The sequence below is a fragment of the Helianthus annuus genome, chromosome 15 (assembly GCF_002127325.2).
Source record: "Helianthus annuus cultivar XRQ/B chromosome 15, HanXRQr2.0-SUNRISE, whole genome shotgun sequence".
Taxonomy (NCBI): Eukaryota; Viridiplantae; Streptophyta; class Magnoliopsida; order Asterales; family Asteraceae; genus Helianthus; species Helianthus annuus.
In genome coordinates, this window is record NC_035447.2 from 36,515,185 (window position 1) to 36,587,273 (window position 72,089).

General features: G+C 36.6%; 3 protein-coding genes and 1 long non-coding RNA gene across 8 annotated transcripts; all 4 read left to right on the forward strand.

Moving 5' to 3' along the window:
- Nucleotides 1-4,610: 4,610 nt before the first annotated feature.
- LOC110911322 lies at nucleotides 4,611-7,378 on the forward strand. 4 transcript variants are annotated; one of them, XR_002576925.2, is made up of 5 exons: nucleotides 4,611-4,810; nucleotides 5,296-5,370; nucleotides 5,454-5,632; nucleotides 6,448-6,507; nucleotides 6,992-7,378. It is a non-coding gene; the product is annotated as an uncharacterized LOC110911322 (long non-coding RNA). The 4 variants fall into 4 exon arrangements; XR_004880708.1 differs by having other exon boundaries at nucleotides 5,454-6,091; nucleotides 6,187-7,378; XR_004880709.1 differs by having other exon boundaries at nucleotides 6,448-7,378.
- A 9,113-nt stretch (nucleotides 7,379-16,491) lies between these two features.
- Nucleotides 16,492-23,004, forward strand: LOC110913565. Its single transcript, XM_022158385.1, has 4 exons — nucleotides 16,492-16,605; nucleotides 20,930-21,658; nucleotides 21,749-21,997; nucleotides 22,192-23,004. Exons 1-4 carry the CDS (start codon nucleotides 16,492-16,494, stop codon nucleotides 23,002-23,004), a joined length of 1,905 nt encoding a protein of 634 aa, XP_022014077.1.
- A 13,258-nt stretch (nucleotides 23,005-36,262) lies between these two features.
- On the forward strand, nucleotides 36,263-37,111 carry LOC110913566. The gene has a single exon (XM_022158386.1). It carries the CDS (start codon nucleotides 36,263-36,265, stop codon nucleotides 37,109-37,111), a length of 849 nt encoding a protein of 282 aa, XP_022014078.1.
- Nucleotides 37,112-39,495: 2,384 nt separating this feature from the next.
- Nucleotides 39,496-42,160, forward strand: LOC110911324. 2 transcript variants are annotated; one of them, XM_022155929.2, is made up of 2 exons: nucleotides 39,496-39,932; nucleotides 41,173-42,160. In XM_022155929.2, exons 1-2 carry the CDS (start codon nucleotides 39,586-39,588, stop codon nucleotides 41,996-41,998), a joined length of 1,173 nt encoding a protein of 390 aa, XP_022011621.1. In that variant the 5' UTR covers nucleotides 39,496-39,585; the 3' UTR covers nucleotides 41,999-42,160. The 2 variants fall into 2 exon arrangements, with proteins under 2 accessions (XP_022011621.1, XP_022011619.1); XM_022155927.2 differs by having other exon boundaries at nucleotides 39,498-39,932; nucleotides 41,119-42,160.
- The last annotated feature ends 29,929 nt before the right edge of the window (nucleotides 42,161-72,089 follow it).

A 72,089-nucleotide genomic window follows, 5' to 3' on the forward strand; every position in this document is an offset into this window, starting at 1 on the left:
TAGTCCCTCTAACTCGCAAAGTTGCGCGTAACTTCACTTATAGGCATAAAAGCCCTTAATGGCCAATATTAGGCATTCCCAAGAGTATAATCAATTATCATGAAGCTCTCGGTTTGTTAAAAGGTCACTCAGAGGTAAGAATTAACATGTTGACGCTTTTAACCCTTCGACGTGAAATCTTTCAATTAATTACGCAAACGGCTACACTTGATCAACAAATGGCTCATTTGTGAATATAATTACCACGTAATGTTATTCAGAGGCTTGTAATAAGCATGTTAACATTTCCAGTCCTTCTATAATCAAAGTTTTTGATTTTTCGCAAAATTAATCTTTCAATTTCAATGTTTTGTCTTTATTGAGGTTTATTACACGTGTCAATACATCATTGGACGTGATTTTATGAGGTGTTACATCCTCACCCCCTTAAAATAAATCTCGACCTCGAGATTTGCTAAAGTAATGGAAGTACTTTCTGTCGTTTCATGGACTTAACTTCCAAAGCATATCTGGGGCCTTTCCAATGCACCCAAGGTGACATTTATAATAGGGACATGTATCCTTTTGGAGCTTCTTAACCCGTCGATCCTTAATCGATACGGGTTTCTCATTAAATCATAAATCTACATATCATTATGTGATAATGCTTCTCGACTTATCAGCGAAACATATTCTTAAATCACTAGTGTGGGTCACATTGATTTTCATTAAGCTCCTCAGGTAAGTTTTAACTTATAAGCTACTTGAGCTTGATATTTTCGATTTCCTCGAATGATTCTATATATCCAGAGCTTAACTTACACTGCTAAATTAAAATTCAGCACACCCTTCTTAGGGCGATATCTTCAATTGAACCCTTTTCCTTATTAAGGACTTAAGAGGGTTGCGACTTTCATCAATCCTTGGTTTTCCATCGATTACTGGAAACTTACAGACGATTACGAATTCGTATGATCTTATTCGTCATTTTCAAGGTAATTTCAGGTCCTGCTAATTCGGAGTTACTGAATTTCTGTCTAATAATAGATGTTTAGCATCCCATCTATACAAGGTCTCCAAAGGAGCAGCCTTGATGCTTACATACTAGTTATTAGTTATAAAATAGCTTATTTAAGGTGAGATGGTTATTCCAGCTACAGCTTAAAACCAATCTTAAGGAATAGCTAATCCTTACAGTTAGTCGAACAAATCGACGATCCTGGGCGGCTTATGGCGGTTCTTAATTGCTTCCTAAATAGGGTTGCGGTATTCAATGCATAAGCAAAACGAACCGTCTTTCTTAATTAACAATACCAATTCCTCAGAATATTGAGTTAGGCTTTACGAACCTTTATCTTAAAACTCATTTAATCAAGGTTCCAATTCTTCCAGTAATGATGGTGCTACTCGTCGTGGAGATTTCATAATAATGCAGTCCTATGCGGGATATAAATCTTAACTCTACTTGCCTTTCAGGAGATAAATAGGGTAGCCCTAGGAGAAGATAATCAAGACATAAGGAGATTACAGAGATTTTCCAAATCTCAAGCTCTGGTTTATCTATCTTTGTTTGTGTCAGATAAATGACACATTTCCTTTACAAATCCATGGATACCTTATTCAGAGACACTTACTTGGACAATTCCATTCTGGATATCTTCTTTGAATATCATTAGATTCCTTTCTGACTCTTTGTCAGAAAACGGACAAAATGTGTCAGGATCTTGCCTGCACACGGGGCCGTGTCCAGCCGACACGGGGCCGTGTCCAGCGTGCTGTCGTTTTCTATAAATGCAACCAAGAATCCTGCACATTTGGACCATCCAGGGACAGAGATTTGAGAGGATCTTCTCACATACCATCCTAGGTATTTTCTAAAAGAAGGTTCTAACAACCATCTTGTCCTTTCCTCTTTTATCCATTACCTTCTTCTTCATCTTTCTTGCCTAAACACCTCCATTGAAGCTTGAAATCACCATGATTCCAAGCTTTATGGTGATGTTTGGTAGGTTTTTGTTCACGGAATCTTGTTAAAAATAAGTTGTACAACATGTCGTCTCTATAAGTTAAAACGTTTTTTTAAAGTTTCCAATTCAACAAACTAGAGAATAAAAAAAGCAAAAAAAAAAAAAATATTTTCACCTTATAGAGAGGATATGTCGTCCCTATAAGGTAACCTATCTAAAAAGGCACGAAAACCTTATAGAAACGACATGTCGTCTCTATATGGTGATCTATAGAGAGGACATGTGTTGTCCCTATAGGTGTCGTCCCTATAGGGGTTTTTTCTTGTAGTGAAAGAAACCCGATGTATCCATAAAAAAAGAACTTTGAGTGAACACATGGAAAAACTATGTTTTAATAAATGACACTGAAGGACTAAGTGTGAACGAGTTTTCGAACAAGAAAACGAGCATGATAATGAACGAAGGAGAATATGTCATGTTTGTGAAAGTAGCGTTTTGTAGTGAATAAGTTTTCATTGGTAACATGGTAGATGGAGCCATATGGTTTACATGTTTAGGGATAATAACAATATAAAAACTGAAAAAAGCATAGTGTTGAAGGGTTGAATGCAGAAATTGTTGAAAGAAGAAAAATATTTGGTGAGTCTAAATGGTACATTTAGTAGCACGGTTTTTTTCTTTTCTTTTCCTTTCTTTTTTTTTTTTTTTTAATGAAGAGAGATTTGGTTGAAAGTTTTGTCCTTAAAAGAATGGACATATGATTTTAGTAACACCCATAAAATTAGGACCGTGTTTGGGTAAGAGTCAAAAAGAAAAGAGAAAATGATTGGCTTTATAGCTGTCGTTGTAGGAGTGAAGTTAGCTTTACCAAGAAGATCGAACGGGAATGAAAGAAATGGAAAATTAATTTAAAAAAATGCGTCGGGTAGAGAGGTTGAAAATCACATATACTCTACTTTAATATTTAAATTGTCACGAAGTTTACCCTGTATATTAAATATTATCGTTTTTCCATCATGCAAGCATCATTAAAATTGTTGTTTCATAATAAATATAATTTAGTTAACTAATTACTTAATTGTTGTTTCTCATAAGTTAGTTTGTGATAATGAGACTAGGGCTATCTTTTTTAACCAAAACCCGAAATTCAAACCGAAACCGAAGTCACCCAAACCCGAAGTAGACAAAACCCGAAGAACTAGTAACCGAATAACTGTAAATCCGAACCCGAATATAGTTAGTTCTATGGCTTGGTTAACGGGTTAAATAAAGGGTAAACTGTTTAACCCGAAAAACACGAAATAACTTTAAAACAATTAGCATATTTTCTATATATAGTCATATCTTTTAAAAGGAACTAATAATCCTTTCCTATTCCATGATGCAACCAACCATATCTTCGAAATGATGATAGTTTTTTAGTTCCAATCATTTAAGAAAAGCTTGTTTAATAACTATACAGTTACATTCGAAATGATGATTGAAAAAGTAAATATAATATATAATGTATGGAATTAAACATGTTACAATTAATAATTTGTTTGTAATTAAAAGACAGGATGCATTTTACAATTTATAATCTGAATTAAATTACTATAGAAGAGTTGTTTTATAAAATTGTTTTTGTAGTGTTCGCAAATAACTAATATTGATATTTTAAATTTTAGAAGGTTGTTTTATTTGTTAACCTAGTTCATTTTCTAATCCAAAACCCGATCTAACCCAACCCGTTCTAACCCAAACCATTTAACCCGAACACCGAAGAAACCGAACCTAGAAAGGTTTGGTTATCAGGTTAAATATTTAGTTTTGAAAACCTGAAAAACCCGAAACCCAATTGAAAAACCCGAAGAACACCCCTAAATGACACTACGCTTAATATGTAAAATAAAATAAAAATAAAAATAAAAGCCAATAAATAATATTCTCTCATTCTAAAGAAATTATCCCCCGTCCTTAACCATCCGTTGTTTTTGAACAAGTGCTCGTGATTGCCTCGAGCTGAAGCTAAACGAGCAGTTGAAATTGAAATTTTAACTCGAACTTAACTCGTAAAATACTTAAATCAGCTCATTTAAATTGAAGTTAACATTTAATATTTTTAAATGAAGCTAGAATTGATTCCCCATGTTGCGGGACTATTTTTTTAATGTGATTTGAGCGTATAGATTTTTTTTTGCATGTTGCGGGGCTATTTTTTTAATGTGATTTGAGCGTATAGATTCTTTTTTTTTTGCGATTGTTTTTGAAGAGAAAATAATGAACGATTACATTTTCAATCCTTTAGATGCTTCCAAAGTTGTTTGAGAAATCAATTGTAGTCGGATCTCATGGTGTGTTAATGCGGTTGAACCCACATCTTACCGCAATTTTATATTTGTTAATCGTAGTTGGATCTCATGGACTATTTCAAATCAAAATTTTCAATTAATTATTGAGTTCTAGTAAATATATACACAACACAAATACTAAACTCATATGACTTCATAGAAATTAATTATATTTATTGTTCATTTTAATTATAAAATAAGAATGATACATTAAAAATATAATTATTACTATATGATAATAGAGAAAGGCAATGAACAGTTAAGGAGGGCATTTTGGTAATTTCAATGCCTGATCAATTTAAAAAGATAACATTGGGAATACGGCAGACGACAGAACAGTTACAAAGAGAGAGAAAGGGAGTGCGGCATCGGAGAGAGAGAGAGAGCGGTGTCGGAGAGAGTGAGAGAGCGACCAACGTTTGTGATGGTACAGGAGTAGATGGCGACGGGGATGTTAGCTCGGAGGCTGCCATGGCTCTGACAGTGACGACGGTTAAATGGCTAGGGTTCCGATCAAGTTCCGGCATCTTTTCGGTAAGCCCTTTTCTCTTGCATGCTTGCTATTTGGTTAGATCCGACGACTCATGTTGATCTGATGAGTAGGGTTTTCCGGGAACCCTAACGATGGTGGCGGCGCCGGTCAAGGTGTCGATATAGCGCTGATCGTGCAGCTGATTAATCACATGTTTAATCATTCATGTTTCATTTTACCATCATGTTGTTTGAAGTTGTTATGGTTTGGAGTTATTCTGTCAATTTTTGGTTGATATGAAGATTTTCATGTAAAATGGCGCCATTAGAATCTATAGAAATGATGGTGGTCCTGCTTCAAGTTTTGGAGTCTTAAAATGGATATGATGGTTCTATGATATACAATGCATTACATACAAAAAGAAGCCCCGGATCCCTAAACCCATCTCTTGAAATCTATACACACTAAATTGATAGATTAATTTTTAGTGAACTTATGCTTCTTTTTTTAATATAATCTTTCATCTCACAATACATCATAAATTTAGGAGGACACTAACCGTATAACTAGATAAGTGAAGAGAACAAAAGCAGAGGGCTATGATCAAGAGAGAGTGAAGATGGTAGCATTTCTTTTCAGTCAAGAGTTAATTACCATAGAGTCAAGTTTTTATTTTTTGACATTTACTTTTTTCATGACATTCAGTTTGCTTCTGCAATTATTTGGGTTGATCTCCATATCTCAAACTACTATAGGACAGAGATGCTGATGATGTGAAAGTTGCTGATTTGGAGGCCCACCTAAGGAGAGACAAAATTTTCTAGCAAGTGGTTAGCTGATGAAAAAGGGACTGATGAGACGAATGGATCAAAAGAAACTTCCAGGTTAGGAATGCAAAATTTCAATTTATTATTAGTAGAGTACATCTATATTAAGAGCATGTTTAAATCTCCCTTTATTTAAGACTTTGATCTTTAATCAAAAATGGGTTTTCTTTATGGAAATTATTGATCTTTTTGTTGTTGAATAAGCGAAAATGATGGATGTTGACAAGAGTAACACCAGCGCCACCAACAACACTTTCAATGCCGCAATTTGTGTGTGTGGTTTTTAGGTTTGTTAACTATTGCAACCACTGTGGTGGTTACGGTTTACTCTAAAAGACGGTTGACTGACTTGCAAAAGGATGAAGAACGGCTACTGATGTAATAAGATATTGAAGACAAACAGTAACTAACAAAACAAAGTGTAATTTCATTAATTATAAAATTATAATATAATGATGATTACCGGTATTAGTGTGTTGACGTGCTGTGCGATGTTGATAAACGCTAATTATACATGTAAGCTCATTTGGTATTTTAGACCTTAGTTCTTTATCCGGTGATTTTCTTTATTTTGGTTCCGCTGATTTTTTATATCATGTGGCTTTTTCCAGTTGGTGCAGCTGTTGTTTATAGTGAATAGGGATCAGCTCGGTACCGACCGGTACCGGAACCGAAACTACTGGTACCGAAAATCCGCAAAAGTAGGTACCGGTACCAAATATACCTGGTACGGTACGGTTCGGTACCGGTATGGTACCGGTGTTTGAGGGTAAAAACCGGTACCGAAAATGTACCCGGTTCGCTAAATTCGGTACCGATACTGGTTCGGTGCCGGGTACCATTTGCTCATCCCTACAAATTCAATGTGGCAGGTAGCGTTGATTGAAGAAAAGTGACAATCCAAGGACTCGCGAGACGGAAATCTTGTACAGGTAAAGTGGTAAAACCCCACCCTAACACACACAAAATAATTCATTTATATTGCTTTGTTATGATTCACAAATTTCTTGAACTGTACATAGGGGGCTTTAACTTTTATAGTAAAAAAGTAAGGCATATTAGTTAAATGCTGGGTGATTTAGGACCTGATAACATATGTTTCAAAAGAAAAGGTTAATCAAGTCTTTGTAAAAGGTTTAACTTGTGAAATATTAATCGACATAAAAGATAATGGTTTTCTTTAAATTTACAGTTACATTAAACCTAATACCATGTACAAGAGTTGGAGAGTTGTTGGTGCTAAAGTTTTATCAAACTGGGATGGTTTTTGTGTTGTAAGGGTACTGTGTTTGACTAAAAAAGTCGAGGTGTAACAGTTAAACCTCGACTATAAAAGTATTTCGGTATACTTATTGCTTATCTTGATGTTAAAGTTTGAGATAATACTCGCTTATAATCGTTTTTGTGCTTTGTTAGTTTGCAAATTTCCCTTTCACTATCAATATACAGACATGAGTATTTTTTCAAACAACTACGCTCATCAAGATTGGCTACCGGTTGTTACACATCTTATAGAGGTAGACTTTAGGCCACCACTCAACAACTGGAATAGACCACTACCACCCAACAACATTAAACAGCCAACAAACAACTAGAATGGCTTACCACCGCCGCAAAACACTGGAGCAATACCACCAAGCATGGTAGGAGGGCCTAACTACCAGCAGCAGGGGGCAGTGTGGACAAACAATGGAGGCAACAATCTTAGATGAATCTTATTTGATACTTATTTTGTCCTAAACGTTATTCCGTCCAATTCAATACAGATTGTGTATGTACATCGTATAAAATCCAATTCACACATACTAGAGTCAAGTCCAATTCACACATACTAGAGAATCGAATACACCTTATACAAAACACCACAAAAAAACCTATTGTGAATCGCGCAACGCGCGAAGATAAATAACACTAGTTTAAATAAATATAGAAGTCATGAAAATTATAATAATATTAACTTATAAAATATGTATTAACTAATGATATGACATCACATTCTACGTGGTTGGATATGATAATATTTGTGAGTCAGCTACATGTCAATTTAATATTTAATGTAGCTAAACTACTTCTTCAATTATATATATATATATATATATATATACATATGTATATATATATATATATAGGGTCAGGATTTAGAGAGAAAGTTGAAAAGTGTGAGAACGGTGAGAACAATTTTGGTGGTCATGTGGCATTGATGCTAAATTACACTAAGGGGTAATATTGTCAAAAAAACTCACTCACATGAATTGGGTATTCAAATAAAACGTCACAAAAACACCCAATTCAGAAAAACGCCATGAAAATACCCAGTTAAAAACGCCATAAAACACCTAGTTCAGAAAAACGTCATGAAAAAACTCAGTTTAAAACGCTAGAAAACACCCAGTTCAGAAAAACGCCATGAAAATAACTAGTTAAAACACCATAAAAACACCTAGTTCAGAAAAACGCCATAAAAACACCTAGTTCAGAAAAATGCCATAAAAATACATAGTCTAAAACGCCATAAAACACCCAGTTCAGAAAAACTCCATAAAACCCAGTTAATTTTTTTTCGAAAAGTATATCAATAGTATACTCGTTGGAAAGATAAAAAAACGCTGAGTTTTATGGTGTAATTTTTTTCGAAAAATAATCACGTATAAAAAAGTTATTGTGATTTAAATATGATGGGGAAAATTGCATGTGATTAGCATGTGCATCTTTGTTTTGATCTTTCTATTTTACCCCTCCTGGTAGTTCCAATGCCCCTATTATTTACAAAAATTTCACCGCATCAATCTCAGCCACAAACCACTAAAATCTTGTGGCTGGGAATCGTTCTCACCGTTCTCACACTTTGAGGCATTCGCTCCTGATCTTGTTCCTATATATATGTATAATAATTAATATTGAAATAATATCATGATGCTCTCAAATAGACTCATTGACTATGTGGTCTTATTATTAAACTAAGTTAGCATCCCTTGTAACATATATATATAATGTGAAAAAAAATTGTTCTTACTTCATAATTATACAACTTAAAATGATAAATAATCAACACATACCGATAATTACCCTACTCATGCTATAATTATGTACATACATAATTAAGTAACTTATAAAAGTTATTACGCAACTTATATGATAATTACGCAACTCATACTATAATTATGTACATACATAATTAAGTAACTTATAAATGTTATTATGCAACTTATATGATAATTACGCACATACATAATTACGCATGTCGTACGCACAACACAACAACTACTTTTTTTAAAGTTGATTTTTAATGTATAGCAAGACTATACTCTAATGAATTTTTTTTAAATAATGTAAAACATGTTACTGTAACAAAAATTTAAAGGATACTATTAATATTGATGTGTTAGTTTCCTATTAGAATTAGAAAGTATATAAAAAATAAATTTCTAGTTTTTTTATCATAAATAATCAAATAGAGTGACAAAGAATATGTAGTTGACAAGTGGCAAAATCCTAGGTGGATATTCTAGGAATGATCGAAGTGTCCTCTTAATTTTATTTGTTAGTATAGATGTAAAAAGGTTATAACTTATAAGTATTAAAAAGTTGGCTTAACTTAAACAAGCCAGATAGGTAAGCTTACTTTGTCTTGAGTTCGACTCGGCTTGTTTATAAATGTACCGATTTCAAGCGAGCTATTTTTAAAAGTGCTTTGCGCGAGAGCCCTGTTTCGAATCATTAACATGGAATAATAACTTTTTGATTAATCATAAGGGTGTAAGGAGTGGTTAAACACTTTGGAGTGACAAACCAAAAAATCGACCAATCAGAGCGCGCCATGTCAATCAGTCAAAAGTGTTTAAACTTTGGTGAAAAGTGTTGGCAATGATTTAAACACTTGGTGAAGTGGTAAACTATTTTTTTTTTAAAAAAAAGAAAAAAGTTGTGATTGGTTGAAATAGGAATGGACCCCACCCACAATACCCTCTCTCTCTCTCTCAATCACCTTCCCCGAGTCGGCAAGCCATCCCCGCACCACAACCTTCACCGCGTCGGCAAAACCTCGGCGGCGGTGTTTGCCGCTCGGCAAAAAGGTTTGCCGACGTTTGCCGCATCCCGCTCCACACACCCTAATAATTCTTTGACTAATATTTGGATACATCTTCCATGACTAGTATTCTTTGACTAATATTCTAAGAGTCACGTGACAGAAGAATATGCACATGGGATAGTTGGACTTTATCAACATATATGAAAAGTAAAAGTCAAATTACTTGTGTACTTGTACACGTAAACTTAATCAATCTTATATAATTATAATTATAAATAATATATATACACAATCATACAAGCAAAACTACTACTTTCAAAACCATAAACTCAAACCAAGCCTTTGAATCTCGTGTAAATTTAATTTCATCTGTTGATGCAACAAATACAAGACCAAGGCCTGTAGCGATATCTCTGGATAAAAGTGTTCAGGGGTTAGATTAGCCTAACGCAGGTCGTGGGGTCCCCCTACGTTTGCAAGACGTGGAGAGAGGTTCACTAGTATTGTTTTTATCCTCCTTAGATCTTGAGCTGATTAGAAATCAACCCAGAAAGCGATCGTTGGAGAAGATGAATTATTTAGTGTGAAGAAGAGAAGCAAGCATGAAGCTAATTCTCAAGAGGGAGAAGGAGAATCAGAGAGTTAGGGTGATATCTGCTGATCCTGGGGTGTTTTGTATGGTGAAATGGCCTGCATTTTATAGGGGAAGGTGTTTCTCAAAGGAGAAACCCGTGACTAGTGAATATGTGCTTGCAGTGAGGGGTTTGCCCATTTTGGGGGTTGAAGGGTTTGGACCTGCGGATAAAAGGGTGTGCTCTCCCACATGGTCTGGTTGCAGCTGGGCAGGAGGTTTCACACGTTAAGTGTTGATGTGACCGTACACTGTGCTTGTCCTTTTTACTGTTCATGACCGTTGGAACATTTCCGAACCTTTTAACCTTTTAAGCTGTTGTGTTTCTAATCAGTTTATTAAGGTTTGAGCTACCCCCGTCATCAGCCCCCCAAGTCAGAGGTGTTTGGGATGTAAGCTCAAATGCTTCTGACTTTTACACATTATTTTTTATTGCTTAAAGGCTTCAAGGCTTTAAGACGTTTGAGTTTTGAGATTTGAATTTCAGAATGATAGTAGATGTGATAGGCTTCAAGGTTTTAAGGCTTGAAGGCTTAAAGGATTCAACTTGTCTCACTCAAGAGGAAGTTGAGGCTTTTTGTAAAGAATGGGGGATCGATCTAAAGTTTAATCCGGTGGCTCTGGGTTTTGGCAAATCGATCGATTAGTGTCCCGTTGGTTCCATTGCTCTTTATTGCTGAGTATTCCAACTTGCGTCATCCGTTTTCAGTCTTTGTTCTGAATGTTTTAGAGTATTATCGTGTGTCGTTTGGTTAGTTACACCCTTAAGGTCTTGCTAGGGTTTTACACTTTGATGTTTTATGACCCATCGTTGTTGTTGTTCCGCCGTTTCTTCCAGTTAGCCAAGAACGGCGATTGTTTTTCCTTTGAAACATCTTAGGTTGATGTGTGTTTAATTTCGTCTATGGTTACTACCTTTGGTTCTTGGAAGTACCGATTTTTTTGGATTTCTGAGTCCATTGTTCCTTTCAGGCTTGTTTGGAGGCATCCTTATGCTGTTTTGAATGAGCTTGAACCTTTCAAACACGAGATAGATGGTTGTTGAAGTTTATTAGGGGGTGTCCTTCCAGGCTTTGTCCCTTTCCCGAACATCTTTTAGTGCTGATGTTAGCAAGTTGTGGGACAAGCCGGATCGTGACCCTGTGCTCGTGAGAGATGATCAAGGTATGATATTTTGTATTTTCTGCTTATGTTATATTTTATTTGTTGCAGTTATGTTTGCCTTAGACTTTATCAAGAGCGATGACACATCTAATGTTGTGTTTGGAGATTCTGAGGCTACGTCAGAGAAGATGTTGTTGTTAGGGGCACTGAACATAGGTTCGAGGGTTCAGGTTATGTGAACGTTCCAAATGTCAAAGGCTTTACTAGGTTCGGTGCTTCCAAAGCTTCTATTCGTTGTTTAACCCGACGTATGTTAAAGGTAGCTGACCATCCATCGGCCTCTGAGCCAGTGCAACTGCGTGATGTTATAGAGGCTTCAAACGTTTGGACGTTGGGGTTGAGGAAAAAAAGACGAGGATTTGTCCTTGGTGATTAGTAAGGAGAGTAAAGCAGCGGGTAAGAAGCTTGTAAGCTTGAAGGGTTTCGGGAAAGGTGGTGAAGGTTCCACCAATTTTAATCCCAAAGAGGTTTATGTGCCGGATTGGAAGGTCACAGTTGGTGATAGCTTCAAGAATTCATCAGTTTGTGAGGATGTTCTTACCCATTTTGCTCCTCCTATTGTATGAGGTTCTTGCTCGTCTATGGACGACGACCTGATGATCTCGAAGATGATGATGGGTGCTTACAACCTTGTTGCCTTGCTTCTAGAGGATGTATCCCGATTTCCCAAAAGGATGCAAGAATATGAAGTCTTTTTGAAGAAGAGGGATGAGATGAAAGCTTCAATGGTTGCTTTGAAAGAAGCTGAGGGCTACGCTGAGAACGAGAAAGCATTGATGTTTGAAGATTTAAGTAATTTTCTTCCCGCACAAGACTGATATGTTTGAGTTGGAAAAACGCTTGGAGGCTGACAAGGTTTAAGTCAGGATCGATAAGGCTGCCTTGGAGATTCAGAAAAAAAAGGCCTTATTAGAGGAGAAAGAAAGGTTAAAGGCTTCACTTTGCCCAGGCAACTAGTGATAATAAATGGCTCATTGAGCATGGATTCCAGCAAGTGGTTACCTATCTTCTCCATTCGTCGGAGTTCGACAAAGTCTTGGGTGATGTGTACACCAAGCTTCTTGCTCATGTGAGACACCAAGGTTTGTTTGCCGGTTACGAAGCTTTGTGAACCTGGGGAGCCTTAGGAAAAGTCTTCTCTTTTTCGACCCAAAGCCTTCAAAGTCTTCAAGGGAACAATTTTTAAGATTGAGCATATGGTTTAACCTTATGTGGGTGAAGTCTCCAAGTGTTTTGGTAAATCTTTGCCTGTCTTGCAAGAGCTAAAACCCAAGGGCCTTAATGAGGCTGTTTGTAACGAAGTGTTGAAGTCCCCCTCGAAGAAACGTCCTTGCTTTGGAGATAGCGAGGAAACGTGTTCTGAAGGTGGTGAGGGCTCAAAGGGTTCAAGCCTTGAAGCCCCTGAGGCAGCGGGTGCAGCAGGGAGGAAAAAGAGGAAGGCTTAAAAAGACCCAAGATGATGGAGGTTCGAAGAAGGATGATGCAGCAAAGTCTACCATCCCTGACGTTGCTAAGTGAAGAAGAAACCTTAATTCATAGCTTTCTTAGCATGTCGAATAATGTTATGGGTTGTTTGTTTGAACATCTTTTTATTTTAAAGGAATCGTCTAGATCCCTTGCTGGTTAAAGCCTTGAAGGCTTGTGGATAATGTTTTATGTTTGATGGCCAGTATGGCCGTTGCTATCTTTAACTTATCTTGCTATGTTGTTCTATTTATTCCCTTGCGTTTTCATTGATTTTGTATGTTGTCTTTGTTTTGGGTGGTGCATCTTATGTTATTTATACCTTAAAGGGTTCAGTGCTGCAGTCACTTAGCCTTAGGATAATTTTAACAAGAAGATACAACCTCTATCCTATGTATGACATTCACTTAGAGTCTTTTTGGTTCGTAAGCCAATGTTGGGGCTTAAGGAACATTTGGTGTAGGCTGTTCAAACCCGTCTATGAGACATGATTTTTAAGATTTCTCTGAGTCTCATGGAGTTGTATTGATTTAGGAACTCACCCCTTATATAGGTCCATTCAACTCTTGAACCTATTGAGCGATGTGGCCTGGGAGCTCATCCCCTTACATGGCCCTTGCCATGGAGTTTCTTGCTAGGTTCTCAACCTGATTATAGGATAAAAAGACAAATTTTGATTCATTGTTCATTCATTTCGAAGTACTTTGATTACTAGGGGAATAGAACAACTTTGGAACTATTTGTAACACGTTTTGGTTAAACATGGAACCTTTTAAGGTTGTTGCCATCCCAATGGCGGGGAAGCTTTTTGCCTGGCGGACCTGTCAGCTTGTATGATCCCCCTTTGTGGGCTTTAAGGATAATGTATGGCCCTTCCTACTTAGGACCATGCTTTCCTTGGCTTTCTTTCTTGCTGGCCTCATTGTTTCGAAGCACAAGGTCCTCAGGCTTGAAGCGTTCATGCTTCACCCGTGTATTGTATATGATTCTATGTTTTGCTTGTACCTTGCTTTTTGTATGGCTGCTTAATCACGAGCCTCTTCGAGGAGTTTCAAATTCAACATCGTCTCTTTCTTATTTGGCTTGAGGTCGATGTTAATTGTTCTTTGTGTTGTTGCTCCGATTTCAACTAGGATTACAGCCTCTGATCCAAACACTAGGTTGTAGGGTATTTTCTTTGTGGCTCGTTTTCTCGGTTGTTTGAATTTCCAATAGCACATTGGGAAGCTATTCGAGCCAGTTGTTGTCGTATCTTCCTAATCGAGATTTAATCCCTTCAACAATGTTGTGGTTTATCCTATCAACCTGGCCATTGGATTGTGGGTAAGCTACCGAGCTGAATACTTGAGTTATTCTGAACTCCTTGCACCAGGAGCTACAAGGTTTCTCGGCAAACTATTTCCAGTTATCCATGACTAGTACCCCTGGGAGCCCAAAACGATAGATTATGCTTTCGAAATCAATGACATGTTTCCCTGAGATTTTTGCCAATGCTTTTACTTCTGGTCACTTGGTGAAGTAATTCACGGTTACCAATAAGAGCTTGACTCCTCATTTGGCTAGTGGGGATGGACCAACAATGTCTATACCCCACTTGTGAAATGGCCAAGCCAAGGAGATGGGAACGGGGTCATGTTTGGGGCTTTTGGGTACCGGAGCATGTAACTGACAAGTTTCACATTTTCGCAGTTGTTCAGAGGTATCTCGATGCATGGAAGGCCAAAAGTGTTCGAGGTTCATCAACTTTGACACTACCGATTTTGGGCCACAATGAGCTCCACATATCCCTTCGTGAACCTCTTTGATCAGATATTGGCTTTGTTTTGGGCCAACGCATCGAAGTAGTGGTGCAAGGTATCCTTTTTTCTAAAGGATATATCCTTGTGACATATACTGCCTTGACTTGATACGAACCCTTTCAGCCCTAGTCTGGTCATTAGGTAATTCATCGTTTTTTGGGAACTTTTCAATGGGAGTCATCCAATTTGGCCCTTCTTCGGTGATCACATCTTGAAACTCGTGTTTTTTGGATGGATGGTATCTTTAATACCTCAACTAGTATCTTCTTGGTGAGACGTGCAAACGTAAGAGATGCAGGCTTGCTTACTGCATCAGCTCTCTTGTTTTGAGATCTTGAATTTATTTGATGGCACATGTTTGAAACGTGTTAATCGATTCCTTTGATTTATTTTGGTACTTATTCATGTTGGGTTCTTTTTCTATGTAGATGTTATTGTCTAAGCTTGAGAGAGTCTATGAGGACTTGAAGCCTTTTGACACCCATATTTTTTGCAAGCTTGAGCCTAGCAATCAATGCTTCATACTCAGCTTCGTTGTTTGTAGTCTGAAATTCAAGACGAAAGACATACGTGAATTCCAATTCGTTGGGATCAATTAGAACTAGCCCTGCTCCTGACCCTTCAATGCTGGAAGCTTCATCGGTAAAGAGCTTCCAGGTATCAGGGTTGGAGGGTTTAGTTGCAGTTGTATTAACTTCTGTTATGGCTTCTTTAGGGACTTACAAGATGAAGTAAACCAAGATTAGAGCTTTGACAACTTTTCTCAGGACATAGGTGATTTTGTGTTCACCTAGTTTCACAACTCATTTGGCTAATCGTCCGGAATTTTCTTGTTTTTCAAGCACATTCTTAATTGGTTAGTCAATGATCACTTGTATCGGGTGTGACTGAAAGTACCTTCGAAGCCTTCTAGCCGTTTGGACTAGGGCTAGAGCAAGTTTTTTTTTTCAAAGAAGAATATTTGATTTCTGCTAATTTTGAAGTTTTGAAAAAGTAAACGGGTATCTGAACATTGTTTCGTTCAATGATCAGAGCCGTATTTATGGCATTTTCAGCAATCAAAAGGTAGATAGAGGTTGTTCCTCCTATTTCCGGAGCCAAAATGGCTGGGAGTGAAGCCAAGTGTTGCTTCCTTTGGTTGAAGGCTTCCTTTTGGGGTAAAACGCTTCAAAGCTGTAAGCTTTCCATCGAAAGTCTTTCTTGTTAGCACATTCCTTGAGGGTTCGCTTTTATGCTTTGTTTCCTCATGATGTGCCCTAGAGACGAGCACTTGACTGGATTAAGCTTCATGTTGATCTTTCTCGAGTTTTGGAAGGTTTCTTGTATGTCATCGAGCATTTGATATTCCGTTTTGCTCTTGATCATCAAATCGTCAACATAAGCTTTAATGTTCTTGCCGATTTGTCTGGCAAACGCTTTATCAACCAGACGTGGATAAGTGGTACCTGCATTTCTTAAACCAAAAAGCATTTTTTGATAGCAAGATATACCTTTATCAGTGTGGAATGTGGTTTTTCTTCATTTTTTTATTAGGATCTGATGGTAACCCTTTTAGGTGTTAAGAAAACATGAGAACGGGAAGCCTGTGAGTGAGTTAACCTTGAGGTCTATCTAGGGCAGCGGGTAGCAATCCTTTGGGCATGCTTTGTCCAAGTCTTTAAAATCGATATACATTCTCCAAGACTTGTCGGGTTTTTAAACTATTACCGGATTGGCCACCCATGATTGATACTTGACCTCTCGAAGGGTTCCGGCTAGAACAAGCTTTTCCATCTTTTGGCATTATGCAAGGCTTCTTTTAGGGGCTTGACTCCGTTTCTTTTGCATAATGGGTTTAACATCAGGTGGGATCCATAACTCATGTTTCAACAATGCTACGAGGGATGCCGATAATATCTTCGGGGCATCAAGCAAATACATAGTGCAAGAGCAGCTTTTCAAGGTATGAGAGGGTTTCATTGTAAAGGTTAGTGTTTACCCTTATCCCCTGTTGAGGATATTTTGGGTTTATGTCCAACCCTTGTATATCGTTTTCGTCCTTTCTTGAGCTTTCCCCTTCAACCACAAAAGCTTCTTGGCTAGGTTGAAGGGTTGTGATCCCTTTTTCAATGAGAAACTTCACAGCGCCTTGGCCAACTGAAACTGTCATTCCGAACACACTTTGCCATGGCCTTCCTATGACGATATTATAGTTGGAATGGATATTGATCACCGCAAAAGTGGGTTGTTCGGTTCTTCCCTTTGTTCTTTCGCTGAACAAACGTTAGGGGTTATTTGGCCTAAAGGCTTGGTAGGTATGTCTGCGATACCTTCGATGGAGGATTCAGTCTGTTGAAGCTTTGAACGCTCATCATCGCTGAGAGGGTTAAAACGTTTCAAGCTTTTCATCAGCTGAGAGGGTTAAAGCATTTCTCAAGCATGATTTTGGAGGATTCAGACTGTTGAAGCTTTGAACGCTCATTGTCGCTGAGAGGGTTAAAGCGTTTCAAGCTTTTCATCAGCTGAGAGGGTTAAAGCTTTGTTTTCAAGGTCGACCATGTTCACTTCCTACTTTTATTCTTCAACCATTTTGTCCTTGACCCCTTTAACCAAGTGAGCAAGTTCGGAGTTGACGGCTTTTTCGATCCTCTTTTTGGGTTGGAAGCAATTATTGGTATGGTGACCTTTCTATTCGTGAAACTCACAATACTGGCTTGATTATTCCAATCTTTTGTTTTTTGGCAAAGGTTGAGGAGGGCAGAAGCTGTGTTTTACCCCTTCGGTTGCCAAGATCTCTTATGTAGCCTTGGTTAAGGCTGTAAAGTTTATGGTTTTTTCTTGGCTTGGAGGGTTCCGGCCTTCTGGAATCCGAACCTTTGAACAGTTTGTCATAAGAGCCATACTAGAAGCTCCAGTTAAGAGTCTTTTATTTTGTTCTTTGATGTCTACAGCTTATTCTCCTCGAATGTGGGCTTCAACCCTTTCAAGTGTTTCTTCAAGGGTTTTGGACAGACATTTATTGAAGTATCTTGTGAAATATTTTGAATTTAGCATTCATGAACCTTGCAACCCTAATCTTTTCATTGGCGTAAGTTAAATCTTTCTTCTTCTAACTTTCGATGAAGTCTCTGAGACGTTCATCATCACGTTGTTTGGTCTGGAAGATTATCGTGGCGTCATTGACATGCCTCTGTTGTTATAGGGAACTTTTGCTAAGATCGTCAAAGGTCTGAACGCTTCGTCCAGGAAGGTCATTGAACCATATGCGTGAAAACCCTTCAAGGGTTTGCATGAACATGAGACAACATTCGGAGTTGGGTCATTTTTCAATTCTTGCAATCCCGGCGAAGATTTGGAGGTAGTCTTTAGTACCGTGATGGCATCTTTATCTGGGTTTGAAACTTGTAATCAACGATTTGTTGGGAGAAGCAAGACAAGTTTGTTAGGCTTGTAGGGTTTTGAGAGGTCTTCTACTACCCTTGAAGCTGGGTAACCGCTTGAGGTACCCTGGTGAGCAGTTGGCACTTGGTTGATGAAATTAAGGTCAAAGCCTTGAAGGCTTTCTGTGTCATCATCCACTTTTCACGTGCTGCAAAGGAAATTTTTTCCATCATCCATGTCATTAGCTAGGGCATAAGGTTAAAGCCTTAAAGGCTTTCTGATGGTACTCATAAAAGATGTCATCATCTGTGTCATAAGGTTAAAGCCTTAAAGGCTTACTGTATAAGGCATTCCCATGGATGTGTTCATGACCATACCACGAGCCGAAGGCAGGGTGGCCATGACTTGTTTTCACGAAGTAGCAATAGGAGGGGGAACACTTGAAGTTGGTGACTTACCATAATTGATCAAGAGTGGTTTTATGCCCCATAGGTGCACCGGTTGTAACGGGTTGGTAGGTAAATAAGGGAAAAGCGGTTGGACTCGGCCTCCCAAAAGCTTAAAGGCTTGAGTGGTTGCTCTGTCACACTAGGACCAACTTCAAGGCAAGATGTGGCTGAACGTGAGCTGCTAAAAGGAAGAGATGAAGGGCCAGGTGATAATGAGGGTTTAGACTCCTCATAATTTAGTCTTATTCTCACCCTTTTTCCCTTTCTAAGCTCACATGCTAGTTGAGAAAAAATCTCTCATGTAAGAAATTTCTAGCTACTCCCTCAAGTGTTAGATCTATGTGTTCCGGTGTATGCATTACATCGATTTGAGTAGGTGCAACCCCTGACCGAGATGGGTTTGTGTTTGAAAAGAAGTGAACTCTAGGAACATATCCCGTTGGAGTACTTTCGGGAGTAGAAAGAGGTGTAGATAAGACTAGTGAGATCCGACCCGAATTTGGTGTTAAATCGGTGTTGTTAGGCACCTGATTTACCTGACCGAGAGACTCGCTTTCAGACATGATGTAAAGAGAAAATGGAGCTACACAACTGGTCTTTAAGATAAAGTTAGCGGCGTAGCCCCACGGTGGGCGCCAACTTGTTGATGCAACAAATACAAGACCAAGGCCTGTAGCGATATCTCTGGGTAAAAGGGTTCAGGGGTTAGATTAGCCTAACGCAGGTCGTGGGGTCCCCCCACGTTTGCAAGACGTGGAGAGAGGTTCACTAGTATTGTTTTTATCCTCCTTAGATCTTGAGCTGATCAGAAATCAACCCAGAAAGCGATCGTTGGAGAAGATGAATTATTTAGTGTGAAGAAGAGAAGCAAGCATGAAGCTAATTCTCAAGAGGGAGAAGGAGAATCAGAGAGTTAGGGTGATATCTGCTGATCCTGGGGTGTTTTGTATGGTGAAATGGCCTGCATTTATAGGGGAAGGTGTTTCTCAAAGGAGAAACCCGTGACTAGTGAATCTGTGCTTGCAGTGAGGGGTTTGCCCATTTTGGGGGTTGAAGGGTTTGGACCTGCGGATAAAAGGGTGTGCTCTCCCACATGGTCTAGTTGCAGCTGGGCAGGAGGTTTCACACGTTAAGTGTTGATGTGACCGGACACTGTGCTTGTCCTTTTTACTGTTCATGACCGTTGGAACATTTCCGAACCTTTTAACCTTTTAACCTTTTAAGCTGTTGTGTGTCTAATCAGTTTATTAAGGTTTGAGCTACCCCCGTCATCATCATCAAACCAAGCCTTTGAATCTCGTGTAAGTTTAGTTTCAAATATGTATGTGACGCGATCACTTTCTCACTATAAGACGTCTCCAGAAGCTCTTTATCATCCTCCCGAGGGTCCTAACTCCGGTTACTTAGTAATCCAAGATGAAGAGTCTGAAAGACACACATTCTTTGGATTGTTCAAGGATCGATATCTTGTGGGATTACCATTTCCTCAAAACAAAACACTTACGACGCGCTATTCTTCAGGAGTTGGTCAAAATCAGCACACTTCTTTTGATGAAGTTGTCTTTATTCCTGTCCTTAACCAGCCGTTATCTTCTAATCGTTACTATGCGATTAAACTACATGGATCGCATAAAGGGTATGTATACCATACATGATAGTTTTATTTAAGGGAAAATCGCCAAAATGGCCACGTTTTGGTCAAAGTTTCCAAACTAGCCCGGTCAAACGTCTCCTGGAGACGTCTGAAATATGGTGAGACGTCTTGACGGCTGGCAAACCACAACGTGCCACGTGTCCGACAAAGGAATCAGGGTTCTTGACGTCTTGGCTAAGACGTTATCGACGGCTTGAGACGTTTCATTATGGCTAGCCGTTAATCAAGACGGCTTGAGACGTTTCCCCTCGGCTTGAGCCGTTTCTGACCGGCTTGAGCCATTTTTCTGCCTTTAGCCGGCTTGAGCCATTTTTCTCCATTTCTTATTTTAAGACGTTTGTTGGAGGATTTTAAGACATGTTGTACGATTTCAAGACGTTTTATATGAATTCAAGACGTTTTATATGAATTTCAAGCCGTTTTTTATGAATTTATATAGATCCCTTATTTTTAAACACGAACTTTAAGGGAAATATTGTTTTTTGGTGATTATCTCACAACATGAGGGTCAAGTTTGTTGTTTATACTGGGGGGAAGTGGGATGTCATTAACGGAAACATTGAGTATGTTACTGGTGTCGATTCAAGGAGACGTGGTTTAGAAATTGAAACAGATCATTCATATAATAGTTTTTTAAACTATGTTTCTAAGATGTGTGATACTCCAAACATTACACGGTTGTCATACCGGATGTCTACGTTTACTGATCCGATCGATATAATTAATGATCGAGATGTTAGATTTTTTTTTTTGATTTGGCGATGTAGAATCCTTTTGAATTATATAAATTATATGTTATTCAGGAGTCTGATGTTGGTTCCTCTGGTTTGTCTTGTTTAAAAAATTTCAAAGCTCCAGATCTAAATATTCCAGTAAAAGAAAGTTTTGATGTTTTAAACGATGAGTGTCCTAATTTAGAAAAATATTTTGAAAAATCTTTAACGTCTCACAACGAATCAGGTTCTTCATCTATAGTGTTCGAGGCCGGTCATATATTTAATAACAAAGAAGAGATGAAGCTCGAGTTGGGAAAGAAATGTTTGTTAGAGCATTTCGAGTTTAAAGTTGATAGATCATCTAAGACACGGTATGAAGTTTCATGCAGGGGTGATGGTTGTGAATGGCGATTTAAGGCTCATGTTAATCCTTGTGGCAATTTATGGTTTGTTAAACATATGAACGATAGACACACCTGTTCGAAGACGCAAACACACCCACATTTCCGTCAGGCTAACCCAAAGGTTTTGGGTCACTTTTTGAAGGAACAACTAAAAGACAGTGGTAGGATATATCGAGCGAAAGAGATTGTCAAAGATTTTAGACAAAGGTTTGAGGTTGAGATAACAAACCTTCAAGCTTGGCGTGGTAAAAGCTATGCACTTGAACTTCTACAAGGAACAACACGAGACTCTTTTGCCGAACTACCAATATATTGTTACAATTTGAAACTTGCAAATCCTGGAAGCGTTACTCACATCTTGGTTGATGAGCAGAGTCGTTTTGAAATGGTTTTTGTTGCTTTAGGGGTTGCGGTAAATTACACATTTTATTTTCTACTTGCTCTTATTTTTTTTTTAAAGTAACATGGGTTTTTGTCTTATTTCATTTTCATTAATTTTCAGATTCGTAGCTTTATGTTTAATCTAAGACCTGTCGTTATCATTGACGCGGCACACCTAAAGGGTAAATTTAAAAGGACGTTGTTTTTAGCAGTGGGCATGGATGGAAATAATCAGATTTTACCACTTGCTTATGGCATTGGAAAATCAGAGGATGGTGAATCTCGGACATGGTTTCTCTCAAAGCTTAGAGATTGTGTTGGTGAAATGGCAGATATGGCGATCATTTCGGATAGGGCGAATTCGATACATGTAGGTGTTAGAAATGTGTTTCCACGTGTGTACCACGGCTTGTGTTGTCGTCATTTAATGATGAATTTACGTTTGCCGTCGTCTAAAAAAAAGAGTACGAGGCACTATGGTGGAAGACGTGTAAATCTTATCGGATGTCTGACTTTAACGAGTCATTTAATGCTTTGTGTCTTGCTGTTCCTCGAATACGCCAGGTTTTAACAAATATTGGGTTTGGTAGATGGGCAAGAGCTCATTGTCCCGGCAATCTATACCACTATATGACATCTAATAGTGCGGAGTCTATTAACTCTTTGTCTAGATTCTCGCGTAAGATGCCGATAACGCAACTTATCGAATTTTTCCGCGAGTCTGTACAAAAATGGTTTTATGACCGTCGATTACAGGGCATGCAGGAGAGCCATTCACTTACTCAGTGGGCACAGAAGAAAATTTTAAAGAAAATTGAAGGGTCTAGAACCTGGACTGTTGCAGGCATCCGGGTAAACAGTTTTGTTGTTGATGACGATGGGAAAAGGGGTGTAGTTGATTTTTCGAATCGTTCGTGCAGCTGTCGTGTCTGGCAAGTTTCTGGTTTACCTTGTGGGCATGTGATTGCTGTTTCAAGATTTTTGGGTGAACCTGACTGTAGTCATTATGCTTTCTCGTGTTACTCAAACGAAGTATACAAAAAAACGTATGAAGAATCGATTAATCCTCTGCCTCATAGGTCTGAATGGGTAATACCAGAAGGCCTTGGCAGTGTATTACCCCCGAATATTACAAAACGTCAATCTGGTCGTCCAAAAGAAAACAACCGAATCTTGTCTCGTGGGGAAGAACCTGTTCCGGTATATTGTTCGCGTTGCCGAACATACGGACATGTTCGTGACGTTTGTTTAGATCCAATGAAATCACAGATTCGTTCACGAAAATCATCAGGCAAAGGAAAAGGAAAAGAGAAAGAGACAGAAACCAAGAGTCCAACGGAAGACATTTTTCCATCTTATAATTTAGCAGAATTTTAATAATGTATTAGTTTTTTTATGTTTTATTTTATGAAAATCATGTAACAAATTCTGTAACCGCAATAGTGATTACTACTTTTAATTTATATAAGAATTAAATTTTACAATCCGTACGTCAAGCCATCAAAAATTACTTGGTGTGTAGCGCCCGGCGTAGAGTTCATCAGCCATGTAGCGTCTATATCTGACACAAGCATCCTACATGTTTACTTCGTTCCATGTTAATGAACGGTTGTTAACTAGATTTTCCAATAGCATACATATGATAACCCCTGAGTTTCGAGACCAATATGAGCTTCGTGGTCAGGCCAGACAACATCCCCCCAATACTCTAAGGCTTGTACACTATCTTTCCTTGATTGTTGCCAGTATGATATACGTCCCAGAAACCATACAAATGGAGATTCAAATTCTAAAAGAATTTGATGTATTTTCCTGTGTATGCAAAATCCTTCTCCGCAATTACTTACATTACAGTTAACGGGAAAATAAGCATATATTTTAAGCGAACGCATATTTATTTTTAGAAGTAACCAGTGGTTTTCGTTGTGCGCTACGGGCATGTAAATCTGCAAAAATTTAAAACGAAAATAAGTCTAGGAAAAGGTATTATTTTAATGGAATTTTTTTTAAAAAAAGTGTACATTCCGAATAATCATATTTCACAATGTACCGTATCAACCTCCCAAAGGGGAGGAAAAAATTCTTTTGTACCGTCTCCATATCCGTAGGCCTCTCTATTTTGTTCTACTATCATGTTAAAAAAAGTAGGCGGGAGAACTGTCCACCGATAATCATTTGACGACATCGCCCTTAACCGTTTGTGAAGGTCCCGTTGATACATAAGCTTGTTGCACCAGGCATTGATATGCTAAGAAAAATATGGTAAATGTTTGACAAAAAAAAGTTAAATAAAACTATCATTAACATAATAGGTATTTCGAAGGTACCGTTTCCTGAATAAATCCGTTTCCACAAAATCCAAGTAATCGGCCCCACCATTCTTTTCCGAGAGGTGTTTTACCCATGTAGGTTGAGTAGCAAGTTGGATTATCGCCGTCATAGTAAAACTCTAGAATATTTGGCGACCAATGTTCAAACCCATCGTTTTGGTTTATCCAAATGGTGCGTTGCACGGAATGAGGAATGTTTGAGTAAGACATTCGGTGTGGCATTATTGAGATAGTGAGGGCACACATATATATACACACATGTTCACAGTAAAAATAAAAATAAATAATATAAAATATAATATTCAAAACATATATACAAATAATTATGTTTTATAAAATTTAAATTAATATAAATCATTGAATAAATTCGAGATCGTCCTCTTCTAGCTCGCTGAGTAATTCTTTAGGAATAAGCGAGTTGTAGAAAAGTATCAACATATGGCGCCTCATCCTTGTAGCCGTTATGCTTGTTTTTTCACCATCATTTAGGGGTTTTTTGTTAATCAACCGGTCTAGAAATATACAAACCCAAACCCCACAGTCCCCTAATGGTCCTGACTGTTGTGGCACATCATTTGCATATACTGTTTGAAACGGAAATTTTAACGGTAAAGGTTTGTTGTCATAGTAACCATGCAAACGAAGCCAATGGTCAAAAACAAAATTGATGTGGCAAACCACTTCCGTTCTTCCTTTATCCAAATCTCGCATACCCATCAAGCTACAAAAAAAAAAAACAAACATTGATTAAAAGTCATAACTTTTGAGATTAAAAGTATTAAATAAACACTGTTTAAAAATTTTTACCTGTCATAAATAGTGAGGGTCCCGTTAACGAGGTTGAAAACTCCTAACAACCAGTGAATTGATGGTATAAATAACGGTACATACACCTCGTCAACGCTAGATATCCGAGGAAAAGGCTCTACATTCCCGTTGAAGTAACATGCGAATGTCTGATCCAAAGTTTGACAATGCATCTGAAAATACGGGGGTAAAATGGACCAACGGGCGGATGGATCTCTTGAATTATACATGTGTAGCATCCATGAAAAAATATGCTGTCACAAGTTTGGAACCAGTGAATTGATGGTATAAATAACGGTACATACACCTCGTCAACGCTAGATATCCGAGGAAAAGGCTCTACATTCCCGTTGAAGTAACATGCGAATGTCTGATCCAAAGTTTGACAATGCATCTGAAAATACGGGGGTAAAATGGACCAACGGGCGGATGGATCTCTTGAATTATACATGTGTAGCATCCATGAAAAAATATGCTGTCACAAGTTTGGACAATTTTAGCGAAAGTTTATACCAAACTATAGTATATTTAGTATTAACAAGTGCACCTCATCGCTTAACCAGCCATTCCCCTCAGTGCCTAGCAAGCCCCCCCAGAAATCAGGACCAACATAGCCGCCTGCTGTGAGTGTTAGTTGTCTAACTCCGCTACTTGGTGCCCAATTTTTTATCTTTTCAATTAATTGATCTTCATCATTTGAAATATTTTTTTGCTTCCGCTTGAGATTTTTGTAAACTACAAACGGTGAAAGCACAGCCTTGGCGGGCTTCACAAGCCTTTCGGACCGCCTCAGTTTAATCATCTCCACATCCTCATCCTACAATTACATTATTTAAGAAGTAAATTAACAAAACATACATGGATTATAAAAATAAATATATACGCTTGCCAAACTTACGGCTTCTTCGGTAACATTTTCTGGAATTGCAGACACATGATACACTTCATTATCTTCATTATTGAAATTCAAAAAGGAATCAGCTGCCGCCTAAAAATTATTAAAAAAAGTTAGAAACATTTTAAAATTAAATTTAATTTTTTAGACTTTTATAAGCAAATAAATAAATAAATGGGTTACATTATCATATTCTTTTGGCGATTCGTCCATCGGTGTTCGTATGTGGCTTGGAGTTGATACCGGAGCCATACGAAAAGTTTGCAACAACTCCGACTTCAACATGTCAGTTAAGGCGCGGTTGTTTGAGTACATCTTCTGCAACCACTCCGAGTTGATCATGTCAGTCAATGCCCGGTTGTTTGATAACATCATTGACTGAAATTTAGAGACAAGCTGCTCTTTAGAATAAAATCCCGATGAAAACTGACCGGGACCAGCATCACGTTGAAACTCAGCCGTCTTTAACGGAATATCATTTGTATGAACCGGTATTTCCGGTGAAAATCCGTGCGTTAGAGGCACCTGAACTTCATCATCGCCGAACAAGCTGGCAATGTAGTCCTTATGTGGCTGGCCGTAGTTTTGACTCAGGCCGATTGGATTATGAATTTGAGGGGGTAATTCAGTCACCATAGCAGGATTAAAAACTTGACGTTCAAGGTCCAAATAATCCGAGCTTGAACTATACCACTCTGTCTCGGCCTCGAACATAGTTGGTAGTATAGCCATTAGCGGTTTATATTCAGATATCTAACATGTTGAAAACGAAATATTTTACAAAAAATGTTAAAAAGTAACAAAGGTTCAAAACTGTTAAATGTTGGAAATTAAGTTTTTTATTTTTTAAATTTATAATTTAAACAGTTTTTATTTTATAAGTTGAATTTTTTTACTTTTTAAATATATAATTTAAACAGTTTTTTTTATAATTTTAAAATTTTATAATTTATCGTTTTTCAAAAATTTTTATAATATGTTCAAACTGTTAAATGTTGGAAATTAAATTTTTTAATTTTTTAAATTTATAATTTAAACAGTTTTTATTTTATAAGTTTTATTTTTTTACTTTTTAAATTTATAATTTATCGTTTTTCAAAATTTTTTATAATTATAAAAAATTATAAAATAACAATTCACCTTTACCGCATTGGCTAAGATGCCATCAACATTATGCTTCATTAGCTTATGTCCTTCTTTCCATCCTAAAAATCTCGGGATGGTCTGACCATTGAAATACCCCCTCCTTTGTTTAAATTCCGGAAATACCTCTAGAATCCACATCTGTAAATGCATTATTTATCAACTATTAGTATACAAATTAAGTTAAGACAAACATTACACTTAAAATATAAAATATAATATACGATTTGTCAGGTACCTTAAAGGGCCAAACAAATCCATCTAACGAAAAACCCTTCGTGCCTTCCTTTTGACGAACGTACATATCATACACGTTCGTATACGTGCTCTCCCAAAAATAATTAACCCATGGATATTGGTTAAACTCATTCAGATTATCCACCAGGTGTAACAATTTAATATCGATTGCATTTGAATCCTGCAACCCTAAAAACCCTTGACCCAAAAGTATCAGTAGACATATTCTTGCGCAATCTTCGTCGCTATATTGCATGGGACTTTCAAACATATCTCTAATTCGTTTGAAATTAATATGTTCTCGGCCCGAGAAATGACGGTTTTTAAATGATTCAGGGTGGTCAATCGGGGTCCAATTTGTGGACCCAAACCTTAATCCCGTTATTAGACAAAATTGTTTCGGGCTAAACATTAGCGTTTGTTGGCCTAGGCGATATGTAATCCCCAATCTGGGTGTAGGTGTACGCACTTGTAATTGTGCAACACCGAGTAAGAGTAGACTGTCACACATGACACACCTAATATCCAAATAAGGACCAAAACATGTCTGCCTAATCTTGGATAGAATAGGATCCGTCATTCTTTTGTTTATATACTTCACTATATTCCATGATTGACGAACTTTGATCTTTTGGACCTTGTAAAGTAACAAAAAAAACAGAAAAAAAAGAATAGTAAGTATACTAAAATACTAAAACACTAAGAATAAAGAAAGAAAAGTCATAAGATATCACCGCTACAGATGGGATAACGTTTTGTCCAACGTCTTGCATGTCATGTTCAGGAGGTTGCATGTGATCTTGACGTTGGAAACCGTAGTAATTTGGATCCATTTTCAGTCAACGAGAAACGTGATACTTCGGAACGTGAATGTCGTCTGGTTTCAACGCGGGTCGGGTGTTTGCTCGTCGGGTTTTTCTTCGGATCTTCAATGGTCTTCGGATCTTCAACGGTCTTCGTATCTTTGTTCAAGATGGCCCCAAAGGAGAGAACGTGGTCCCGATGCCGTTTGCCTGTGGGAAATGGAACACATGAACCCACACTCTCCTAGTCAAAACGTGTTCCTCGACACGTGTCACGCGATGGGTAACGGGGAAACACGTGTCGTTCATCAAAGGGGCCTAACGAAATGAAACATCTGACGTGTGTACGGGAAACGTCTCAGGACCTCGTGAAACGTCTCAAACGTCTCAAAATAACACGTGTTGAAACTTGATACGTCTAAGGACAAGAGGAAACGTCTCAAGGGTCTCAAAAAGTCGTGAAACGTCTCAAAATGGCAGTCAAACGTCTCAAAATGGCAGTCAAACGTCTTAAAAAGTCTCAAACGTCTTAAAAAGCCACGTGTCAAACCCTTAGCCGTCTTAATTACCGTGAAACGTCTGAAACGTCTTAAACAACTGCTGAAACGTCTTGCATGACTGCCACGTGTAAAAATGATTTTTTATCTAATTTTTGTTAATTTTTTTTTAATAAATAGCAATGGGATCTCAATAACAATTCTTCCCTATTTCAGTATATTTCTGTAGCACGCGAAAATGTCTGAAAACAATAAAAATGATGTATACTGCTCTCAACCAGCAAACAAATCATCATCTTGGATTCTCAAAAAATGGAGAACTAACAAGGGTGAAAGTTCTTCTGAAGATCCACAACGAAATGATTCAAACCAAATGCACTTTGTACACAATCGACAAAGTTTTCACCTCCACAGGGCTGGTACATGGGTGGTACGTGCGTGACTATACATATTTTTACAATGAAATTACACACGAATTGGTTTTAAATTTATAAAAGTGATTATTACTTTTACATCAAAACACACACGAAAGAGGCAAGTGTACCCCGTCATATATGTAGTAAAGTATCGGTAAGAACCAAGTATCGATCCACGGAAATGGGCGGAGAAATAATACTAGACCTTTGTCACTAAATTACCGGTAAAAACATAAATTGTCTTGGTTTTAATTAATCTAAATTAAGCATAAATAAATACTTATAAAACATAGTAAAATATATATAAATAGCCTTGCTTAATACACAACCACAGCATGTCAACTAAGTCAGTTTTGGCACTAGAAGCATTCGGTCAATTTTCCATTTCGAGACAATTAGTATCCCTTTCGGGAATCCTAACATGACAACCATTCGGAAAGTTAAAACGATAAACACACTTTAACCACCTAAAATTGTTCTTTAACGTGCGATTGATTAATGTCTACAAAAATCTCCTAAAAATAAGTTAGTCATCCGTTAGGAGTTTTCTAACCTCACTTAATCAAGGAAAGCAACACCGATAAACACAATGCAACCACCGAGACAAGCATAAACTAGATTAAATCACAACCGAGTTCATTTTACAAATCTTGCACATAAATTCACCAAGATAGCAATTTTGGCCGAAACTACTAACTAAGCTAACAAATCATGGCAAGAATTCGTAACAACACCATCTAACCCGTTAGAGTCCTTCCGTGAGGGCAAGCTCTCTTGATTAATAATAATTACATTTTATTAAACCACTAACCCGTTAGAGTATCATGGTGCCTACATTTTAACCAAGTTACACTAGTTAACCAAATTAAAAGTTTACTAATACATGATTAAATAAGCTTCATTTTTCAACTATCTTACCTAACCAAGCACCAATCATCCAACACAATTACTTATAATCAAGAAATCAATATCAATAACAAGGTTGCAAACTAATCATCAAAGATAATCATAGAAAATACTTCAAAGTTTCATTACAAACATAGATCAACATACTAATGGTTATAATCAAGCAAGGGATTGTTGTGTTTTTGCCCAAAGGCTTACATTAATACATAGTAATCAGTCTAAATGCATGAAACATAACAAAATAATGGAAAGATTTGAGAAACCAAACCATAAACAAGCATAAGAATGAGAATCTGGATAGTAAATGAGCAAAACCGGGCAATGTGGCTTGAATCCGAGTGAAAGCAGCAGCCTTCGGAGCCTCAAAATCGCCTGCAGAGCTCCCAAAAATGTCCAGAGTTACTAATAAAATGGTTCTGTTCTGTTTATATGCTTTTTCGGTGTCGCACGGCCGTTCTCGCGATCGCACGACCGTGCACTTTAAGCATTATTAGTGGTGGTCCACCATACCGCATGACGTCACAGATCGTTGACTGGTCTTCGCATATGCACGGGCGTTCTTGATATGGCACGGACGTTCCATACCGGCATTTTGTTGCACGCCTAGTTTTGTGGTCGTTCAGCTCCGAGGTTTTCCTGCGTTGTCGGATCCGCACGACCGTTTCGCATATGGCATGACCGTGCGTTTTCGGATTGGCCTGCAATGCCTTGCACGCAGTGTTGCACGCCTCGTTCACTGCCGGGTCTTCTTGGTTTGTCAGATATGCACGGTCGTGCATATGGCCGCATGATCGTGCAACACGCCCAGGTCAGTTTTTCCAACAGAATCTTCGCAGCTTCGTCGTTTTGTCCGGAAAGTCCTCGTTTTCGCTATCATCTTGTCTGGTATGCTGTTTTAGGCCTGTAAACAAAAATGTAGATAATTAAGTATCCGAATGATGGTTTTACGGCCGAAAACGCATAAAATAGGGGTAAACGGGGGACTAAAATATGTGTAAATTAGCGAATATCAATGGGCAATTCCAGACGACGAAAGTGAGAACTGGTCAAAAGACGTGGAAACATTCTACAGAAATAGGGATGCGTCGTTCTGTTATTCAGCAGTTTTCACAAGATCAATAGAGTTGGACAAAAAATTTTGGGGGACTCTATTAGGTTTTCGCTGTGGCGGCTACCTAACCTCAACAGTTAATTATTCTTCCTAATTTTTTGTTATTAAATTTAAAAAATTTTTCTCGTTTTTAATTAATTTTAAATTAAAACTTATACAACATATTGAAGGATGGGTGGGAAGGCTAATGGCTTGGAGAAATAGAAAGATTCAAAGGGATCCGTTGTTAAACTTGCGGTGGACAATTCTTCCACCACAATTTTATGAAATGTTGTTAGATTCTACTCCTAAAACCGTTGTTAAGTATGCCAATGGCAAATTACACCCATTTCCATCTTTCTTCGAGGTGGATTACGTCTTATTTCCGTTACCGTTAGAAAATAACGAATGGCTCCTAGGTAGACTAGAGTTATCGTCACAGGAGTTGGTGTACTACCCGTGCGAAGATGTTTGTGTCGGCAATAAATACAGAAACGTTATTCTACCCCGTTTGACGAAGGTTAAAGTTTACTTAGGAGCATTACTAGTGCATCTGCAATATTGGAAAAAAACGGGAAAACCAGAAAAATGTATCTGTGCCGAACTCAATGACAACTACGTGTTATCTAACACAACAATCGCAGGGAATGAAGCAGTCTACCTGTGTATGCTTATGGAGCATCTGGTTACGGATAAACCAATAAATATAACTGGAGACATTTGTAAAAGTTTTTTGTCGTACAGACAATTCATTGCAGAAAAACTGTATTTTTGGCGGTGTTTACCACATCCAAATGTTGTCTAGTTTATGCAATAAAATACTTGTTTTTAATATATTTTGCTTTATTTTATTCATTTGATTAACAGTGATCAATGAACCCACTATAAAATGGCATAGACATTCTTGCCATTTAACCACATCATGGATTCTTCATGGACCGACGAAGAAGACATTGCTATTGCCGTCTCCTACGCTGCCGCTCATGATGAAGGCACTTACTCAGTTTCCGATCCCGCGTTCTGGGGTCAAGTTATGAACTTATTCTGCATTCACGTGCAACAAACAACCCGTAGCCCAAATGACCTCGACACTCGGTGTGCTTTCCTACGCTTCAAATGTAGCCGTTTCTTAGGAAGGTACAAGAACGTTAAAAAAAAGGATCGGAACAACAACATGGCCGAAAAGGAGGTGATTGAAGAAGCCCTGCTAGACTACGCAATAATTTATGACGAGGATTTTGAACACATTTCAGTGTTTTTGAAATCTTGAAAAATTATATTTAGCTAGCGTTTTAGGATTTTATTTTTTTATCTTGTATCGTTTTTTATGTTATATTAAAGTTATGTTTTATCGTTCAAAACAAGTGCCTACAAATTCCTCAAATACAACAATATTGCAAATTCAATTACAAACACTAAATAGGATACCAATGCAATACATACTAATTCCACAAATACAACAATATTGCAATTGCAATTAAAAAGCTTAGCACATATAGTTTCTTCGACTTCATCTTTGTGTCAAATCTCATTGCTTTCAAGTTATTGTTCTCTTCTATTAATAACTGGTTTTGTAATTCTAGGTTCTTTATCTTCATGTCTTTAAACGTCACTGTAGTTGAGGTGCCGTATGAACGTTCAACGAACATATTATCAACATCTTGTTTCCACAAGAAGAATTTGCAATCACCTCTCTACAAAAACACAGCAACTATAAAGTAATTGCAATTGACTATCTACAAAACACCAAATCCAACTTACAGGCCAGTGAGAACACCCGTAAAATTCTTCACCATGTCTTTGACTTTTAAGTCCAGCAACCCGAAGAACAGCAAGAATGTCGTGATGAGAGTACACATTTCCATCCAAATCGACCTTGAAAAGTCTTGGTCTTCGAATTAGACCAGAGGTAGAAGACGAGGACATGTTGAATCAAATGTTCCAATTCGATATTTCTTTTCTTTTATAAGAGTTAGATTAATGTTTTCATCCCTGAGGTTTGTCAAAAATAACGTTTTCAGCCCATTAGGTTCATTTCCGTAACCATTTCAGTCCACTAACTTAACTCCATCCATTTATTTTTTTAACTTTGAGTTAACTAACTAATTCAGGGACGGTTTGCGTTAGTTTTACAAACACAGGGACTTAAGTGTAACTCAAAAACATTAAAACAAAAAAACAACTTTTTAACCGGTCACATGGGGGGTTCAAACTCGGGACGTTTCATTCAACAAACGACATGGTGACCGGTCGGGCTACGCCCTCATCCGTTAATAATCTAGACATATATTATATATACAGACTTTAATATTAAATATTAATAACTCAAAAACATTAAAACAAAAAAAGAACTTTTAAACCGGTCACATGGGGGGTTCGAACTCGGGACGTTTCATTCAACAAACGACGTGGTGACCGGTCGGGCTAAGCCCTCATCCGTTAATATTCTAGACATATATTTTATATATACAGACTTTAATATTAAATATTAATAACTCAAAAACATTAAAACATAAAAACAATTTTTAAACCGGTCACATGGGGGGTTCGAACTCGGGACGTTTCATTCAACAAACGACGTGGTGACCGGTCGGGCTAAGCCCTCATCCGTTAATATTCTAGACATATATTATATACATACAGACTTTAATATTAAATATTAATAACTCAAAAACATTAAAACAAAAAAAAACAACTTTTAAACCGGTCACATGGGGGGTTCGAACTCGGGACGTTTCATTCAACAAACGACGTGGTGACCGGTCGGGCTAAGCCCTCATCCGTTAATATTCTAGACATATATTATATACATACAGACTTTAATATTAAATATTAATAACTCAAAAACATTAAAACAAAAAAACAACTTTTAAACCGGTCACATGGGGGTTCGAACTCGGGATGTTTCATTCAACAAACGACGTGGTGACCGGTCGGGCTAAGCCCTCATCCGTTAATATTCTAGACATATATTATATATATACGACGTGCTATTATTTTAAGGTTCAACTTTTAAAACGTTATAGTAAAAAAGGGAAATACATACTAAACGTTAAATTTAAAAAACAAATATTTACAAAAGAAAAAAAAACATTACATTCCCAAAAAAAAAAAAAAAAAAAAAAAAACAAACATCTAAATCCAAACCCTAATCGTTTCCCACTGCGAGACATGTTCGAAATCATGTCCTTCATCGTGGCGGAAGTTGATAAGGGCAACCGCCTTGATGTCGTCCTCGCTAAGGCCCTCGGATGAATTTTCCACAGACTTATAGTAACTCTCGAACTTCTTACATTCCAACCGTATAACCCGAAACCTTGAAGATAACGCATCAACGGTACGGCCGTGGTTCGGACCACGGAGTTGTGCAAAATATTGTTGCACCCCGACCCATAGACCCCCCTGACCTCGACGAGGAGGATTGACATACACCTCCTCCCAAGCCTCCACCAAAGCTATGTCCTCAACTTCCGTCCACCCGTGAGCAGCCATGTGTGGTTGTGTGTTTCTGTGTGTAGAAAGATGAACAAAGATGTGGAAGAACAAGAACGGCGTGTGAATGTTTAGATTTAGGGGTATATATAGGTGGTGAAGTGGCTGTTGAAAGGTTGAAACGTCTTGAATTTTTAACATGTTGAAACGTCTTAAACGTCTTGAATTTATAAGATCTTTAAACGCATTGATAATACTGATTGAGCAAGAATTAAAACGTAAACTAGTAAAATTTTTAACTTTATTATTATTGAATACAAAGTACATAATCCGAATAACATAACACTGCTACAAATATAATCTTTTGAACTAGAATACACTAAACCGCTACTTCATTTGAACTAGAATACGCTAAACCGCTACTTCATTTGAACTACAATACACTAAACCGCAACTTCCATAAATTTAAAATGGGGTTTCCCATCCGAAAGTTGATTCCGGAAATTCGCATCAAAACACCTAGGAAAAAATAGTATGGGTTGTGAACTGGTAAGTTCCATCAACCCACATTTATGTTGGCCTAGGTGATATGTAACGGGTTGTTCAAATTTGGTTCTGCGGTTTCCCCGCTGGGTGATGTTACAAGACCTGGCGAACACACTGGTGAGAGCCCATTGTGTTAGCCAAAGTCTTATCAACCATCCAAAACGGGTAGAATCGTCATTACCTGAACAACCCGTTTAACCCTTCACGTGTCCGTTGTAGATGAGTTCTTGAACCCGATCAACCCCGCAGAGCACGTAGAAGGGGATATCAGATCTGATCCCACCAAAACTGGGAAGATCTGTGTCCGTTGTAGATGACTTCTTAGACCAGTTGTAGATAACTTCCTAGAACCATTTGTTGAATCCGGGGGTCTGCCCATTTTTTGAAGCTGTGAACACCAATGTTGTAGAAAATATGGTGAACAAGAAAACATTGTGTATAACAGGGGGTGGAAAATTGTGAACGACTTAAAAACAGGTTCCAAACGTCTTGAAAATAACTTCGAAAATCGGGAAACGTCTCAAACGTCTCAAACGTCTGACACGTCTGAAACGTCTCAAACGTCTGTAACGTTGGAAACCGTGAAACGTCTCAAGCGTCTAAAACTTTTAAAAATAAAATAAAACATTAAAAAAATTAATAAATAAATATATATTTATAATAACAAACAATCTAAACTAAAAAAAACATTCAATATTTTTTATATAAATTATAAACTTATATTAACTATACACACTAACCGGGTTAGAGTTTAAAGACAAATTCTTAAAAACAAATTCTTATATATTTAATATATGTCTAACATATCAACGGATGAGGGCTTAGCCCGACTGGTCACGACGTCGTTTGTTGAATGAAACGCCCCGAGTTCGATCCCCCCCCATGTGACCGGTTTTTTTATATTTTCAGTGTTTTAAAAAATTGTATTAAAAAAAAGTAATTAGAAACTAATATTTAAAAAAGAAAAAAAAACATTACAATCAAATATTAAAAAAAATATATTTATATAATGAAACGTCTCAAGCCGTGTTCAAACGTCTCGAAGCCGGCTTGAAACGTCTCAAGCCATGCAAAAGAAGCAGCTTAACGGCTAGCCATAATGAAACGTCTCAAGCCGTCGCTAACGTCTTAGCCAAGACGTCAAGAACCATGAGTTATCTGTCGGACACGTGGCACGTTGTGCTTGGGCAGCCGTCAAGACGTTTCAGCAGATTTTAGACGTCTCCACGAGACGGTTGACCAGGCTAGTTTGGAAACTTTGACCAAAACGTGGCCATTTTGGCGATTTTCCCTTCATTTAATTACTTATATCAGGTAACTTTCTAGTTATAATAATTCCTTGCTTAATATTTTGATATGCATAACTTTGAAGTTGATCTCATTAACTTAGCAAAATATTAAATATCATGATAGCTATTTATTTATACTTGTTTTTTTTTTTCATTTTATACTCATGATTATAAGTTTATATAACTGAATAAATTAACAAAAAAACTTGGCAGGGAAGCGTTTACATGTTCAAAGGAGGAAGACATGACACAATGTTGCTTTTCCAGTTGTGTCAATGATGTAAAACCAAGGCCATTGGATCCACACAACATTTACCAACAATTTGAGATTGTTCATAAGGAAACACTGTTTAGCAGTGATGGTAGTTTTTATACAAAATCTCTTGCAGACAATGGCTATCCTCCATATATCTTAAGAAGAAAACGTTGGGAAATTTATGGTAAAACACCAAAAAACTACAAGTTATTTGAAGCAAAAGGAATCAATGATTCCCTTCGTACACGTCTTCCTGATTTGAGCTTTCTTCTCTCAACCAAATCTTCAAATCATGTAGTTGTTGGCAAGTGGTATTCCCCTTTCGTATTTATCAAAGAACAACAACTGTCCGAACAAGTGAAAAATTCTATGTATTATGAAATGACACTAGAGCAAAAGTGGGAACAAGTTTTCGAACATGAAAAGGAGCACAACAACGAAGGAAATGTCGTGTCTGTGAACGTCGTGGTTCGTAGTAAAGCGGTTTTCATTGGTGAGAGTCAGATCGAGGCAGCATGGGATGAGAGAAATGTGGTAGATAGAGCCATATGGTTTACATGTGTAGGGGGTAATAATGGGAGAGAAGAAAGTGTAGGGTTGAATGTAGCAATTGTTGAAAGAATGAAGTGGGAAGAAGAAAGGGTTGGATGGGTTGGTGGTGGGGAGCAAAGGATAAAGAGGGTGAAGAGTGAGAAGAAGTTTGAAGGAGTTGATGGGTGGAATAGATTTGGTTGTTATGTTTTGGTTGAAAGGTTTGTGCTCAAAAGAATGGATGGAAGCTTGGTTTTGACATATGAGTTTGGTCACACCCATCAAATTAGGTCCATGTTTGAGTAAGAATTGGGTTTCTTTGCATAGATTCAAATGATACAACTTTGACATACCATAGTTTGTGAAATTTTAATTCGAGGTCAACTCCTACAAGCAAGCTCATTTAAATTAAAGTTAGCATTTAATACTTTAAATGAAAATAATATATCATGATGGTTTCAAATGGACTCATGGACCCTTTTACGTGGTATTGTTTATATATTTATAAATATAACTAAGTTGTACATTTGTACCGTATAAGCATTAAGATAAGGGGAAAATCACCAAATGGCCATGTTAACTTGAAAATTTATCAAAATAGCCATGAAATTTGTTAAATTACCACTAACCAGAGATAGAGATGTGTTCTTTTGGCGCAAGAGGACAAAAAATGGTGCAAGAGAAGTTGTTGCACTAGAAAGAATGGCGCAGGAGAAGATGTCGCAACACAGGAGGTGAATGGTTTGGGGCAGGAGATGAAGAGTTGGCGCAGGAGCAAAATTCCATGTTAAAGATGGTGCAGGAGAGTAATATTCTGCGCCATGTGGCGCAGAAGATGGAAAGTCAAGGCAATATTAACAATTTTAAAAAGTCAAATCTATATTTATTATTCTATTGGTCACTATGGTTATTTTGATGATATTCTCTTAAAATAAATTGGGTTAACTTATATGAGTCAAGTGGATAACCTTACCTTGACTCTAGTTCAGCTCAAATTGTTTACAAACAAACCGATTTCAAGCGAGCTAACTTTTAACGTACTTTGAGCGAGTGCCCTACTTCGGATCACTACATGATAAGTTTTTTTAATTACTTTAATCTGATAACTTTTTGATTAACTAAGTATAAAGTAACTAGAATAGATTTTCCGCGTTGCGGGGTTGGGTTTTTTAAAGTGATTTGAGCGTACGGATTTTTTTATTTTTGTTTACAATTGTCTTGGAAGAGAAAATAATGAGCGATTACATTTCCAACCCTTTCAAAGTTGTTTGAGAAATCAATTATAGCCGAATCTCATGGTGTGTTAATACGGTTGAACCCACATCTTACCGCAATTTTGTATTTATTAATCGTAGTCATATATATCTCATGGTCTATGGACTCTTCAAATTAAACTTTTCAATTAATTATAGTCTTTTAGTAAATACACAAATACACGGCACAAATACTAAACTTATATGACTTTATAAAAAAATTATTCCATTTATTATTTATTTTAACTATAAAATAAGGATATTACCTAGAAATAAATTAATTAAATAAATACATAAGTCATGAAAATTACTACAATATCAATTTAGTTTTTTCATGTAAAATATGTATGAATTTTTTAGACGACATCACATCACATTCCAAATAATTGGATATAATGGGTTATATACATGTCAATATAAATATTACTATAGCTAACAACTTCTTTAATTATATCAAACTTATAATAAAAGACTTTAAATAATGGCACATGACATTCTCTTCTTTAACCTCATAAATTTTATTTATATCTGTTTAAAAATTTTCTTTTAATATTGCTATTAATTAATAACCAATATATAGATATCACTTATTTTTATCTTTATCATCTGAAATTAAGAAATAACTTCAATTTTGCAACTTAGACTCTTTGTTTTTTACTTTTTAACCCAAATTTTTTCATCTTTTCCAATTTAATCACAACTCTTTTTATTTTCAATTTTGGTTCATCATACTTTTCATTTTCCCAAGTTTTTCATTTCGTTCTAAATTTTATGAGTTAACGCACCGCAACGTGCGTGTGGGGTTCAACATTTTTTCGTATATTTTTTCCCGTTTGATTGGCCCGTCGCATCACATCTATTTTTCTGCATTTGACAAGTTCGCCCAACACGCGAGTCCTGTATGGACTTAGTTATTTTTTCTATGTTTTACGTTTTGGTTTAATTTCTCAGCAACGAACGTCCGTGATTCAAAGATTTTACGTCTGCTTTTTGCTCGGCGTTATTTTTTTCCCGTTTTTATTTATTTTGTTTTTACGAGCTTTTTCGGTATTGGTGGTCGCTGACAATGGTATAGTATTACTAATACTTAACACAGTTTTATGACAATAACTGCAACACATGGGCTTAATACTAGTATAATAATAATTGTTTGACTAATATTTTAGATACATGTTCCATGACATTTACATATGCAAAGAAGCTTCCCATATAATATAAAATAAATCTAAGACTGACGTGACAAAAGAATATGCACATGCGATAGTTGGACTTTATCAACATGACGAGTGAAAGTCAAACTACTTGTGTAACTTGCCCACGTTAAACACTTAAATCCCAAGTTAACTAATCTTACATCATGTTGTATGTTAGACTTTATCAACATGCGAGAGTTGGACTTTATCAACATGACGAATATAGGTTATATAGTTACAGTCTTACAGATATAATACAATCATACAAGCAAAACACTACTACTTTCTTTCAAAAACTATAAAGTCCATCCATCCTGTAAGTTTAGTTTCAAATATGTATGTGACCCGATCACTTTCTTACTATAAGACGTCTCCGGAAGCTCTTTATCTTCCTCCCGAGGGTCCTAACTCCGGTTACTTGGTAATCCAAGATGAAGAGTCTGAAAGATACACATTTTTCGGGTTGTTCAAGGATCGATATCTTGTAGGGTTACCGTTTCCTCAAAACAAAATACTGACCACACACTATTCTTCAGGAGCTGGTGGTCAACATCATCATCAAGCTGGTCGACAACATCATCAACACACTTCTTTTGATGAAGTTGTCTTTATTCCTGTCCTTAACCAGCCGTTGTCTTTGAACCGTTACTATGCGATTAAACCACATGGATCACATAAAGGGTATGTATACCATACCATACATGATACTTTTATTTAATTCTGATAACTTTTAATTGTAATAGTTCCTTCCATGCTTGATATGCATAACTTATAACAACACTACATGTTCTTAACATAATATGTTTACAGACAATCACTATATATGTTATATGATGTGTTATTTTTCAATAGCATACCAAGCATTTTTGTTGGAGACACTAACTTAGAGTTCTGTCTTATCTAAATATTTTTTAAGTTCATTAAGAGCCCCTCGAAATTGGTTAACAAGTGGCTTATTAAAGAGGTATCAGTTTAGTTTCAGCTCAAAACAACTTAATATTAAAAAAAAATGGGTTCGCCTTGAAATTAGTGGTTTTAGAAAGGAGGTATCAAAATGTTTTCACCCGCTAGATTTGATTTTATGGCGACTAGTAGGGCCATAGCAGCGGCGTGCACGGTGGTGATGGAGGTGGAGGTAGATTGATAGAGGCAGCTCTGGCAACGCTTAGGCCGCGGTAGTGACACTTTGGTGACGGTGGGAGAGGGTGGTAGAGGTGGAGGAAATGTGTGATTTCTTTTAAACCAAAATCAACTCAACTTATTCCTATAATTGTAAGATGTAGATGTTGAACGGTTCTGTTTAAACGTAAGGGGAAACATGAAAACATACCTATCACCACAGACAGTATAGAGGAGAATCCAGTGAGAGAAGATGCCATCGAGTTCGACATATTTGTCAGTGTGGTCTGGTTTCTCCTTAGGGTGCTGACTGATGATGGTGATGATTAAACCGAATAGGGGATTCGGTATGGAGATGGAAGTCGATTATGATGTTATGATTATTGGGTTTTTGTGTCTAACTGTGTAACCCTTTAACCTCTACATAAGTCTCCTTATATAAGAACCCAGGAGAAAACCTAATTAGTTAATAAGGGTAATATGGTCCATCAACAATTACCAACTAATTATTTAATATGTTATTATATATTTTGATCTATATAATATAAATGATTATGATGGCTACTAGATTAAATATTACAACGTAATATATTTAATCTTACAGTAGATCCCATTAACTTAGTAAGAAAAATATTAAATAGCATGATATCTACATATTTATACTTGGTTTACTTTTGATTTTTTTCGTTTTATGCTTCATTATTATAAGTTTATACAACCGAATAAATTAACAAAAAAACCTTATCAGAGAAGCATTTACATGTTCAAAGGAGGAAGACATGACACAATGTTGCTTTTCCAGTTGTGTCAATGATGTAAAACCAAGGCCATTGGATCCACACAACATTTACCAACAATTTGAGATTGTTCGTAAGGAAACACTGTTTAGCAGTGATGGTAGTTTTTATGCAAAATCTCTTGCACACGATGGCTATCCTCCGTATATCTTAAGAAGAAAACGTTGGGAAATTTATGGTAAAACACCAAAAAACTACAAGTTATTTGAAGCAAAAGGAATCAATGATTCCATTCGTACACGTCTTCCTGATTTGAGCTTTCCTCCCTCAACCAAATCTTCAAATCATGTAGTTGTTGGCAAGTGGTATTGCCCTTTCGTGTTTATCAAAGAACAACAATTGTCCGAACAAGTGAAAAATTCTATGTATTATGAAATGACACTAGAGCAAAAGTGGGAACAAGTTTCCGAACATGAAAAGGAGCACAACAACGAAGAAAATGTCGTGTCTGTGAACGTCGTGGTTCATAGTGAAGCAGTTTTCATTGGTGAGAGTCAGATCGAGGCAGCATGGGATGAGAGAAATGTGGTAGATGGAGCCATATGGTTTACATGTGTAGGGGGTAATAATGGGAGAGAAGAAAGTGTAGGGTTGAATGTAGCAATTGTTGAAAGAATGAAGTGGGAAGAAGAAAGGGTTGGATGGGTTGGTGGTGGGGAGCAAAGGATAAAGAGGGTGAAGAGAGATGAGAAGTTTGAAGGAGTTGATGGGTGGAATAGATTTGGTTGTTATGTTTTGGTTGAAAGGTTTGTGCTCAAAAGAATGGATGGAAGTTTGGTTTTGACATATGAGTTTGGTCACACCCATCAAATTAGGTCCATATTTGAGTAAGAATTGGGTTTCTTTGCATAGATTCAAATGATACAATTTGACATACCATATTTGTTTATAGTCACTTATGTTAAATATCTTGACAAGTTTGTGAATTTATGTTTTTCTCTTGTATTTTATAATTATTATTGAATGAATAAAACTTAGGAGTGTTATTTGATTTCTGATAACCTTTTAGAGATATATTTTGTTTAGCTATGTTTAACTTATCTTTTAGGTGTAATTGTTGGTTTTTGGTTATAAGTTTACAAATGAAATAAATATTGTTAAGTTTGTATTATTTACTTTAAAATGGTTGATATTAACAGAAACGAGGTCCACATTGCATTACTATGAAGAGACTAGCAAGTACGATCATTTGTTATATCACACGTACCCGTGGGGGATTCAGAAATTTTGGTGAAAGGGTGCAAAAACATGTCCGTCTATATTAAGTTTGGTCCAAAAAATCATATCAAAATGTGTCGGGTAAAAACTTGGGTTGGGTCCCGGGTCAGAATTGGCTTCGTTAGTTTCAATTATAATTATCGAAAAGTGGTTATGTTCCAACAATATTATAGAAAAAGAAATTCGGAAAGTGGCTCCGGTCCAACTATGTATGACAACCTATTTGGCTAGTAATTTTAAAATAATTATATTTATATCATTCATTATAACAAAGTGAATAATATTTTATATCTTTTTATGTTGCGATAAAAATACTTCTTAAATGAAACATACCAAATAATTAGTTTACACTATACAGATATGGGCTAAGAACTGCAATTGCCGATTGGGTTGGGTGATGTTTGAACAATTGTACTCATTTGCAAAGGCTTCACATTTGGACTTGACTATTGGACTTTTACTTTCATAAGGTGGGTGCCTATTTTTTTTTTTAACGGTCAACAAATCAATCCCGAGCACTCTCGGGGCACCCACTGGACAAACGGAGTACTCCAAGAGTAACCCGAGTCGTTCACCACCAATTCTGGGGAAAACCCAGTAACCCACCCGCCCGTAGGCACGACGGTAAATTACCAGTAAAACCCGTTTGGCTCAAGGATCGCACTCAGATTTTCCTGGATCTCCTATAATAGGTGCCTATTAAAGGGTTTTAAAAAAATAGTGAGGGTCCCGTATATATTTTTTTATCTATTAACCTTACAAAAAAAAAAATCATTTTCACTACATTTTTTTTTTGAGACAGTGTCTCTCCACCCCTTAAGTATTCTATGATTTCTATCAGCCTTGCACGGTAAAAAAAAAACTATGAGACCCCAATTAATAAACCGTTCAATTTTAAAGCAAACCGGTGGCAAACAAAACCTACGGTTTATCATTCTCAGTGGTGAAGTTTGAATGGAAACTCGATGGAGGCCAGACACTCAAAATCTAAATCGGTGAGGGTTAAACTCATAAAAATCCAATATTTTACATTCGAATTTTTTTCCAAAAATTCTCGATAAAATTAACACTACAAACGGAAAATCGGTGAGGATCGGGAGGGGCGTTATCCTCCGCCCATGATCATTCTCGTGTTTGTAGTATTATAATAATATATGACTGGTTGCTTTTATCTATACAATATTATAATGCATGAGGGATGGGCATTTTAAGATATCTAAAAAATAAGAACTTTTATCCCCCCTTTATTTATAGAAAGACCCCTAAAATGAGGGTAGTTTAGTCTTTTAAATACTATTTATTTTTTAGCCCCTAAACTTATTACACCTAAATCCCTAAGATTTTAACAAAATTATAGATAATTATTTACAATTCATCCTTCCACAACAAACTTATAATTTTTTACGTTTTCTTGACATATCTTATAAACTGTACTGTTTAAAAAAAAATCCAAAGATAGCATGACGACCTACATATTTTTGTCGATGTTTCGGTAGTTGTCTTGTTCAATATCGACGCACGGATTAAAAGGTACAAGTCGACAATGCTTTAATGTACAAGTAATTAATACATGTGATCTAATGCGTCTAATCTACAAAGATGTGCTCCATCTATGCAAACAAAAAGAATTAAAAGTACCGTTTTATAAAATGAAGATATTATGTGTTACATTTTATTTTATTAAAACTGCCTAATATCTATACTTAGATATATCTTATAAAAACTTAAAACTAACCACACCAAACTTTCTAAATAAAGGGGTGACAAATCTAAAATTAAACCCTAATGCACTTGTATAGTTATTACTATAAATACATAGCAGGACACCATATGTATATTGCTAAACAAAGTTAAAAAATAGATCCAGTTCTGAATTCTGTTGCGAAAAACCAAGCATGCGAGATTGAATATTCTAAAGTCAGTTCTGTTATATCGCAGCAGTGAATAATTGTTTTCTTTTATTTACTTTTATGTAAATGTTAATTTATTTGATTTTTCAGATTCAGATGCATGATGAACATGCCAATTTAAACAACCCATTTGTCAAACAAGCTTCTAAGGTATTGATTTTGCTGGTTTTTAAGTATTATTTTTGCGTATATCTTTCATATTAACATGTTCGTTATGTTATTATATGTGTGTTTTATTGTAGGATGATGCAATTTTTGTCATTTTTAAGGATCGGAAGTTTGAGACTCAAAGGAAGATATCCAAGAGATTCTCTGAATGGAAATGGAGTGAAGTTATGAATTTAGACGATTCTGATAACAATGACAAAGAAGAGGAATTAGAAAATACTGTCGATTCAAGCACAAACCAGAAAACCAAATTAAAAATACCTCGAGTGTCAATTCAGAAGCGGAACAGATTTCATGCAGTTTAATATTAAATCTATCAAGTGTTTTTATGTTTTTTTTTTGCATTTTCAGTTGTTATGTTTGATTTAGACGTATGAATAAATTTTATTTTGTATTTGAACTTTATTTTTGATGTTAATATAATGCAGTTATTAACCATATTAATAAAGTTCAAAATAAAGTTAGTATCCTAAATTTACAAGTCAATTGAACTTATATAAGTTAATATCCTAAAGTTGCAATAAATAGATATTGCAGTTAGATATAGTCAAGCTGAAATTATAAAATATTGCAGCTATTCTTGGATAATCTAATAATTTGTATTTCTTAATTAAAAAATAATAAATTAATAAACTTTAAAGCTAAACTAAAAACCTGAACTTACTATAATGTAAAGTTAATAAAGATATAAACTCTAAACATCCTATTTTTTATAAAAATTGTTTTTAAAATTTATAAAAATATAATTTTTTATATATATAAAAACGAAATTTAACAATTAAAGTTAAAGGTGTAAAACGTATTTACGAGTCCACTACTATTTTTTTATAAAAACAAAAAATTTAAACTTAAAGTTTATTCAATGAGTACCGTGTGGATATTTAAAAAAGAGTGAATTTCAAGGATTGTCCTTAATCTTTATACCCATTTTCAGGCGTTGTCCTTTATGTTTAAAATTGACGAGTTTTGTCTTTTATGTTTTCATATCATACATGTTTTGTCCTTTAGTATAACGACCCTCGGTAAAACCGACATCCTCATAATATTTCTGACACCCTAATATATCTTAAAATACCCAATATGTCTTTATATGCACCCCGTATGTGAAAACCGAGCCCAAAATAAAATATAACATATTAAATAAATTAAAAACAATAACTATTAAGCTGAGGCGGGCCGCGTAGGGCCTCACCTCAAGCTCATGTGGGCCGCATTAGGATATATTTGGACTCCGTTTAAACCGTTAGTTGATGCGGGCCGCGTACAAGATCGCTTAAGTTAAAGCGGGCCGCGAGTGACCTAGAATGTGGCGCAGCCTGGTGATGACACATGTCATCACCGTGTCAAGGCTAGAGGGTGATCCGGACGAGCTACGCATTGACCGGAGGTCAACGCGGGCCGCGTAGGCCCTGTGCTCATTGAACGCGGGCCGCCTGGATGTCCGATTTCACAACTATAAATAGATCGCATCAGTGTTCGTTTTCCGTCGCTCACATTCTCAATCTCAAATCACAATTTCTGTAGGAAGTTATTATACGCGGGCATTATACCCCCTAAAATAGCGAGGTTCTGCTACGATGTAAGTATTATAACCCCTGGAGACGTATTAGATACGCTGCCCGATTGATATAGGGTTCCGTAACGGCTGTCGTGGTTCTGCCCGACGTAGTCGTTGGAATGTCGTCTCGGGGAGGGTATTACTAATGTTAAAATGGGTTATTATACTAACACACGTGCATTTGTATAAATGATAGATATTCACCAGGAAACCCTAAAGAATAACCTAAAACAGCAATGTGAGTGATCCTTCTTTTTATGAACTCATTTTAGTGAGTTGATCCACTTTTTGTTAACTGTTTTTACAAAACCTTAAATACCTTTCTATGCGAATAACAGTTATTGAGTATTTGTAAGAATACAATTATCGTGGGTATGTTGGGGTTTTGTATACAAAATTGGTTACAACCTGGTTAAGGAGTAACATTTCCACAAGTCGGGTGTCGACAGTACCAACGGGTGATAATTGATATAACTTGGAAACAAATGTAATTGCGGGATCGCCCTCAATACTGTTCACTGTGAATTTTATTTAAACCTGATTAAACTGGGATTCACTCACCAGTATTTCCCACTGACAAAATGTTTTTAAAACGCGTTTCAGGTAACAAAATGTGAAAGCCAAATAGAAGCCAGCTGGACAGCACTGGAGGCTTGGAAAAGTGGCAATAAAGTTACCTAAAAATAAAACAGATGTTTTTATTAAATAAATAGGATTTATTCCTATGGAATGTGTGTATTGAAAACTTGGGTTTTACCCATATGTTTAATGTTATAAAACATGGTGGTTTACTCTGATTAAAATATTTCCTAACTACGGTCCTGATGAAAATTTCCGCTGCCAAATTGGATAAATGTGATACCACCGAAACTGGCTCACGGCCGCCCGTTCCCGGGAACTAGGGACCGGGGGTTGTGACAGAAGGTGGTATCAGAGCTATGCCACTGATTCAGCCACAGAAGTGTTCTGCTGACATCAAAATTCAAAGTGTTAGGAAATAAATTATGGAAATACGTGTATAATTGTATTTCTTGCTCTGTGTTATCTGACTATTTGTTAGTTTACAGTATGAGCGACCAAGGACCTTCTGACGCCTATCGTCAACTGTCTGGTTCGCCTAGGAGCGAAGGCACCTCCTCTTCTCAGCCTGCCCTCTCGGGGTATTCTGCTGACACAGAAGAAGGAATCTTTGTGTTTAAGGCTCAGTCTGAAGAGCCATTTCCTCAGAAAAAGAGGGGATGGTTCAGTAGGGGAGCGCACGAGCGTAGGAAAAGAATGAAAAAGTTGCAGGAACAGCGAGTGTTAGCCGCAGCAAAAAGAGAGACTGATGCTTACAATCAGGACATGCTCAATAGTGGTATCGCTAATATCCATATTTTAGCAACCACTGCTGCTGACCCAATCCTGGAACAAATGCTAGCACCACAACCACAAAATCCTGACCAACCCATGGAAGTAGAAAACCAGATAGAAATGCCTGATTACAACCCGGAGGAGACACCTAGGGTACCTGCACCAGATCCTCTAGACCCAAACAACTACGACCCCTGGTGGGACGATGTTAGGGACTACGTGCAACAAAACCCAGTACATGAAAATGTACCAATGCCCAACTTAGGAGCTTACCCAGGGTTAGATCCTCAAGATCCCTACAACATTAGTGACGCATATGTTAGGGAAATTTTAGAGAATCCATACCCATACCAGGCCCCTATGCCTCCATATCAGGAACCCGTACCCCAGTTTCCAAACCCAGTCCTAGAACCTGCACCCCCAATGAGTGCAGAAAATGTCCAGGAACTTAGGACTTTTGGGGAGGAAATTTTAGAAAGCAGTGATCGAATGCGACAGGTGGGAGAACGCCTCGTATGGAAATACGATGAGCGTAATATGGATTTTTGGATGAATCCATATCAGTGAAGGTGATGGTAGAAACGGTAGTAGTAATAATAATAATAATAAAATAAATGTGTGTATGTGTTAGAAAAAAAAAACAAAAACAAAAACAAAAACAATACGGATGCCTACTATTAGTATTGTAGCTTTACATTTCAGTCAGTATTGTAATTTAAATTTCAGTGCTAGTGTGTAATGATGCATACTATATAAATAGAGTAAAAGTCGCAATGCTCGACGTTTTTGGTTAAAAGTGCGTGTCATGTGATTGGCTATATTCAAATATTAATTGTGATATTAATATTTGGTAAATTGTTTAAAATTCAGATGGCCGACGAGGAAAATCAAGATAATCTGAATAACGATAACCAGAGTAACATTAACGTGGTTAATGAGAATCCGGACAACAATAACAATGGAAACCAAATGGATAATAGTGCCGTTCAACATATAGTGGCACAAGGAATTATAGATGCAATGCCATTTATTATTCAAACAGTTCAAGAAGCGAATAATAAAAGTAAGCATAGCAGTAAGCGACCAAGTGAACCGGAACACAGCGTGAACAATGGACCCGTACTTCAAGCGCCCATTCCCAAAAGAAGAAGAACCATGCCATATGGTTGTTCTTACAAGGAATTCTGGTCCTGTAAACCAATAGAATTCTCGGGCAATGAAGGACCCATTGCAGCCCTACGTTGGATAGAGAAAACTGAGGCCGTTCTAAAAATAAGCAAATGTGCTGAAGAAGATAAGATAATGTTTGCTTCAAATCTGTTTAAAAACGCAGCCTTAGAATGGTGGAACACTATCCTCCAGTCAAGAGGAAGTGATAGGATTTATAACATGGAATGGGGGGGATTTAAAAATATGGTAGAAAGGAAATTCTGCCCTCCCAATGAAAAGGAACAGATAGCAAATAAGTTTCTGAATCTTAGAATGACCGGGGTAGACAGTAAGGGTTACACTACCACATTCTTTGAATATGCTAGAATAGTACCAACCCTTGCATCACCTGAACCGGTATTAATCTCCCGTTATATCTGGGGATTAATTGGAGAGATTAGACATGTAGTCAAGGCAGCTAGACCCCAAACTATAGAAGAAGCTGTAGAACTAGCCAATACCTTGACAGATGAATTAATCCGTACTAGAGAAGAAGACCAGAGGAGAAACCTAACCCAAAGGCTTACCCAAGAATTCCGTTCGGGAAATTCCAACCGTAGAAATATAGGTTCTACCTCTGCACCATACTGCAGGAACTGCAAGAAGAAGCATTCTGGAAAATGCTCCACTTACTGCAATTACTGTAAGGCGCCAGGACACAAGGAAGAAAATTGCAAAAGAAAAGCCAGTAATGGAATGTGCTACAATTGTGGAGAAAAAGGTCATATTAAGACCAACTGCCCAAAATTGACTCCAGCTGCAAACAACAAGAATACTAAAAATGCTAGAGCATTCGTTTTAACTGCAGATGAAGCCAGTATGATTCCAGATGTAATTGCTGGTACGTTTTTAGTTAATGATATTTTTGCTAAAGTATTATTTGACTCTGGTGCCAACCAAAGTTTTATTAATACTTCATTTTGCAAACTCCTAAATCAATCATTAACTAAACTACCACAAGAATGTCTAGTAGAAACCGCAAATGGAGAAACCGTTAGAATTTCTGAAATCTTGCAAGAAGCAAGAATAGAAATTTTTAATCAAAAATTTATTGCAAACCTTTACCCAATGAATCTGGTAGGATTTGATGTCGTGTTAGGAATGGATTGGTTAATAGCCAATAAAGCCAATATCCTATGTGATCAAAAGTCAATTCAGATAAAATCACCAAGAGGTGAAAAGATCACAATTAAAGGAGATAAGCCATCTAGATCCACTAAATTCATCTTTGTAATGAAAACTGCAAGTTGTATAAGGAAAGGATCTATAGTGTATTTGATTTCTATAATCACTAAAACGAAAGGAAAAGAATTAAAAGACATTCCAGTAGTGTCCCAATTTTCAGATGTCTTTCCAGAAGAATTGCCAGGCCTACCACCAGACAGGGAAGTTGAATTCAGAATTCACCTGTTACCAGGGACAGCACCAATTGTCAAAGCACCTTATCGTTTGGCACCCACTGAAATGCAAGAACTGAAGAAACAACTAGATGAATTGTTGGAGAAAGGATTTATTTCACAGCCAAGCTCATCGCCGTGGGGAGCACCGATTTTATTTGTCAAGAAGAAGGACGGATCAATGCGTATGTGCATTGACTACCGTGAATTGAACAAAGTCACGATTAAGAATAGGTATCCATTACCAAGAATCGATGATTTGTTTGATCAACTTCAAGGAGCTCGATTTTTCTCCAAAATCGATTTAAGATCAGGATATCATCAACTAAAGGTACAGGAAGAGGACATTCCTAAAACCACGTTCAGAACAAGGTATGGTCATTATGAATTTACTGTCATGCCATTTGGTTTAACCAATGCCCCAGCCGCATTTATGGACATGATGAACCGAATATGTAAGCCATATTTGGATAAATTCATAATTGTTTTCATAGATGATATTCTAATTTACTCTAAAAGTAAAGAAGAGCATGCAAAGCATTTGCACTTGCTTTTAAGTTTATTGAGAAAGTAAAAGCTTTATGCTAAATTTTCAAAGTGTGAATTTTGGTTAGAGCAAGTACAATTCCTCGGACATTTAGTTAACCATGAAGGAATTCATGTAGATCCAACAAAGATCGAGGCAATTACCAAATGGAAAACCCCAGAGTCACCAACTGAAGTTAGAAGTTTCTTAGGATTGGCCGGTTATTATAGAAGATTTATCCGAGATTTTTCTAGAATAGCCATTCCTTTAACTAAGTTAACCTGTAAATCTGTTAAGTTTGAATGGGGACCAAAGCAAGAAGAAGCCTTTAGAATTCTTAAGCAAAGATTAACCCATACACCCATACTAGCGTTACCAGAAGGAACTGAAGACTTTGTAGTCTTTTGTGACGCTTCTAAATTAGGTTATGGATGCGTATTAATGCAACGTCAAAAGGTTATAGCTTATGCATCTAGACAGCTTAAGAGCCATGAAGAAAATCATTCAACCCATGATTTGGAATTAGGAGCCATAATTTTTGCCCTTAAGATTTGGAGACACTATCTTTATGGTAGTAAGTTTACCATATTCACAGATCCTAAGAGTTTAAGATATGTTTTCGGGCAAAAAGAGTTGAATATGAGACAGAGACGCTGGATGGAGTTACTTAGTGATTATGATTGTGATATCCAGTATCATGCAGGAAAAGCCAATGTGGTGGCTGATGCTTTAAGTCGAAAGTATCATGAAAAGCCAAAAAGGGTACGTTCTCTTAAATTAAATCTACAAGTAGATTTAAACAATCAGATTAGCAAAGCACAAGACTCAGTAATCAAGGAGGATACTGAAAAATTAAAAGGAATGATTAAGGAATTAGAACAAGGAACAGATGGAATTTGGAGGTTCCATAAAAAGAGAATGTGGATACCTAAATTAGAAAATTTACGTCACCGTATATTAGAAGAAGCTCATAAGTCTAAATATACGATGCATCCAGGAAGTGATAAAATGTACCAGGATTTAAGGAAAAATTTCTGGTGGATAGGAATGAAAAAGGATGTAGCAGCTTATGTTTCTAACTGTTTAACTTGCTCACTAGTTAAAGCTGAACATCAGAAACCCTTAGGATTGTTACAACAATTAGAAATACCAGTTTGGAAATGGGAATTGATAACAATGGATTTTGTTACCAAATTGCCTAAAACAAGGAAAGGTAATGATACAATCTGGGTGATTGTAGATAGGTTAACCAAGTCAGCTCATTTCTTACCAATGAAGGAAACCTTTAGTATGGAACAATTAGCCAAATTGTATGTAAATGAAATCGTTTCTTTACATGGCATTCCTTTATCAATTGTTTCAGATAGAGATAGCCGTTTTACTTCTCATTTTTGGTCAAGTTTCCAAAAAGCAATGGGAACCAGGTTAAATCTAAGCACAGCTTATCATCCTCAAACAGACGGACAAAGCGAAAGGACAATTCAGACAATGGAAGACATGCTTAGAGCTTGTGTAATTGATTTTGGAGGTAACTGGGACAAACACTTACCTTTAATAGAATTTTCTTATAATAACAGTTATCACACAAGTATTAATGCTGCACCATTCGAAGCACTTTATGGACGAAAGTGCAGAACCCCAGTCTGTTGGGCAGAAATTGGGGAAAAAGAATTATCTGGACCCGAGATAGTACAGGAAACAACTGATAAAATCATTCAAGTCAAGGAACGACTAAAAACAGCACGTGATCGACAAAAGAGCTATGCCGATAACAGACGCAAACCATTAGAATTTCAAGTAGGAGATAGAGTATTATTAAAAGTCTCTCCCTGGAAAGGAGTGATACGATTTAACACTACAAACGGAAAATCGGCGAGGATCGGGAGGGGCGTTATCCTCCGCCCATGATCATTCTCGTGTTTGTAGTATTATAATAATATATGACTGGTTGCTTTTATCTATACAATATTATAATGCATGAGGGATGGGCATTTTAAGATATCCAAAAAATAAGAACTTTTATCCCCCCTTTATTTATAGAAAGACCCCTAAAATGAGGGTAGTTTAGTCTTTTAAATACTATCTATTTTTTAGCCCCTAAACTTATTACACCTAAATCCCTAAGATTTTAACAAAATTATAGATAATTATTTACAATTCATCCTTCCACAACAAACTTATAATTTTTTACGTTTTCTTGACATATCTTATAAACTGTACTGTTTAAAAAAAATCCAAAGATAGCATGACGACCTACATATTTTTGTCGATGTTTCGGTAGTTGTCTTGTTCAATATCGACGCACGGATTAAAAGGTACAAGTCGACAATGCTTTAATGTACAAGTAATTAATACATGTGATCTAATGCGTCTAATCTACAAAGATGTGCTCCATCTATGCAAACAAAAAGAATTAAAAGTACCGTTTTATAAAATGAAGATATTATGTGTTACATTTTATTTTATTAAAACTGCCTAATATCTATACTTAGATATATCTTATAAAAACTTAAAACTAACCACACCAAACTTTCTAAATAAAGGGGTGACAAATCTAAAATTAAACCCTAATGCACTTGTATAGTTATTACTATAAATACATAGCAGGACACCATATATATATTGCTAAACAAAGTTAAAAAATAGATCCAGTTCTGAATTCTGTTGCGAAAAACCAAGCATGCGAGATTGAATATTCTAAAGTCAGTTCTGTTATATCGCAGCAGTGAATAATTGTTTTCTTTTATTTACTTTTATGTAAATGTTAATTTATTTGATTTTTCAGATTCAGATGCATGATGAACATGCCAATTTAAACAACCCATTTGTCAAACAAGCTTCTAAGGTATTGATTTTGCTGGGTTTTAAGTATTATTTTTGCGTATATCTTTCATATTAACATGTTCGTTATGTTATTATATGTGTGTTTTATTGTAGGATGATGCAATTTTTGTTATTTTTAAGGATCGGAAGTTTGAGACTCAAAGGAAGATATCCAAGAGATTCTCTGAATGGAAATGGAGTGAAGTTATGAATTTAGACGATTCTGATAACAATGACAAAGAAGAGGAATTAGAAAATATTGTCGATTCAAGCACAAACCAGAAAACCAAATTAAAAATACCTCGAGTGTCAATTCAGAAGCGGAACAGATTTCATGCAGTTTAATATTAAATCTATCAAGTGTTTTTATGTTTTTTTTTTTTTGCATTTTCAGTTGTTATGTTTGATTTAGACGTATGAATAAATTTTATTTTGTATTTGAACTTTATTTTTGATGTTAATATAATGCAGTTATTAACCATATTAATAAAGTTCAAAATAAAGTTAGTATCCTAAATTTACAAGTCAATTGAACTTATATAAGTTAATATCCTAAAGTTGCAATAAATAGATATTGCAGTTAGATATAGTCAAGCTGAAATTATAAAATATAGCAGCTATTCTTGGATAATCTAATAATTTGTATTTCTTAATTAAAAAATAATAAATTAATAAACTTTAAAGCTAAACTAAAAACCTGAACTTACTATAATGTAAAGTTAATAAAGATATAAACTCTTAACATCCTATTTTTTATAAAAATTGTTTTTAAAATTTATAAAAATATAATTTTTTATATATATAAAAACGAAATTTAACAATTAAAGTTAAAGGTGTAAAACGTATTTACGAGTCCACTACTATTTTTTTATAAAAACAAAAAATTTAAACTTAAAGTTTATTCAATGAGTACCGTGTGGATATTTAAAAAAGAGTGAATTTCAAGGATTGTCCTTAATCTTTATACCCATTTTCAGGCGTTGTCCTTTATGTTTAAAATTGACGAGTTTTGTCTTTTATGTTTTCATATCATACATGTTTTGTCCTTTAGTATAACGACCCTCGGTAAAACCGACATCCTCATAATATTTCTGACACCCTAATATATCTTAAAATACCCAATATGTCTTTATATGCACCCCGTATGTGAAAACCGAGCCCAAAATAAAATATAACATATTAAATAAGTTAAAAACAATAATTATTAAGCTGAGGCGGGCCGCGTAGGGCCTCACCTCAAGCTCATGCGGGCCGCATTAGGATATATTTGGACTCCGTTTAAACCGTTAGTTGATGCGGGCCGCGTACAAGATCGCTTAAGTTAAAGCGGGCCGCGAGTGACCTAGAATGTGGCACAGCCTGGTGATGACACATGTCATCACCGTGTCAAGGCTAGAGGGTGATCCGGACGAGCTACGCATTGACCGGAGGTCAACGCGGGCCGCGTAGGCCCTGTGCTCATTGAACGCGGGCCGCCTGGATGTCCGATTTCACAACTATAAATAGATCGCATCAGTGTTCGTTTTCCGTCGCTCACATTCTCAATCTCAAATCACAATTTCTGTAGGAAGTTATTATACGCCGGCATTATACCCCCTAAAATAGCGAGGTTCTGCTACGATGTAAGTATTATAACCCCTGGAGACGTATTAGATACGCTGCCCGATTGATATAGGGTTCCGTAACGGCTGTCGTGGTTCTGCCCGACGTAGTCGTTGGAATGTCGTCTCGGGGAGGGTATTACTAATGTTAAAATGGGTTATTATACTAACACACGTGCATTTGTATAAATGATAGATATTCACCAGGAAACCCTAAAGAATAACCTAAAACAGCAATGTGAGTGATCCTTCTTTTTATGAACTCATTTTAGTGAGTTGATCCACTTTTTGTTAACTGTTTTTACAAAACCTTAAATACCTTTCTATGCGAATAACAGTTATTGAGTATTTGTAAGAATACAATTATCGTGGGTATGTTGGGGTTTTGTATACAAAATTGGTTACAACCTGGTTAAGGAGTAACATTTCCACAAGTCGGGTGTCGACAGTACCAACGGGTGATAATTGATATAACTTGGAAACAAATGTAATTGCGGGATCGCCCTCAATACTGTTCACTGTGAATTTTATTTAAACCTGATTAAACTGGGATTCACTCACCAGTATTTCCCACTGACAAAATGTTTTTAAAACGCGTTTCAGGTAATAAAATGTGAAAGCCAAATAGAAGCCAGCTGGACAGCACTGGAGGCTTGGAAAAGTGGCAATAAAGTTACCTAAAAATAAAACAGATGTTTTTATTAAATAAATAGGATTTATTCCTATGGAATGTGTGTATTGAAAACTTGGGTTTTACCCATATGTTTAATGTTATAAAACATGGTGGTTTACTCTGATTAAAATATTTCCTAACTACGGTCCTGATGAAAATTTCCGTTGCCAAATTGGATAAATGTGATACCACCGAAACTGGCTCACGGCCGCCCGTTCCCGGGAACTAGGGACCGGGGGTTGTGACATTTAGGCCTAACCTAGTTAGTTTTTTCAGTTAAATTTGGTCATATGCTTTGCACATGAGGGCATTTTGGTCAATTCAAAGGTAAGTTCAACAACAGATTTACACCTCAAAGCTTCTGCAACCTTTGAATTTACAAAATTGCCCTCATGTGTAAAGCACATGACCAAATTTAACTGAAAAAACTAATTGGGTTAGGCCTAAAGGACAAAACGTGTACGATATGAAAACATAAAGAACAAAACTCGTCAATTTTAAACATAAAGGACAACGCCTGAAAATGAGTATAAAGATAAAGGACAATCCTTGAAATTCACTCTTTAAAAAAAGTTATGAACTTTAAAGAATAAAATTATAAACATTATCATTTAACCAACAAAATAAACTTACTTTACAACTATAACAACTTATCTTTTATTTTTTGTCATTTGATTATTATTTTTTATTAAAAACGAAACTTTACATGTGCAAAACAGTTTTTTTTTTACTTATTTATAAATAAAACATTTTGTTTTTTTAACAAAATAATTATTTTATAAACATTTTTTGTAACAATTAATATAAATAAAATACTCCGTAAATTTACAATCTTTACTAGATAAATACGGTGTTGCGAATTTTTAGGAATTATAAGTTCAACTATAATTTTTATAGATAATATTAGTCAGTTTCAAAAGAATTCTTTACCAACTTAACTAGATACATGGTAGATTATGTTGCATATTTTTAGGGATTATAAGTTAAAAGTAGACTTATATAGATAAGATTAGTTAGGAACTAAAAATCTGAACTTAGCATGATATAAAGTTAATAAAGATATAAACTCTTAACATCATATTTTTTTATAAAAACAGTTCTTGAAATTTTATAAAAATATAAATTTTTTATATTTGTAAAAAACCGAAATTTAACAATTTAAGTTAAAGCTCTAAAACGTACTTACGAGTCAAATACTATTTTTTTATTTTTATAAAAACGAAAATTTTAAACTTAAAGTGTATTGGATGAGTACTATGTGGATATTTAATAAAAGTTATGAACTTTAAAGAATAAATTTATACTTTATAATTTAACCAATAAAATAAAATACTTTAAAATTTCCATAATATAAATTTGCAACAAATTGTTGCATTATGTGTTGTACCCCTTGCTTGGGGGGTTTTTCAAAAAAAAATTGTGATTTTTCATTTTCAACCCAAAAGTGTTAATCTTTGTATTTTAACACTTTTAGTTTGTTTACTTTTAATCCAAAACTTTTTATCTTTTGTAATTTAACCCAAAACTTTTTTATTTTCAACTTTGGTCCCCATACTTTTTATCTTTCGCAAGTTTTTCGTTTTACGTTTCGTTCTAAATTTTGCAAGCTAATACGTCCCAACGTGTGTGTGTGGTTCAGCGTTTTTCGTCTATTTTTTCACATTTGACAGGTATGTTGCAATGTGTCTACTTTCCCCCTTTGACAAGTTCGCTACAACGGGCGGATCATACATTGACTTAATTATTATTTTCTACGTTATTTTGCGAGTTAACACGGCGCAACGTGCGTGTGTGGTTCAACGTTTTTGCGTCTATTTTTTTCATGTAACAAGTTCGTCGCAACGCGTGTGTCCTAGATCGACGTAGTTTGTTTTTCATGTTATATGTTTCGTTCTTATATTTCCGCATTAACACGCCGCAACTTCAGTGTTGGTGGTCGCTACCAGTGGTGTGGCATTGATGTTATTTGGCATAGTTTTAGGCCCCCGCCGCAACGCGGGGGTTGCTTAATTCTAGTTAGAGTAAATTTCAAGGATTGTCCTTTATCTTTATACTCATTTTCAGGCATTGTCCTTTATGTTTAAAATTGACGAGTTTTTTCCTTTATGTTTTCATATCGTACACGTTTTGTCCTTTACACCTAACCCAGTTAGTTTTTTAAGTTAAATTTGGTTATGTGCTTTACACATGATGGCATTTTTGTAAATTCAAAGGTTGCAGAAGCTTTGAGCTGTAAATCTGTTGTTGAACTTACCTTTGAATTGACCAAAATGCCCTCATGTGCAAAACATATGACCAAATTTAACTGAAAAAACTAACTGGGTTAGGCCTAAAGGACAAAACGTGTATGATATGAAAACATAAAGGACAAAACTCGTCAATTTTAAACATAAAGGACAGCGCCTGAAAATGGGTATAAAGATAAAGGCCAATCCTTGAAATTCACTCTTACAGTTATAACAACTTATCTTTTATTTTTTGTCTTTAGATAATTAATTTTTATAAAAAAACAATATTTTTTGTCTTTTGTTTATTAATTTTTATAAAAAAAACAAAACTTTACATATGTGTAACACTTATGACATATATCCTCCACAATAATGTTATCATAATTATTATACTAATAAGAAAACTACCAGAAACAAGTTGCACAATGCAAAGTGTCGCCCCCGCTGCATCGCGCGGGCACCCTACTAGTAATAATATATATACCTATTAGATCAAACTAATGTCACACCCCGATTTCCACGTGTCTCACCGGTGGGCCCGGTGGGGGATTACCGTGACGTAGTTGGCAACATTATAGTCAAACCACACAATATAAATGAATGCACAGCGGAAGCAATAAGATAATATATTTCAACGTTAAGTGTAATATCAATGTATCGCTATTGTTGAAATAATAATCCACAGGGGATCTAATAATAATAACAAAAGTATTGTTCAACAGACTTCAGGCATCTTAAGCTTGCGAGACTTCTAATGATGCTAAGGAGAAATCCCAGCCAATTACGCCTAGTACCTGCATTTAGTCTTTTTGAGGAAAATACGTCAGTTTACACTGGTAAATACATTCAACTGACACTTTTGTAAAAATGTTTAATAAATTGGTTTAAATGCTCAAGGCACAAACTCTTTATAACTTGGGATAATTTATAATCAAATCTTGTAAAGAATTACATGTTACTATGCATTCGGTCGCCCGAGTCGTGTCGGGTTAAAGTTTAATAGACACACCACATAGTATAAAACCATGGCGGGTAACCAACGGCTACACTTTTATAGTTATGGACATAATGCCGGGTGTACGCCTACACCGGGATGTCAAGGTCGTGGCCATTCGTAAATGCTACCAAGGATATCCGGGACATGGTCATTAAGCCCCCAAAGGCGTTAAGCCAACAAAACAAGTTTTTAAACGGGTCACATTGATAATACCCAACTACAAATGAGTTGGGGTCAATTGCCTGACCAAGCGGTATTTTAGATACCGTAACCCAAGCCCGTATAACGGAAAATAAGTTAAAAGTATTTACCTTTGCAAGTATAATTCCTTAAATTGAAATAAATTGCAGATAGCTTTTACCGGTCTCCTATTCTGGAACGAAGGTTTAAAATAACCTATTAGAATCCTAACGGGTCTTTAATTTAGCCGTAGCTTAGACCGGTCGGTTTCAAAGGATAGTTACGGTTTAATCGCGTGAAAGGCGAAAACCGTGAATGGAGTGTGATTTTGACCCAACAAGTTTGAAGACTTGTTTTATTTGGGTATAATAATCATACTCTGGATTTTGGGGTCAAAACAATATGGTTTGACCCGTTTCGGCTAATTCATGTAAACTAGTTACATAAGCCGAACCGTGCGCGCAAAGGCGTAATGGGTAACCGTAAGAGTCCTACACTGTTTTCCTAAGTCAACATGCCTTAAAGAGGTTGTGGTACCAGTAGGATACCTTCCGTAATGCCCGTAACGAGTTTAAGTTGATATTATGCCCCGTAGGGGTATTTCGGTCTTTTTAAAGATTATAAAAGAGGTTTTAGAGTTCTACAGGAAATCTGAGTTTCCCGAACAGTTTATAAAGTCTAAAATACTTTATTTATTATTTAATATCAGTAGCAACTGGAATCGGGTCAAAAGACCTTGTAGAACTCAAGTTATGGCCGAAAAGGGCATATTCGGTATTTACCGAACCGTTGCCATAACCGCAGGTTATGAGCAGGTTAAAAATAATTAAAAATCTTTAAAAATCCCAAAATATTATTTTACATCAGTGAGTAAAAGGTTTGGTGTCGAAATCCGGGTTTAGATAGGCGTTATGCTAATTGCGCTATTTAATTACTAAAGTTTCGCAATTTGCGCTATTTAGCATAACTCCTATTCTGGACCTCGGATTAACGTGAAATTTTAGGGACATGCTTAGAAATCAGTAATCAAGGTTATGATCCATTCACGTGTCCGAAATTCTCGTTTTAATTTAAAAAGGGCGTTACGGTCAACTTTTAAGCATTTAACGGAAATGTGTAAAAGACTCGGACAAACAACGAACCGGTCACAGAGGGGTATACCATCATGTAACCTGGTCCTAAGAGAGTCCTAAGGCATATCTAAATCAAACTTTAACGGGTCAGAACTGAAGTCAATGCAAAAGTCAAACTTTTGCGACTTTCGGCTCCGAACCGGGTCTAAACAGAAAATGGTCGGATCAAACAAGCTTAGACTAGTTTATATACTTATTATCATGTTTTATGAGTGTTCAAACAGGTTACATATCATCTACATTACAGATTATGCAAGAAATCGCAAAATGACATTTCTGTTGACTTTTTCTAAGCACGTTTGACTCGATTTTTGATCTAGTTAGAGTGGGAATCAGAGGGTGCCCTTTTAGGGGTTTAATTCCCACATGATTACCATCATATAACTATCTTTGATTCGATAAACCACTGGACCATTCGTGATTTATCACAAAGTCAATCGTTAATTACGACGGATTGACTTTTAGGCTAAAATTATTGAAAAACGAAACCACAAAGGGTTAGGCAACTTACAGAAGCTTAGTGCATGACTTAGAATGATAGAGGAAAGCTTGAGAGCTCCAAGAATGATCAGAAGGCAAGTTTTGAGGTGTGATTCAATTGTGCACAAGGCATTGGCTTTTATAGTGAAAAATGAGGCTTTGGATCATCACAACTCACCCTACAATGGAGCATGGATGATCAGCAGGTGGCCCTGGGTGCTAGGGGGCAAGTAGAGGGCGCCCATGCTTCATTTATTGCACATATGATCGTTCACAACTTCAAACAGCAAGTCTGTCCAAGAATTCTGCATCTGGGACTTGTACGCGACCCGCATTAGATTTAGGCCATATGTACGCGGCCGCCTGGATCTTTATGTCAGGAAACGTATCAACAGGTGGCTCGCGGCCCGCATTGACTTGCTTGTTTCCCTCAGGCGGGCCGCCTGAGGCCTGATTTCCAAGATTTTCAAATCTTTTGTAATCATTAACCTGACCTTTCGGTTTCGAAGGGGTAACTTTGCGATTTGGCCCTCGATTATTTACTGATAAGGGCCTCGTGCCTTTTACCCGCACTGTTAAGTCCCCGGTTAGTTTAATTACTATCCGAAAAGCCTTAACTTTTATTGTTGACGCTTTTAACCCCTCTCATACGAATTCGATCATAACTTTCGCGTTTTAAAACGGAACTTCGCGAAATTTATATAGTACATTCTAGTGAGCGTATTTTACTGTTACAAAGCCTCAGGTTCGTCAAAGGGTCACTCAGAGGTATAATTAAACATGTTGACACAGTTAACCCCTGTAGCTTGTAATCTCTCACTTTCTTCCGCGTTTCGCTCCGTACGATCCATGATTTATTCGTTTGAAGGTACGAGCATCGTTTAGGGTTACTATACAGTATATTTACCCTTTGTTGACATTTATAACCCTCAGATTTACATACTTTCAAGGTTTGTCAACTTTAGTCCTTTATTTAATATTCAATACCACGTGTAAACTTATGACACGTGTTAACACATTATTGGACACAAAAGTTCGAGGTGTTACAACTAAACTATTCAATGTGTAACACATATGATACCTCATTCTTGTTTTCTTAGTATTTTTTACTTTAACGAGATTTTTAGTATCATTTTTTACGTAATATTACTTATATTTTTGTTTTATCATTAAGTCTAACATTTATGGACGTGGGTAAAGACTTAATTGACGGATAACCATAAACACTTACTTACGAATCACATACGGATCAACGACAACTACATTATCGTCATGAGAATAATGAATATCACCGATAGATTCCCAATTATGTGTCACTGACAGACCAATGACAACAACTTCACCGACTAATTTTTTGACGAATTTACCAACAACGTTCTTATGTCGCATGTTTTAATGATCGCCGATGGCATTCCATTGAAAACTTTGTTGGTTTTTAATACAAAAGCATTAAAAAAATACAGTCTTCTGAATAAAGGAAGTGTAAAGGTGTGTATTTTCTAGTAAATATAGCATGCATGTAATATCTAGAGGGTTTATAATTTGCATTATACCTAATTAGTTAATTTTTATATGTATGCATGTTACATATAGTTTTGTGTCACACCCCAACTGATGGCGGAATCATCGGGGTATGGCACTGAGCGAAACAGATTGTCCAGAAGTTTCCACAACAACTATCATTACTATTCAGTTTAAATAATACGTCCCATACCGTATCCCAAATAATAAAACAAGTTATTACAGATAAGCATCTAGTCAAATATACTGTTCCGACAAATCAGATTTAAATAAATATAAAAATATTGTTCAAATGCCTCTAGAGACTCGATCTGCAAGATCTACAGACAACTATGCTCTAGACGCTTATTCCTAGCTCGCCTTCCTAGCAGATAAGCATCCTAATTGCCTGTCACAAACGTTAAAATAAAGTCAATACATAAAATGTAAAGGTGAGCATACAAGTTTGATAATAGCATATAGAGTTCGAAATAGTTTACGCATAACCAACACGTACACAGAGGAAAACGAAGCATGTTAATTATCGACATGGATCTATCGATACCAATGACTGCGGGTTGACTGTCCGAGACAGTTCGCAATACATGATTACCACCGTAATCCATGCAAGTAATTGTCCTTAACAACCTGCGTGTGAATGGGTGCTGAGTCCAAATGTCGCGGCCCCCGACCCACCCTAGACGGAGTCGGGGCCCGCGATGCAGATTTCAGTGTGGTACCCGTGGTATCTAATGGCAGCGGAAGTCTTTTATTACAGGATCTTTTAACCGTAAAAATATGCTCGTTTAATATATTACACAAAGTTTTTAGGGATAAAATCCCATCATTTACAATCAGTTGATTTCACGCAGAAATCATTATTTTCCAAAACATGTTTTATTTATTTATTCACAATGAGCCACTTCTCTGAGCTTGTAGTGCTTTACTGCACTTTTCCTGGATCACACAGATCACCTGAAACATGTTTGAAAAAGGTTTTGTCAGCGGGGAAATACTGAGTGAATCATTCTGTTTTCTAAAAACGACCCGTTAATTATAAATCACAGTATTAAGAGCGATTACAATGTTTCTATCAACCAATTATCAAGAATGGGTATTTGTCACTCGACCGGATCTGTGACTGTGGTCATACCACTATTGGGTCCCGTCGCCCCAATAATGACGGTTTACTCACACAGAGTAATAATCACTCACATAGAGTAATACTCACTCACATAGAGTGATAAAAATAGTAATGTGCACAATACCCCACATACCAGCTGTAATTTGGTGATTACAAAGACTTAATCCCTGTAATTATAACCTTTGAAAATAATTTGAGGTATTGTAATACTTACTCACAAACTGTGAGAAAATAGTTTAAAAAGAAGAATGACTCACATTGCAGATTAACGAGCAATAGATATAAGCCTACTGATTATCCTTGATTAAACCTAATTTAACACAATGCACACACACAGGTTAGTAACTAATACAGCAATTACGTCAATTCACGAGATTAAACCTTCACAATGATTAATCAGTGCAATACTCGATAATTCAATCGGAATCACAACGAATAACAGAGCATAGTCCGAATTCGAACAACACTCTAATATTCAAGTCGAAATCACGACGAATAATCAAAGTACAAGCTCAATTGAGCAGCACCTGGACTATCGTTGGATAGTTATAATCGATCGGACGTTGAATCGTAATAGCGATCGAGTTATTACCCTGATTGCGGCAGCGATTCGTGAATTGTGTGTGTTGTGAACGATTTCTGCTATAACTCAGCGTATACAGTGAGTTTTTTTCGTCGTTCAAGTGCCCAATTTCAAGTCCCAGACTCCTCTATTTATACACGAAATTTGACCCCCGTCGCGTAGCGCGAGGGGTACCCCTATGGGCGTCGCGCTACGCGAGGGGTCACCCTACTTCATAGGGTAGCCCTTCGTGCATGTAGGCTGGATGAGTCGACAGTTTCTTAAATTTCGAATTTGACAGATAGTTATGAGGATAATCGTAACTAGGGTTTTGCCCCCCCTGAGTTTTAGGGGCCCTGATCCTGATTCTGATGATTCTGAAAATTTTAGGGTTTGCGTAGAATCACTTGGGTTTCTCAATTAGGGTTTTCTTAATAGCTAATTACCATCCTAATTATGGATTTTAGTGACAGTTGTTACATCCTCCCCACCTTAAGAAAAATCTCGTCCTCGAGATTTATTGGAATAAATGAGGATATTTGCGCTTCATTTCTGATTCCAGCTCCCAAGTGTATTCTGGTCCTCTTCTTGAATTCCATTTGACTTTGACCAACACCAGTCGTTTGTGTTTGAGAAACTTGACTTTTCTATCTTCGATCTGTAGTGGTTTCTTTATAAACTTTAATTTTTCGTTCACCTCTACATCTTGAAGAGGTACTACCAGGGATTCGTCTGATAGACATTTCTTGAGATTGGATACATGAAATACATCATGTACTCCAGATAATTCTTCTGGTAGTTGTAAACGATAAGCTACTGGTCCTATTTGTTGAATCACGGGAAATGGTCCAACGTACCTTGGACTTAGCTTTCCTTTCTTACCGAAGCGTACTACTCCTTTCCAAGGAGAAACTTTTAAAAGTACTTTATCTCCGACTTGAAATTCTAAAGGCTTGCGACGATTGTCTGCATAGCTTTTCTGGCGATCTCTGGCTGTTTTTAATCTTTCCTTGATCTGGGTTATCTTGTCAGTAGTTTCTTGTACAATTTCAGGACCTGATAATTGACTTTCTCCTATTTCTGCCCAACATACTGGGGTTCTGCACTTGCGTCCATACAGTGCTTCGAATGGTGCAGCTTCGATGCTTGAATGATAACTATTGTTATAGGAGAATTCAATTAATGGCAAATGGCTATCCCAATTACCACCAAAATCAATTACACATGCTCGGAGCATGTCTTCTAGCGTTTGTATTGTCCTTTCACTCTGTCCGTCTGTTTGTGGATGATAAGCAGTACTTAGATTTAGTCGAGTTCCCATTGCTTTCTGAAAACTTTTCCAGAAATGAGATGTAAAACGACTATCTCTATCCGATACAATGGAGAGCGGGACTCCATGTAGGGATACTACCTCGTCCACGTAGAGTTGTGCTAACCTTTCCATGCTAAAGGTTTCTTTCATTGGTAGGAAATGAGCTGACTTGGTTAATCGGTCTACGATTACCCAAATCGCATCATTACCTCTTTTGGTTTTGGGTAACTTTGTAACAAAGTCCATTGTTATGAGTTCCCATTTCCATACAGGCATTTCTAACTGTTGTAGTAGTCCTGAAGGTTTCTGGTGTTCAGCTTTAACTTGTGAACAAGTTAAACACTTGGATACGTATTCGGCTATATCCTTTTTCATTCCTATCCACCAGAAATTATTCCTTAAATCTTGGTACATCTTATTGTTTCCTGGATGCATAGTATACCTAGATTTATGAGCTTCTTCTAAAATCTTATTTCTTAACTCTCCTTGCTTAGGTACCCAAATTCGTTTCTTATGGAATTTCCAAATTCCATCATTTCCTTGTTCTAATTCTTTTAGGTAACCTTTCATTCCTTCAGCATCGTCTTGGATTGCTGTTTTCTGAACTTCTTTAATTTGTGCCATTAAATCTACTTGTAGATTTAACCTCAGAGCACGAACTCGTTTCTGTTTCTCATGGTACTTACGACTTAAGGCATCTGCAACTACATTTGCCTTTCCTTCGTGATATTGGATATCACAGTCGTAATCACTTAGCATCTCCATCCATCTTCTTTGCCTCATGTTTAATTCTTTTTGCCCAAATATATATCTTAAACTTTTATGATCTGTATAAATAGTAAACTTACTTCCATACAGATAATGTCTCCATATCTTAAGGGCAAAGATTATGGCTCCTAATTCTAGATCATGAGTCGTATAATTTTCTTCGTGCTTTTTCAATTGTCTAGAAGCATACGCAATTACTTTCTTGCGTTGCATTAACACACATCCGTATCCTAATTTTCAAGCATCACAATATACTTCAAAATCTTCTGTTCCTTCGGGTAAAGCTAAGATTGGTGCATTCGTCAACCTATGCTTTAAAATCTTAAAGGCTTCTTCTTGTCTAGGTCCCCATTCAAACTTAGCAGCTTTACAGGTTAACTTAGTTAATGGTATGGCTATCTTAGAAAAATCTTTGATAAATCGTCTATAGTATCCAGCTAAGCCTAGAAAACTTCTTATCTCCATGGCTGTTTGTGGGACTTTCCATTTTGTAATTGCTTCTATCTTAGCAGGATCTACATGGATACCTTTGTGATTTACCACATGACCTAAGAATTGTACTTCTTGTAGCCAAAATTCACATTTTGAGAATTTGGCATAAAGCTTTTCTTTTCTTAACAAAGTTAAGAGTGCATGTAAGTGTTCACAATGTTCTTTTTGGCTTTTGGAATAAATAAGTATATCGTCGATGAAAACGATCACAAATTTATCCAAGTATGGTTTACAGATTCGATTCATCATGTCCATGAATGCTGCTGGGGCATTTGTTTATCCAAAGGGCATGACTGTAAACTCATAATGACCATACCTAGTTCTGAGGGCAGTTTTAGGTATGTCTTCTTCTTGTACCTTCAACTGATGATATCCAGATCTTAAATCTATCTTAGAGAAATACCTAGCTCCTTGTAATTGGTCAAAAAGATCATCAATCCTAGGTAGTGGGTATCGATTCTTAATTGTAACCTTATTCAATTCTCTATAATCGATACACATTCTCATCGATCCATCTTTCTTTTTCACAAACAGTACCGGTGCACCCCAAGGGGATGAACTCGGTTGTATGAATCCTTTTCTTAATAATTCATCTAATTGCTTTTTCAATTCTAGCATTTCGGTAGGTGCTAATCTATATGGTGCTTTGGCTATTGGTGCAGTACCTGGAATTAAATGAATTCTAAATTCTACTTCTCTATTAGGTGGTAATCCAGGTAATTCTTCTGGGAAAACGTCTGGGTATTCTGAGACTACGGGAATGTCCTGGAGTTCTTTATCTTTAGTGCTAACGATTACTGAAATCATATACACCATTTCCTGTTTTCTCGAATAACTAGCCAATTTCATTACTGATATGAATTTCAATGGCTTTCGAGGTTTATTTCCAGTAATTAAAATTACTTCTCCTGTAGGGGTTTGAATTTCTACTGCATTTTTATCACATAGGATTCGTGCATGGTTGGCTACTAACCAATCCATTCCTAATACTACATCGAATCCGGCTAAATTCATTGGTAACAAATTTGCAGAAAACTTATGGCCTAATAGTTCTATTTTTTTCCTCCTTGCCAGATTTTATCTATGTTCACAGAATTTCCTTCTGCGGTTTCAACTGTGAAAACTTGCCTAAGAGTGGTTAAAGGTAACTTAAGAGCTTGACAAAATGAAGTATTAATAAAACTTTGGTTCGCACCAGAGTCAAATAATACTTTTGCAAATACGTCATGTACTAGGAACGTGCCGGCTATCACATCTGGAATAAGTTCGGCCTCTTGAGTGGTTAGCTGGAATGCACGTGCATTTCTCTTGGTTGCTCCTTCAGCTGGTTTGGTTTGGTTGGCTATAGGTTTAGTTAACTTAGGACATTCAAATTGAAAGTGTCCCCTTTCTCTGCAATTATAAAAAACTCTTGTTTTCTTTCTGCAGTCTTCTTCCCGATGTCCTTTCATTTTGCAAAAATTACAAACCATGTTGCATTGTCCATAATGCTTCTTTTTGCAAATTTTGCAGAAAGGAGGTGATGAGGATTGCCCTGTTCCTCTTTTCTTGGTATTACCCACACGAAATCCTTGGGTAATCTTCTGAGCTAATTCCTTCTTCCGGTCTTCTTCTCTTGTGCGCACCAACTCATCTGTTAGGGTATTAGCTAATTCTACTGCATCGTCAATAGTACGAGGTCTCGCAGCTTTAATGATGTTTCGGATTTCACTAATTAACCCCCAAATGTAACGAGAGATAAGTACCGGTTCTGGCGAAGCCAGTGATGGCACTACCCTTGCGTATTCAAAGAATGTCGAAGTATAGCCCCGACAATCTACTCCTGTCATGCGGTGACTAAGGAATTTGTTTGCCATCTGTTCCTTCTCGTATTCGGGACAGAATTTTCTTTCTACCAAACTCTTAAATTCTTCCCAACCTATGGCGTAGGCTATCCTTCTTCCTTTTGCCTGGAGGACCGTGTTCCACCATTCGAGTGCCCCTTCTTTGAACAGGTTTGATGCATACATCACCTGGTCTCCTTCGGCACATTTGCTTATTGCAATTACTGCTTCGGTTTTCTCTAACCAACGCAGTGTTGCAGTTGCCCCTTCGTTACTTGCAAATTCAGCGGGTTTGCAAGCAAGAAATTCTTTGTAAGTGCAACCAGGCGTTGCAGCTTTCATTCTTTTAGGGAGTGGGGCCTGCTGCGGATCATGATCGTCATGATTGCCGCCTCCATTTATACTATTACTGCCGTTATCGTCTGAAATACGTTTACTAGGAATTAATTGTGGTTCGGCAGGTTTTTGAACAACAGCTACAATTTCTGGAATAGCATGAGCTATCCCTTGGGCGATAAAGTGCTCGATATCTTGTCGAGTTATATATTGATCTTCCTGTTCTTGCTCAGATTGATTTACTTCATTAATTGGTTCATTGTTAGCGTTTTCCATCTGCTAATTTAGTAGGAATTTATTAGTGTCTAGCTTATCAATGACAAAATTCACATAGATAACACATAGATTATCACAATATACAAGTATAACCAAAATTGTCGATTTCTCGACTTTTACTTTGTTGGTATATTGTATATGCATCCATACACACCGTATTTTACAGAGTTTTATTGCCCATTTTAAGTTACTATCATACAATACGGCTTTCTGTGGTTTAACTGACTGTTCTAGTAACGATGCTCCCTCTCATCGTACTTCCAGGTTAGATGCTCCCCCATTTCCCTGATCCTATTACCTGTACCTATCAGTTCTTCACCGAACTGACGGAGTTCAGCTAGGTTTTCATTACTCATGGGAGGATTTGGGAGTGGTTCTGGGTCAAATTGTGGAAGAAAGCTATAAGGACTATTAATTATATTTTGGAATTGCCAGTCATTAGTCCACCATTCCTCCATTTGGCCTAATGGTCTAGTGTGAACTAGTGGGTCTGGAATAGCTAGTCCTAAGTTTAGTGGAAATTGGGCTGTAACAGGATAAGAGAAAAGATTATCGTTAATAGGCTCTAAAACATCACAATTTTCCAGTAGATGATCTATTTCGTCCTGGAACGTGATTTCCTTAGACTGTTTAGAGCTTTCGCCAATTTCTATTCCCTTTTGCTTAAGATCTATTCCTATTTCCTTTTCTGGTGGTTTCAAACTTTCTCCAGTTTCTATTTCCTTTCCCTTGCTCATGTTCACAGGATTTTCTATTTTAGGAAGTCTCCTAGTTGTTGGTTTCCTACGGCGTACTTTACTCCACCCTACGTATCTTCTCTTCTTTTTAGGTTTGGCTTTTTCCAACGGTGGAGCTTTGAATTCCACAGGTTCTTCTATGTCAGCAATGTAACCAGTAAAGTCGTGAGAGACTTCGATAGGCACTGGATATAAGTTGAGATTCTGGAATGCTTCCGACATCTCATTCATGCTGCATAGCATATATGCAAAATGCAATGTTAAAACTTTGGAACAAAGTTTAACAAACAAACACTGAAGTTTTATTGCATATTACTTTTTGTAAAGAAATAACGGAAATAAACACACTGGGATTTTATTTATTTACGGGATTGTGATTTCTCTTACTAGACCCAATTTATCGGATATTTAGAGATTAGCATTTTCTGCTACAGTAGCTAGCATATAGAGATTTGCCCATTTCCCGTCTATTTTATCTTCCCAAGGTGCACTATTACCCAATTCTTGAACTTCTGGGTTAAACCTAACTCTCTTGGTTCGGGGTTTCTTTTTCTCCTGACTCTTTTTAAGTATCGAATCCTTTTTCTCTGGAGAAAGAGGATTTTCATAATTTGCCTTGCGGACAAAGATTCCTTCTTCTAAATTTACTGGGTTTTTAGAAGAAGATGCAACATCTAGTTTGTGGTAGATGGCAGACAGCTTTTGTTTACCCATACTGTAACTATCAAATAATCAGTTAATAAAACATATAATCACCGAATAACAACTAGTAAAATTAAGCATTTGAACAAAATACTTAATTTAGGCTTAATCAGTGGCTCGATCAGTGGCTCAATTTAATTATTAGCTCTGATACCACCTTTCTGTCGCGGCCCCCGACCCACCCTGGACGGAGTCGGGGCCCGCGATGCAGATTTCAGTGTGGTACCCGTGGTATCTAATGGCAGCGGAAGTCTTTTATTACAGGATCTTTTAACCGTAAAAATATGCTCGTTTTAATATATTACACAAAGTTTTTAGGGATAAAATCCCATCATTTACAATCAGTTGATTTCACGCAGAAATCATTATTTTCCAAAACATGTTTTATTTATTTATTCACAATGAGCCACTTCTCTGAGCTTGTAGTGCTTTACTGCACTTTTCCTGGATCACACAGATCACCTGAAACATGTTTGAAAAAGGTTTTGTCAGCGGGGAAATACTGAGGGAATCATTCTGTTTTCTAAAAACGACCCGTTAATTATAAATCACAGTATTAAGAGCGATTACAATGTTTCTATCAACCAATTATCAAGAATGGGTATTTGTCACTCGACCGGATCTGTGACTGTGGTCATACCACTATTGGGTCCCGTCGCCCCAATAATGACGGTTTACTCACACAGAGTAATAATCACTCACATAGAGTAATACTCACTCACATAGAGTGATAAAAATAGTAATGTGCACAATACCCCACATACCAGCTGTAATTTGGTGATTACAAAGACTTAATCCCTGTAATTATAACCTTTGAAAATAATTTGAGGTATTGTAATACTTACTCACAAACTGTGAGAAAATAGTTTAAAAAGAAGAATGACTCACATTGCAGATTAACGAGCAATAGATATAAGCCTACTGATTATCCTTGATTAAACCTAATTTAACACAATGCACACACACAGGTTAGTAACTAATACAGCAATTACGTCAATTCACGAGATTAAACCTTCACAATGATTAATCAGTGCAATACTCGATAATTCAATCGGATTCACAACGAATAACAAAGCATAGTCCGAATTCGAACAGCACTCTAATATTCAAGTCGAAATCACGACGAATAATCAAAGTACAAGCTCAATTGAGCAGCACCTGGACTATCGTTGGATAGTTATAATCGATCGGACGTTGAATCGTAATAGCGATCGAGTTATTACCCTGATTGCGGCAGCGATTCTTGAATTGTGTGTGTTGTGAACGATTTTTGCTATAACTCAGCGTATACAGTGAGTTTTTTTCGTCATTCAAGTGCCCAATTTCAAGTCCCAGACTCCTCTATTTATACACGAAATTTGACCCCCGTCGCGTAGCGCGAGGGGTACCCCTATGGGCGTCGCGCTACGCGAGGGGTCACCCTACTTCATAGGGTAGCCCTTCGTGCATGTAGGCTGGATGAGTCGACAGTTTCTTAAATTTCGAATTTGACAGATAGTTATGAGGATAATCGTAACTAGGGTTTTGCCCCCCCTGAGTTTTAGGGGCCCTGATCCTGATTCTGATGATTCTGAAAATTTTAGGGTTTGCGTAGAATCACTTGGGTTTCTCAATTAGGGTTTTCTTAATAGCTAATTACCATCCTAATTATGGATTTTAGTGACAGTTGTTACACCAAACTATAGTACTACGTCGTTAAGGCAGGTAGACATCATTCCACGTGTAAACATAACAACAAGCATTCATTTAGTCACGTAATACATGCAGAACGGTTAGCGTTTAAACAGTTGAGTAGTGTGTTTGATTGTGATTTAGA

What these genes read in the sequence shown, in the direction of transcription:
- LOC110913566 (XM_022158386.1), top strand. Translation starts at nt 36,263, where the DNA reads ATGACACAATGTTGCTTTTCCAGTTGTGTCAATGATGTAAAACCAAGG.
- LOC110913565 (XM_022158385.1), top strand. Translation starts at nt 16,492, where the DNA reads ATGGGTTTAACATCAGGTGGGATCCATAACTCATGTTTCAACAATGCT. An exon ending in TGCAAGAGCAGCTTTTCAAG is followed by an intron (nt 16,606 to 20,929) that starts GTATGAGAGGGT and finishes TATGTTATTCAG; the next exon opens with GAGTCTGATGTTGGTTCCTC. An exon ending in TTGTTGCTTTAGGGGTTGCG is followed by an intron (nt 21,659 to 21,748) that starts GTAAATTACACA and finishes ATTAATTTTCAG; the next exon opens with ATTCGTAGCTTTATGTTTAA.
- LOC110911324 (XM_022155927.2), top strand. Translation starts at nt 39,586, where the DNA reads ATGTATGTGACCCGATCACTTTCTTACTATAAGACGTCTCCGGAAGCT. An exon ending in CCACATGGATCACATAAAGG is followed by an intron (nt 39,933 to 41,118) that starts GTATGTATACCA and finishes AAACCTTATCAG; the next exon opens with AGAAGCATTTACATGTTCAA.